Source organism: Oncorhynchus gorbuscha, linkage group LG17 (genome assembly GCF_021184085.1).
Source record: "Oncorhynchus gorbuscha isolate QuinsamMale2020 ecotype Even-year linkage group LG17, OgorEven_v1.0, whole genome shotgun sequence".
Classification (NCBI taxonomy): domain Eukaryota; kingdom Metazoa; phylum Chordata; class Actinopteri; order Salmoniformes; family Salmonidae; genus Oncorhynchus; species Oncorhynchus gorbuscha.
Window position 1 is genome coordinate 47,981,354 of NC_060189.1, and position 72,089 is coordinate 48,053,442.

Consider the following 72,089-nt stretch of genomic DNA (forward strand, 5'->3'; position numbering starts at 1 on the left):
GAATCATGTTAAGTGCCTGAAGGCACCCATGGCCGATTTTATGGCATAGGGGCCAAGATATCAATCACTAAGAAGGTACCTGAAGGCCCTATTTCAATAGAAATTATATCATAGTTATCATAACATAACATAATTGATCATTAATCCCTTGATCCTGGCAGTGGTTTGCAGACTCAGGACAACTGAGCTTTGGAGAAATATGCAGATGTTTTTATTTTATTTAAATTTGACAATTTTCTCCCCAATTTCGTGGCATTCAATTGTTAGTAATTACTATCTCGTCTCATCGCTACAACTCGCGTACGGGCTCGGGAGAGACGAAGGTCGAAAGCCATGTGTCCTCCAAAACACAACCCAACCAAGCCACACTGCTTCTTAACACAGCGCGCATCCAACCCAAAAGCCAGCCGCACCAATGTGTTGGAGGAGACACCGTGCACCTGGCTACCTTGGTCAGCATGCACTGTGCCCGGCCCGCCACAGGAGTCGCTGGTGCGCGATGAGACAAGGATATCCCGCCAAACCCTCCCTAACCCAGACGACGCTAGGCCAATTGTGCATTGCCCCACGGACCTCCCGGTCGCGGCCGGCTTCGACAGAGCCTGGGCGCGAGTATCTGGTGGCACAGCTAGCGCTGCGATACAGTGCCCTAGACCACTGCGCCACCCGGGAGGCCCAATATGCAGATTTAAAGAGGAGTTCGTAATAGGTTTCTAATGATCATGATCTTTTCATTAAATAAGTTCATGAATGTATCACTGCTGAAGTGAAAGCCATTCTCTCTTGTGGAATGCTGCTTTATAGTTAGCTTTGCGACAGTGTCAAAAATAGATTTAGGATTGTTCTTATTCTCCTCAATTAAGTTGGAAAAATTGGATGTTCGAGCAGCAGTGAGGGCTCTTCCTACTACACTGTACTGTCTTTCTAAGCAAATCGGAAGACTTCCAGTTTGGTGTGGTGCCATTTCCAGTCCAATTTTCTGAAAGCTCTCTTCAGGGCTTGTGTATTTTCTGTATACCAGGGAGCTAGTTCTTATGACATTTTATTTTATTTTTTAGGGTTGCAATACATCTAGGGTATAACGCAAGGTTAAATTAAGTTCCTCAGTTAGGTGGTTAACTGATTGTTGTACTCTGACGTCCTTGGGTAGGTGGAGGGAGTCTGGAAGGGCTGTCTGAGAATTTATAGCACGGCTTTTGATGATCCTTGGTTGGGGTCTGAGCATATTATTTGTTGTGATTGAAAACGTAATAAAATGGAGGTCCAATAGTCCAGGATAATGAGAAAATCATTAAGATCCACAATATTTATTCCATGAGACAAAACTAGGTCCAGAGTATGACTGTGGCAGTGAGTAGGTCTTGAGACATGAGTCGATGATGGCTCCGAAAGCCTTTTGGAGTGGGTCTATGGACTTTTCTGGCCCAGGAGGCATGTAAACAGTAGGCTGCATAGATTTCATGGCTAGAAGCTCAAAAGACAAAAATGCAATAATTTTTTTCGTAATTTGAAATTCCCTATCGTTAATGTTAGAAACTCCACCTTTACGGGATGCACGGGGGATATGGTCACTAGTGTACGCAGGAGGAGAGGCCTCATTTAACATAGTAAATTCATCAGGCTTAAGCCATGTTTCAGTCAGGCCAATCACATCAAGATTATGATCAGTGATTAGTTAATTGACTATAACTGCCTTGGAAGTGAGGGATCTGTACTTCCTGTTCACTCATAACTGCATGGCCAGGTAACCCTATTTTGAAATGTGAGATCTCACAATCTCTTTCTAGAGCTGCCGCTTTCAAGTAGCGCGTCTCTAACCCGGAAGCTTATAGGAAATCCCGCTTTTCTCGCTTCGAGGAAAATAACATAGAAACATGCATGAGAGCACCAGCTGTTCCAGAAGACTGTGTGATCAAGCTCTCCGCAACCTTTAAGCAGGTTAACATTTACAAGGCCGCAGGGCCACACGGATTACCAGGATGTGTACTGCGAGCATACTCTGACCAACTGGCAAGTGTCTTCACTGACATTTTCAACCTCTCCCTGTCCGAATCTGTAATACCAACATGTTTTAAGCAGTCCACAGGCCTGCGCCCAAGAACACTAAGGTAACCTGCTTAAAGACTACCGACTTGTAGCACTCACGTCTGTAGCCATGAAGTGCTTTGAAAGGCTGCTCATGGCTCACATCAACACCATCATCCCAGAAACCCTAGACCCACTCCGATTTGCATACCGCCCCAACAGATCCACAGATGATGCATTCTCTATTGCACTCCACACTGCCCTTTAATAGGAACACATATATGAGAATGCTATTCATTGACTACAGCTCAGTGTTCAACACCATAGTGCCCTCAAAGCTCATCAATAAGCTAAGGACCCTGGGACTAAACATCTCCCTCTGCAACTGGATCCTGGACTTCTTGACGGGTCGCCCCCAGGTGGTAGCACACATCCGCCACGCTGATCCTCATCACAGGGGCCCATCAGGGGTGCGTGCTCAGTCCCCTCCTGTACTTCTTGTTCACTCATGACTGCATGGCCAGGCACAACTCCAACACCATCATTCAATTTGCTGACAACGATGAAACACCCTATAGGGAGGAGGTCAGAGACCTGGCCACGTGGTGCCAGGACAACAACCTCTCCCTCAATGTGATCAAGACAAAGGAGATGATTGTGGACTACAGGAAAAAGATGATAGAGCATGCCCCCATTCTCATTGAATGGTGCTGCAGTGGAGCTGGTTGAGAGCTTCAAGTTCCTTGGTGTCCACATCACCAACAAACTAACATGGTCCAAGCACACCAAGACAGTCGTGAAGAGGGCACAACAAAACCTATTCCCCCTCAGGAGACTGAAAAAATTTGGCATGGTTTCTCAGATCCTCAAAAGGTTCTACAGCTGCACCATCGAGAGTATCCTGACTGGTTGCATCACTGCTTGATATGGCAACTGCTCAGCCTTTGGCCGCAAGGCACTCCAGAGGGTCGTCCAAACGGTCCAGTACATCACGGGGGCCAAGCTTCCTGCCATCCAGGACCTCTATACCAGGCGGTGTCAGAGGAAGGCCCTAAAAATGGTCAAAGACTCCAGCCATCCTAGTCATAGACAGTTCTCTCTGCTACCGCACGGCAAATGGTACTGGAGCGCTAAGTCTAGGTCCAAGAGGCTTCTTAACAGCTTCTACCCCAAAGCCATAACATTCCTGAACATCTAATCAAATGGCTACCCAGACTATATTTATTGCCCCCCCCCCTCTCTCTTCACACCACTTCTACTCTCTGTTGTGATCATGCATAGTCACTTTAACAACTCTACCTACATGTACATACTACATCAACTAACCGGTACCCCCGCACATTGACTCTGTATCGGTACCCCCTGTATATAGTCTCGCTATTGTTTTTTTTACTGCTACTTTTTGAATTACTTGTTACTTTTTTATCTTATTCTTATCCATATATTTTTTTTTGAAACTGCATTGTTGGTTAGGGGCTCGTAAGTAAGCATTTCACTGTAATGTGAACCTGTTGTATTTGGCGCATGTGACTAATACAATTTGATTTGATTTGACTAAAAGTACAGATTGTCACGCCCTGGTCGAAGTATTTTGTGTTTTTCTTTATGTATTTGGTCAGGCCAGGGTGTGACATGGGTTTTTTGTATGTGGTGTGTAGCTTAGTGGGATTGTAGCTTAGTGGGGTGTTCTAGGAGAGTCTATGGCTGTCTGAAGTGGTTCTCAATCAGAGGCAGGTGTTTTATCGTTGTCTCTGATTGGGAACCATATTTAGGCAGCCATATTCTTTGGTTGTATTGTGGGTGATTGTCCTCAGTGTCTTGATGGCCTTAGTCTGTGTTAGTTTGCACCAGTTAAGGCTGTTTCGGTTTTCATTATGTTTATTGTTTTGTAGAGTTTGTGTTTATTCGTGTTTACGTTGTTTAAATAAACATGAATCGCAATCGACACGCTGCAGTTTGGTCCGACTCTCCTTCACCATATGAAAACCGTGACACAGATACCTTAATAGAAAATGCTTAGACATCATTTAAAGCATGTGTGTTTAGTGAATCGGTCAGATCAGATGCAGTAAGGATGACCGGGATTTTTGTCTTGATAAATGCATGAATAGGACAATTTTCCTGTCCGTTAAGCAGTCAAAATGTAAAGAGTACTTTTGGGTGTCAGGGGAAAAGTACATTATTTTCTTTAGGAATGTAGTGAAGTAAAAGTTCTAAAAAATATACATAGTAAAGTAAGTACAGATACCCCCCAAAATTACTTAAGTAGTACTTTAAAGTAACCACCACTGCCAAGAACATGAAAGTGTTGCACTTGCGCGCTGTGTGAACGAGAACACCACGGAAGTGTGCATGTTCAGGTACTGATATAGCCAATGAAGTTCATGGAAATGTGATATTGCTATGATGAACATATTTTCCAGCGACGCAACTCTCCAAATATTGCTGTTCATTGAAGAAACATGCACACACGCACACGACCCGCTCACACACACACACATGAACATACGAATTCATGCGCACACGCACACACGGGAGAAATGTAATCCTGCCATCACTGCCTGGATGCCCTATCATGGGGGGTGAAATGTATAACTTCCAAGTTATCCTTCACTCAAGGGGAACAGGATGAGCTCAGACAATCTATGGAGGGCAGAATGTTGATCAGCAGTCCAACCAAGACCTGGGTTCAAATAGTATTATTCTATTTTTAAGTACTTAAGCTGAACTTGATTGAGGTCGCCTGGCACAATGGAATCAGTGGAATAGTCCCAAAAGTGCAGCTGCAAACCCCTCTCATCGGGCATTCCAGGTTGGGCTCAATCAAACAATAAGGAAATATGAAAAATACTATTTGAACCCATTTTGCAGCCCCTCCAGGCTCCAGCTATCTGTAATCATGGTCCATGGGAGGATTGTTCCCGAGGAACTGCCTCTAGACTGCAGACTGGCTGTTGAGGTTCAGGGTGACTGACATTGTGTAGTTCGTTATTGCATTACTCTGCATGAACAGAAAAGCATCCAGCATCCAGCATCCAGACCCCTGACACACATCATTAAGTCATTTCATACCCCCTTCTCACCCATATGCCACAATGAATCAGAATGATTCATGATTTTTTTTCACAATGAAAAAAATATATATATTTTAGACTTGTTTGGAGAACTAACCCTGGATGTGTAGCGTAAGGAGTGATCGTTTGGAATCAGATATTATCAAACTATTACCAGTGATATAAAAAATAGATGTAGGCCAATGCTCATTCAGCCCCTGCCTAAATAGCCATACTTCTCATACTTCCCATGCAATAAGCATAGAAATACATAATTCAGTCCTCTTTCTAAGGCAATATCACGGCTAGCCTATACTCCTCAGCCAAGCATCTTGCCCTATGCTTTTGTGTGTTTTTCTCCACTTAGGTATCTTTTGAAATGCAACTGCAAAAAAAAAAGGGAGTGCAGATTGAAGCGCAGCATTGTGTTGCCCCTTGTGAGTCCGGCAGCGACTCTGCATTCTGCCTCGCACCATTTTCCCAGAGCTTGTGTCCCCTCCGCTGCTCCCCCCCCCCCCCCCCCGGAGCTCCCTGGTGGCTCATAATGACCCCCCCCCTCCCTTGGGGGACAGAAGCAGCTGCACAGAGTCACTGGGGACTTATAACTTTACAGCTAGGACCCAGAGGGCCATTTTCACTCAAACCTACAGCTCTGGGTTGGGGCCATGACTGACAGTGTTTTTGTTGCAGTGGTCATTTCAACTCACTTGTGGTTTTGGATTTGTTATGTTTTAAACATCTCTGCCAAAAATATGTCATAATACTAACACATCTAACATTATGTACCAGAGCTACAAAATGCACAATTATTTATCTATTCCATTCTATTATATTATATTCTAGCTATTTTACACTACATGACCCCCTTCAAATGAGTGGATTTGACCATTTCAGCCGTTGCTGACAGGTGTGAATGAAAACAAGCACACAGCCATGAAATCTCCATAGACAAACATTGGCAGTAGAATGGTCCGTACTGAAGAGCTCAATGACTTTCAACGTGGCACCGTCATAGGATGCCACCTTTCCAACAAGTCAGTTCGTCAAACTGGCCAACTGTAAGTGCTGTTATTTTGAAGTGGAAACGTCTAGCATAAAATCTGGGTTTTCAGATGCCAAGAGAACGCTACCTGCCCAAATGCATAGTGCCAACTGTAAGGTTTGGTGGAGAATGAATGGGGATGGTTTTCGTGGTTTGGGCTAGGTCCCTTAGTTCCAGTGAAGGGAAATCTTAACACTACAGCATGCAATGACTTTCTAGATGATTTTGTGCTTCTAACTTTGTGGCGAGAGTTTGGGGAAGGCCCTTTCCTGTTTCAGCATGACAAAGACCCCATGCACAAAGCGAGGTCCATACAGACATTTTTTTTTAGATCGTGGAATAACTTGATTGGCAAGCACAGAGCCCTGACTTCAACCTCATCGAACACCTTTGGGATAAATTGGAATGCCAACTGCAAGCCAGGCCTAATCTCCCAACATCATTGCCCGACCTCACTAATGCTGTTGTGTTTGAATGGAAGCAAGTCCCTGCAGCAATGTTCCAAAATCTAGTGGAAAGCATTCCTAAAAGAGTGAAGGCTGTTATAGCAGCAAAGGCTGGACCAACTCCATATTAATGCCCATGATTTTTTTATGAGATGTTCGACGAGCAGGTGTCCACATACTTTTGGCAATGTAGTGTATTATATTCTACTGAAGGGTTAAGTTTGCATGTAGTCTGGCTTCAGGTTGCATATGTCAGCGATGTTATACTGAAGTAATCTAAACATCAACTGAATATTAGGCTGTGGGTAAAATATATACACTCGCGGCGACACTGGCATGCGCGTTGAGTTTGTGGAAACCGGCGCGACTCCCTCTCGTGGCATCGCAGTTATTAGGAGACGCGTCACTTAATCCACTTGCTAGGGAGGAGCGCAGGGCTCAGATGCTGGGGTCCTAGGCAGGCTGAGACTGTCGTTCGGGTTGGACTTCTTACTAAAAGAATACCACCAGTGGACTAGAATCGGACCATCCGGTGCTATATGAAGCTACAAAAATATACTTACTGATACTTCATTTGAGCTTTTCTGACATTATTACTACCTCAAAGAACTCAAAGAAAATCCCTGGCTGGAACAGTCTTCAGTTTAAATATAAGGAATAGTTGATCCCGCATTTTCAGACAGAGGGGTGGTGCTGTAATTGCGCGTCGATTTTATTTTTGTTGGGGGAAAAAATACGCATTTAATAGATGAAACAATCTAGATAACACTAGAGATGTTTATAAATTCAAGACAATTCACATCTGTGAGAAGAATGTCCCATTTCATCTCGTTTTCTTTTCATAATGGAAACACACAAAACATTATGAAAACCACTTTGTTTTCCCTTGGAATCAAACTGTAACGTTTTCTTTATGGAGTTTCAAAATGACATATTCTAATTTGATGAACGAAAGCAATGATGGAATATATTTTGAAAAAGCTCTCAACGAATCTTTCCTGGGCCGAATCTTATTCACAGACAACAGCACCAACTCCACCAGCTGCACCAACATCACCCTGGACCCCCAGGTCATTGCGGTCGGGGTCTTTCTATCCGTGTTCATCTTGGTGGCTATCGTTGGGAACATTTTGGTTATTCTCTCGGTGCTATGCAATAGACACTTACAGACCGTCACCAACTTCTTTATAGTCAACCTGGCCATAGCGGACTTGCTATTGAGCATTATTGTGCTGCCTTTCTCCGCGTCTTTGGAAGTGCTGGGATGCTGGGTGTTCGGCCGGGTCTTCTGCAACATCTGGGCAGCGGTGGATGTTCTCTGCTGCACCGCGTCCATCCTCAGCCTCTGTATCATCTCCATAGACAGGTACATCGGGGTCAAACACTGCCTCAAATACCCCACCATCATGACGGAGAAGAAAGCCGCTGTCATTCTGGTCTTGGTCTGGGTCTCCTCCATGGTCATCTCCATAGGACCGCTGCTGGGATGGAAGGAACCGCCGCCGACCGACGAGAGCGTCTGCAGCATCACCGAGGAACCGGGCTATGCCCTCTTCTCCTCGCTCTTTTCCTTCTACCTGCCGCTTATGGTCATCCTAGTGATGTATTTCAGGGTCTACGTGGTGGCCCGGAGGACTACCAAGAGTTTAGAAGCTGGGGTCAAACGGGAGAGAAATAAGTCGATAGAAGTGGTGCTGAGGATTCACTGTCGGAGCATGCTGGAGGATACTTCCAAGAGTAAAAACCACCCGTTCCGGAGTTCGCTGTCCGTGCGCTTGATGAAGTTCTCCCGGGAGAAGAAGGCTGCCAAAACCCTGGCGATTGTCGTCGGGATGTTCATCCTGTGTTGGCTACCGTTTTTCTTTGTTTTACCACTGGGTAAGTTTTGGTTTGCATTATCAACATTTAATTAGCAATTGATTGGGAGTTAAAGAGGACCACAATAGAGACTACAGTCTAATTGCTTCTCTGTTTTAACCATATGTAAAATACGCGTCTCTGAATCTGTACATTTGTGGGTGCTCTCCCTTGTGTGATCAGTAGGATTCGCTGTATTGATTGACGAGTGTGCATTTTACTGCGAGGATGTAGCCTATACCTCGTGTCCATATCACTCAAATATAATTAAATTACTTTTAAGTTATATCTTGTTCACTGTGCTTATGTTTACATATTGAAGTGCACTATTTAGAACGTGAAACAAGGATGTTTGAAATGCATCCAAGTGCATAATTAGTATGAAAAGGTTGCGCGCAGCGTGCAAACTGTCAATACAAAACACTCTTTTCGTATCTGAAATTGTGAGGTATTGGTTTTTCTTTCCTTTTCTTTTTCTCTGGAAGATAAACGTAGCATACTGAGAAAATCCACAATTACGCACTATTACACACGACATAGGCTCGGTAACAATGTACTACAACTTATCATGAAGAGTTCTAATTGTGGCATCCGGCATCATTACACAAAACTATAAGTCCGACTTTTCATATGCCTATATACATGTGCAATTCATCGATGTATTGTTTACAGTCCATAGACATAAAATATCCTTCAAAGGCGTCATCAATTGTCCTTAAAGCCCTACTGTTTTTGTAGCCGTATGTTGAAGAGCAAAAACAAGCCATTACAATTACTTTCCTGACATAAAAGTATACTCAAGATAAATGATTTTATTTATCATAGTGATTAAGGAGTCACATTAAAATATATACTATTCCCCACCAACATTAGACAACTATACTGAACATTTGAATCTCTTAAATAAGTACATGAAATCAATGATGAGAGAATAATCAGATTAATTGATAAGTGCCACAGACATGGTGGTGTAGCAGGAAGCATGCCATGAACCAAGAGGTTGTGTGTTCATATCCCAGGTGAGGACATGTTGAATCATAATTACTGTATAAATGAACATGCACCATGCAATTGTGTATCAACTATGTAAGTTTAATAAGCTGTGTGTAATCAGCTGCACAGTCTTTTTTTAAAGTTAAGATTTCCAAATAATAGTTTCTACTTGAATGAACATATGAGTTGAGAAAACAACATTTTATTATTGACAGAATTTTTTGACAAAGTTTTCTCAAGTTGGAGCTTAGTTTGGGCCAACTAATAGTTTTTAGTTCAGGTTAACACTAGGACAGAGAAGTTGAGTCAACAGAAGAAGAAAAAGGCCTGTAACCAGTTACTTAATAAATAATAAGAGTTGCGGGTGTTTGTTTTTACAATGTATTTCTCTACAACAAACAGCTCAACAGAGAAAAGGAGTTGAAAGGGAGTAGAAGGTGTTCAAACGCAACACAATATACTCTACAGGTCATTAAACAGCAATGAAAACAATGTGTGAGAGTCAGTGCAAGAACCTTTGGCTGACGGTGATTTGAGAAACAAACAGGTGACTTGCTCACGGAGCGGCAGACGGTCAATAAAATGCTAATGAGTGGAAAAGTGCTTTACTGGTGAAATAGGGTCCGATGTAGAGACGAGAGGCATAACAGGAGTTAATCAAATGCCACCCTGATTATGTAAAGTAATACAAACGTGTGAAGCAGAATTCACCAAGCGTTGGCTTGTTCACCCGCTAGGGAACGTGAGCTGGGTTTAGACCGCTGTGAGACAGGTTAGTTTTACCCTACTGATGATGTGTGGCGGAGCCATTTATGATGACATCCTGCTGGGCAAAAGCCGGTCGAATCAACGTGGTTTCCACATAATATCAACCTTCCCAAAATGATGTGATGACATTGAGTCAACATGGGAAACTGATTGGATCCATGTAAGGACATTTCATTTTTTTTTTTCACCCAAATTCTAACCGAAGTCCAATGACATGGTGACATTTTTTGTTGATTTCCCGTTGAATTCACTTTAGTTGACAACTCAAATCAAAACTAAATGTTGAACTGACGTCTCTGTCCACTGTAATGTCAAATAAGAAACACACACACATTGTACACACCAATGGCGGTCAGTGCCATTTAAAGATGAGGGAGGACACACCTTTCTTTTCTTGAGCATGGCCTCTTAGAGCATATTGGATGGCTGTCATTCATATTCCATTCACCCAGTTCAATGTAACATCGATAGGTTATTAAGCCTACTACATGATACTGACGTTTTCCCTATACCCATCATGAGGTTGCTACAACCTGGCCTATGAATGAAAGTTTACGTAGGTGCACACAGGTCGAGGAAAAATGTTGAGGTGACAGAAAGTGTCATATGGATAGACAGTGACACATTCAATACTGCCTTGCACACTCTTGCCTGTATCTAGCTGATCTAGGGTGTAATCGTTTCGTTTCGTTCTGATTACTTCCATTTAAGAAACGTTTTTCAACAGAATTTGGCTAAATGAATACACCCCTGATCACATATAAACACAGTTCACTTTCATAGCAGCCATGTTGTAATTCCTTCTCGCAATTATGCGCTCTCCTCCACTTACCTTTTCACTTCGCTTGTGAACTTCAATCCACAACACACCAGCTAAGTGGGGCGGCAGGGTAGCCTAGTGGTTAGAGTGTTGGAATAGTAACCGGAAGGTTGCAAGTTCAAACCCCCGAGCTGACAAGGTACAAATCTGTTGTTCTGCCCCTGAACAGGTAGTTAACCTGCTGTTCCTGGGCTGTCATTGAAAATAAGAATTTGTTCTTAACTGACTTGCCTGGTAAAGGTAAAATAAAAAAATAAAAAAGTCTATGACATTAAAATACCTATGTATTCTGTTTCGTCTGACTGCGCAATCCATAGTTTCATCAGACTAGCCAGGGAATGTATAAACTTGATCTCCACTGTAAAAAGCATCCAGACATTATCTCACATTTCTTTTAGACTAACATGTAGTTTTCAATGGCGGAAATATGTATAAACCTTGCTGTCTGTCTCTATGACTCTATGTCTCTATGACATTAACAACATTGTTTTAATATTAAAATCTTCAGCTGACCCATAGTAATCAATGTGTCACCACTTTTTCTACATTTTGGTATGTTACAGCCTTATTCTGAAATTAATAATCAATCTACACACAATAGCCCATAATGACAAAGCAATAACAGGCTTTTAGACATTTTAGCAAATTCATCCCCCCCAAAAAACTGAAATATCATATTTAAATAAGTATTCAGACCCTTTACTCAGCACTTTGTTCAAGCACCTTTGGCAGCAATTACAGCCTCAAGTCTCCTTCATTAGGATGCTACAAGCTTGCCACACCTGTATTTGGGGAGTTTCTCCTATTCTTCTAAGCAGATCCTTTCAAAATCTGCCAGGTTGGATGGGGAGAGTCGCTACACAGCTATTTTCAAGTCTCTCCAGAGATGTCGAGTTCAAGTCTGGACTGTGGCACACAGTCCAGACTTGTCCCGTCTTCGTGACTTGTCCCGAAGCAACTGCTGTGTTGTCTTGGCTGTGTGCTTAGGGTCATTGTCCTGTTGGAAAGTGAACCTTCACCCCAGTCTGAGGTCCTGAGAAGGTTTTCATCAAGGATATCTTGGTACTTTGTTCTGTTCATCTTTCCCTTGATCCTGACTAGTCTCCCAGTCCCTGCCATTGAATAACATCCCCACAGCATGATGCTGCCACCACCATGCTTCACCGTAAAGTTGGTGCCAGGTTTCCTCCAGATGTGACGCTTGGCATTCAGGCCAAAGAGTTCAATCTTGGTTTCATCAAACCAGAGAATCTTGTTTCTCATGGCCTGAGAGACTTTAGGTGCCTTTTGGCAAACTCCAAGCGGACTGTCATGTGCGGAGTGGCTTCCATCTGGCCACTCTACCATAAAGGCCTGATTGGTGAAGTGCTGCAGAGATGGTTGTCTTTCTGGAAAGTTCTCCCATCTCCACAGAAGAACTCTGGAGCTCTGTCAGAGTGGCCATCAGGTTCTTGGTCACCTCTGTGAACAAGGCCCTTCTCCCCAGATTGTTCAGTTTGGTTGGGCGGCCAGCCCTAGGAAGGGCTTGGTGGATCCAAATGTCTTCAATTTAAGAAAGATGGAGACCATTATGTTCTTGGGGAACTTCAATGCTGCAGAAATGTTATGGTACCCTTCCCCAGATCTGTGCCACAAAATCCTGTCTCTGAAATGAATGTACAATTCCCTGGGTCTCATGGCTTGGATTTTCCTCTGACATGCACTGTCAACTGTGGGACCTTATATAGACAGGTGTGTGTCTTTCCAAATCATGTACAATCTCACAACAAAGGGTCTGAATACTTATGTAAATAAGGTATTTCAGTTTTTTATTATATTATAAATTTGCAAAAAAATCAATAAACCTGTTTTCGCTTTGTCATTATGGGGTGTTGATTAGTGAGGACATTTTTTTATTTAATAACTTTTTTTACAAGGCTGTAACGTAACAAAATGTGGAAAAAGACAAGGGGTCTGAATACCTTTCGAATGCACTGTATACAAAGAAATGTCAATTGAAAAAAAGGTCAAATGAAACAAAGTGTAGCTAGTTTGCAGTCTTTCCAGCGTCAGTTGGAAGTGATTGATTTATTTGTGTTGTTGGCCCGCTCCTCGGAACAACAGTGCCCTAACAAGTGAGCACATTTTCTATGCCAGGCGAAATCGCACCTCATTAGCTCATTGTTATGGATGCATCCAAATAAATGTCACTAGAAAACAGCTTAAACAAATGCAAATGCAGCTACTGTTGATGTTATTCTGACTGCACTGTTTGAAGTGACTGCAAGTTAGTCATAGTTGGCTAGTAAGCAAACAAGGGATAAAAACGTTGCCAGCCAGTATGGAAATGGTACATTTAGAAGGAACAACTGGGTTTGCTAGTAATTGAAATTGAAAGTTAAAAATATATATTTTTAATCTCTCTCTTGCTTTTCCTTTATGTTGGAAGACATGTACAGTATTTGTTCAAAACTGTTCAACAATTGTCTTTCTCTCTCTTTGAGTCAACTACTCACCACATTTTATGCACTGCAGTGCTAGCTAGCTGTAGCTTATGCTTTCAGTACTAGTTTCATTATTTGATCTTTTGATTGGGAGGACAACATGTCAAGAGCTCTGATATACAAGAGTTCTGATAGGTTGGAGGATGTCCTCTTGAAGTTGTCATAATTACTCTGTAAGTCTATGGAAGGGGGTGAGAACCATGAGCCTCCTAGGTTTTGTATTGAAGTCAATGTACATAGAAGAGAACAGAAGCTAGCTGTCTTCTGGCTACACCATGGCGCTACCATACCAAGTGCTGTTGAGGCTACAATAGATCTTCATTGCAAAACGGTGTATTTTAATCAATTATTTGATAACGGGAGAATATTTAGTCTAGTTTTATCTAAAAAGGATAACTTTTAAAATGTTTCACCATTTTTATTTTTATGAAATTCACTGAGGAGTACAGTCCTCCCCGTCCTCTTCTGAGGAGCCTCCACTGGTACACACACACGCACTCTATACCTCGTCCTTTCTATTGCATTATTTACAGTAAGTATCAGGAAAATCATTCAAAAGCAGAAAGATGGCCCGCACCACTTCGTTAGTTCCACCCAGCGCGCAAATTTTTGGCTGCAGTTCTGTACTCTTAACAACAGAACAACAGAACAAATGGACTGTGCCCCCAAGATAGACAAAATATTTTAGAGATGGGTAATTCTAAAAGCGATATTCTGGCAAACATTGCTTTTGGAACAAAGGGTGGAGTTTAGTCAGGCACCATAGAGTTTAGAGAGGGAGGCATCTTTCAGAAGTTGTACTCTACCTCTGAGAGTAAACAACAACTAACTTTGCAATAGGGATTTCTATCATGGGAAATCCTATTCGCACCACAGGTGTTAGGTTGAAAAAGGAAAGTGTGTTTAAAACCATTGGGGATTTCCATCTCATTGGACCACTGTTTGTAACATTGTTGCAAGCCAACACAGCCTCGTTGTTTTGTATAAGCCTACACATAACATACTATGCCTACTAATCAAGTTGAGTTCCTTAGATTTCAGTTCCTACAATCCCCCGGAATGTTATTGTGCGTACTTGGCTGTTGCTTGGCTGATAGCATCTCCTGGCTCGGCTCCAACCAGCACGCTCTGCTACTTGTGCCAGGCTAGCTGAGGCCCCCCAGCCCCAGCCTTCCAACCTCCCAGTCTCTCAGTCCTCCAGCCCTCCAACCTCCAGTCCCTCAGTCCCCAGCTCCCCAACCCCGATTCAATTACTTTTAAGTTATATATCTCTTTCACTGTGCTTATGTTTACATATTCCAAGTGCACTATTAAGAAAGTGAAATATTAAACAAGGATGTTTAAATTTCATCGACACGAAAGAGTCTATTAAGAGAGATGGGTAACTCTAATTGCGGTATTCAGGCCGCTGACCCCAGGAACCCAACGGTCCACTGCCCTTATGACAGCTGTAATTGAATTCCTCCCATAGTCTCAACAACACACGCCCAACAGCCAGGATGAGGGGGAAGGGAGGAGGTAAAGATGGCACCATTCCACACGTACAATACCCCTCTCGTTCTTTTGTTCTCTCCCCCTCTCAAAACGTCTCTGCCTTTCCTCTTCGTGTCTCTGAGTTAGCCTTTGCATGCAATGTCTTGGTAGAACGAAGTGAGAAACATCGCTTGGTAACCTCATGATAGTGCACAGAGCGAGGAAGTCAACTACCAAGACATTTCATTCAGGGTGCAACAATAAATCCACACTAAGCAACCACTGAAGGCATTGTCATTATCTTAGGCTAAAGAAATGTGGCTCTGGTGATGCTCGTGACTCAATTTCTGTGGCTCCAGTCCCCATGACACATCTATTTGTGTTGGAACACAAGCTTTTAGCATTTGTCCGAACACACAAACGCACACGCAAATGCAAACGCACACGTACACACACACGTACACTCATACAAACACAGACACACACACACAGCCTTAAATAGTTGCCAAAATCTTTCAAATGTCATCACCTCGCCACTCAAATGTCGAGCGACCCTCCAATTCTAGGAATGCAGAGCAGTTCAAAAGAGATAATGTTTAACACTTCTCCTACGAGCCTTATCGCTGTAGGAATGTCCGTGTTAATGTGGCGGCGGAACTGCGACAGACTGACAGCAGGAGAAAATATTGTAATACAGTCAAGCCCAACGTTTCACTTTTTTCAAAAAAGAAAATGTCAGTGCTCTCCATAGGTCTAATCTAAAACAGAGAAAAATATCAACTTTGGGGCCGTGTGCTGTTAAAGCCAAGGAACAAAACAAAAAATAAATTTTAAGGCCGTAATGTCTCTGCCTTAAGGAGATAAACTCGTCATATATTATATGCAGTAGGCAATGTGTATAGTAATGTGACAGAAACCTTGATATAGGATACACAGGAAGGCATAGTAATTAGTAATACAACTCTAACCATATACAGTACCAGTCAAAAGTTTGGACACACCTACTCATTCAAGGTTTTTCTTTCTTTTTACAATTTTCTATATTGTAGAATAATAGTTAAGACATCAGAACTATGAAATAACACATATGGAATCATGTAGTAATCAAAAAAGTGTTAAACAAATCAAAATATATGTTATATTTTTCAGGAGTTCCGCCGAAGTCGGTTCTCTCTTTGATCGGGCGGTCTTCTAGCCATCATCAATCCACTTTTAATTTTCCTTTTGTTTTGTCTTGTCTTCCCACACACCTGGTCTCATTTCCCTCATTACATGTTGTGTATTTAACCCTCTGTTCCCCCCATGTCTTTGTGCGGAATTGTTGATTGTAAGTGCATGTGCACGTTTTCTCTGGTGCGCAACGGATTTTGTACCCATTTGTTTGTTGTTCTGGTTTCCAGTGGTTTTATGAATAAAACTGCTCCGTTGATTACCCAGTTTTGCTCTCTTCCGCCTGACTTCCCTGCCGCCAGTTACGCACTCCCTTACAACATTTGAGATTCTTCAAAGTAGCCACCCTTTGCCTTGATGAAAGCTTTGCACACTCTTGGCATTCTCTCAACCAGCTTCACCTGGAATGCTTTTCCAACCGTCTTGAAGGAGTTCCCACATATTCTGAGCACTTGTTGGCTGCGTTTTCTTCACTCTGCGGTCCAACTCATCCCAAACCATCTCAATTGGGTTGAGGTCTTCACTATTATTCTACAATGTAGAAAATAGTAAAATAAAGAAAAACCCCTGAATGAGTAGGTGTCCAAACTGTTGACTGGTACTGTAGATATCCAAACTCAGTACTTTTACAAACAGAACAGACACGTTGTACTTAACCTGAAACTGTAGTTACGTATCACTTCTGATTGTTACAAAGGCATCTGATGATGGCTTCGGCACCAGTATCACCAGGTTATTGAAGACACGGATGTTGTAAGGAAGGTCTTTGACTCCAAGCAAAACGAGACGACTACTGTATGGATTTGTCCCAAAATGGGCTCCTGAGTGGCGCTGCAGTCCAAGGCACTGCATCTCAGTGCTAGAGGGATCACTACAGACCCTGGTTCGATTCCAGTCTGTATCACAACTGGCAGTGATTGGGAGTCCCATAGGGCAACGCACAATTGGCCCAGTGTTGTTAGGGTTAGGTTGGGGTATGCCGTCATTGTAAATAAGAATTTGTTCTTCACTGACTTGCCTAGATAAATAAAGATTACACCATCTCCTGCATAGTTCACTACTTTGACCAGAGCCATATGGGTCAAAAGTAGTACACTATATAGGGAATAGGGTGCAATTTTGGACATGACTAACATGTTGTTGCGCTTTTTTCACATGATACCATTATGAATATCCCCATACCCATGGAGAGGTGGGAGGGGGCAAGGGGAGCTTTGCTTTGCCAAAGGAAATAATTAGCTCAGGAAAAACAGGCCTGCACGATGTTATCTTTGAGGATTCTTTTTTTTTTCATTTCACATTCTTGATAGGTTCTGAGAGTACTTTGGCCAATAGCGAGAGGGGCTTTGCCATTTGTTTCTCTCATCATCTATTTGAAAGAAGACAAATTGTGAGGGCTTGACAAATTTAGCAGGTTGTGTCCATCAATAGACTACCTCTGTAAGTATAGCCTTCCCCCATGGCTATATATATATAGAGTGGGGCAAAAAAGTATTTAGTCAGCCACCATTTGTGCAAGTTCTTCCACTTAAAAAGATGAGAGAGGCCTGTAATTTTCATCACAGGTACACTTCAACTATGACAGACAAAATGAGAAAAAAAAATCCAGAAAATCACATTGTAGGATTTTTAATGAATTTATTTGCAAATTACAGCCCTCTCATCTTTTTAAGTGGGAGAACTTGCCCAATTGGTGGCTGACTAAATACTTTTTTTGCCCCACTGTATGTGTGTATATATATATATATATATATATATATAGTGATCAATGTTGGTCTAGATTTCCATAGTTTTGCCTTTAAAGTGGATTAAATTGAGATTGTTTGTCACTGGCTTCCACACAATACCCCATAATGTCCAAGTGGAATTATGTTTTTAGAAATGTCTTGAGTCAATAAGTATTCAACCCCTTTGTTATGGCAAGATTAAACAAGTTCAGGAGTAAACATTTGCTTAATTAAGAATTCACATAAGTTGCATGGACTCACTCGGTGTGCAATAACAGTTTAACATCATTTTTGAATGACTGCCTCATCTCAGTACCCTACACATACAACGATCTGTAAGGTCTCAGTGAATTTCAAACACAGATTCATCCACAAAGACCAAGGATGTTATCCAATGCCTAGCAAAGCAAGGCACCTATTGGTAGATTGGTAAAAAAAAATAAAACCAGACATTGAATATCCCTTTAAACATGGTGAAGTTATTAATTACACTTTGGATGGTGTATCAACACACCCAATCACTACAAAGATAGAGGCGTTCTTCCTAACTCAGTTGCCGGAGAGGAAAGAAACCGCTCAGGGATTTAACTGTAACTTTAAAACAATTACAGTTTAATGGCTATGTAACGGTTGTCTTGGGTGGAAGAAGGATCGGAACAAAGCGCAGCGTGGTTAGTGTTCATCTTTTTAATAAGAAACTGAACACTTCAAAAATACAAAACAACAAAGTGACAACCAAAACAGTTCTATCTGGTGCAGACACACAAAGACTGAAAATAACCACCCACAAAACACAATTGAAAACAGGCTACCTACATATGGTTCTCAATCAGGGGCAACGATTGACAGCTGCCTCTGATTGAGAACCATATCAGGCCAAACACAGAAATAGAAAAATATAGAAAAACTGACATAGACAACCCACCCAACTCACGCCCTGACCATACTAAAACAAAAGACAAAACAAAGGAACTAAGGTCAGAATGTGACAGGCTATGATAGGAGAAAACAGAGGATAGATCAACAACATTGTAGTTACTCCACAATACTACCCCAAATGACAGATTGAAAAGAAAGAAGCCTGTACAGAATACAATTATTCCAAAACATGCATCCTGTTTGCAATAAGGCACTCAAGTAAATTCTAATTCACCTTTCAGCAGGACCATAACCTAAAACAGAAGGCCAAATATACACTTGAGTTGCTTACCAAGAAGATGGTGAATGTTCCCGAGTGGCCTAATGACAGTTTTGACTTAATGCGGCTTGAAAATCTATGTCAAGACTTGAAAATGGCTGTCTAGAGATGATCAACAACCAACTTGACAGAGCTTTAAGAATAAATAAAAAAATAATTTACAAATGACAGAGTCATCCGTGATTCACCAAACTATATTTTGAAAGAGGAAGCGACGTACTTTAAGCATATGTTTTCATTTCAGTCTCCTCCATATCCACGAACTGGAGTTACTTGAAAGGATTTTTTTTTTTAATTAATAGTGTAAAATTTACAGCTATACAGAAATACTCATTGGACGCCTAATTACAGAGGAGGAACTTCTAGATAAAAACTCCAGGGCTGGATGGCATACCAGTTGAGGTACAGTACCAGACAAACGTTTGGACACACCTAGAAAGAATCTAGAAATATTGCACAATCCAGGTGTGCAGCTGGTCTGTATTTCAAAAACCTGTTTTCACTTTGTTATTATGGGGTATTGTGTGTAGATGGGTGAAACAATTTATCATATTTAAATCCATTTTGAATTCAGATTGTAAGACAACAAAATGTGCAAGGAGTCAAAGAGTATGACCACTTTCTGAAGGCACTGTAAGGCTGGGACTCTGGGAACTGTTAAACTGTCACGACTGAACTTTTCAAAACCATATCCTTACAAAATACAAAAAAAAGAGACTCCGTAAACTCCTAAAAGAGACTCCGTAAACTCCTAAAAGCAGCTAAAGTACTATAAAGTAGTTACTAATCTCCGGCTGCTGACGTGGTCATGGCAACAGCGGCGATGTGTCAAGGCAACAAGCCAAATCAATCCAGGCACTTTCTAAGTGGCATATGACTCGTGACTACAATCGGAATTCATCGCTCAAAGTTGATGTCATTTTGCCAATTTGAATCAATACACAACTACTTTTCCTATGATGCCTTGTGTCTGATAGTTCATTTTAATGCTGTTTTGTTGTGTTGAACCAGTCAGCAGTGAAGCCTCTGGGAAGAACAGGACCAAAGGGACATAAATCTCTCCTTCTGGCAGATGTAAATTGGCATGACTCATTCTTGCAACACGATTCCTAGCTCCGCACCAGATGAAAACCAATCTCAAACTGGGCAGATGAGGGCAGACTAGGGGAAGGAGGGTATAGAGCTGTTTATATGACACATACCCCCCCTGCGGCAAAGTCAGGAGTGTGTGCATGTGAGTGTGAATAATGAATCTGTGTGTACTGTATACACAACAGACCTGGGTTTGAAATCTTTTCAAATACTTTGAACGTTCCCTTGAGTCTGCCTAGAGTGCCTGATGGGCTGTCACGACTTCCACCGAAGCTGGTCGCTCTCCTTGTTCGGGCAGCGTTCGGAGGTCGAAGTCACCGACTTTCTAGCCATCGATGATCCTCTTTTCATTTTCCTTTGGTTTTGTCTTGTCTTGTATCACACCTGGTTCCAATCCCATCAATTACATGTTCAGTATTTAGCCCTCTGTTCCCCCTCATGTCCTTGTCGGTGACTGTTTGTTTGTAAGCTATGTGCAAGTTATTTTCTTGTGGTGCGACGGGTTTTGTACCCACTTGTATTATTTTGTCAATTTTGGTTTTCTGAGTTTTTGAGCACTTATTCAACTGCTCTGTTGATACCAAGTTCGATCTCCTGCCCCTGACTTCCCTGCCACCAACACGCACCCCCTTACATGGGCACACTTTAGGGACTCTTTCATTGGTTACATTGCGACAGGCAAGCTCAATCACAGCAAACAGCAAACTATTGTATAGTTCCCCCAAAACTGGCAGAAAAGAGCATGATAGTTGTATCTTTGTTTCGTCATCAGCCTTCTACATCAAGTACACAACACTAATAACGAGAGAAAACAAAGCAAGACCTCAAACAATGAACCACCAGTGAGTTTCACTCTGTCTCCATCACCCACCTAATGGTACCGACTCTTCCTGTAGTAGTAGCCTAATGGGCCACATACATCCGACAACAGTACAGTAGTCTATAATGGTGTCATCAGTCAGATCCCACACAGGGGGTCACAAGGGGTTGTCTGGTTCTTTACAGGGATCGTTATGTACAGTAATGCCCACAAAAATCTGGCTTGGTGGTGGTGGCTTCCTCCGAGCAACACTAGCACACCAATTACCCATTACACACAAGCACACGCAGACACACCAATTACCCATTGCACACACATATGTATGCACACACACACACCAATCTTGTCCAAAAGGAGCACGCTTTCATCTCAGAGACCTGACTACCACCCAAATTACCGCCATACTGGCCAAGAGAGGAGGCCTGTTGTGACCCTATGTCAGGTTGTTAAAGCCACTCCAGTGGGTGATGATGGCTGATGATAACCTCTCCTCTCCTCCCTCACTACACTACCTCCTTTCCTCTCTACTTGCAAGCGTGCCTCTCTTTTGCTATTTACATCTTTGCTACTGGTATAGTGCCTGTGAAGCCGGTGCAATGCTGACACTTGCAAGTATACTGTGTGTGTGTGTGTGTGTGTGTGTGTGTGTGTGTGTGTGTGTGTGTGTGTGTGTGTGTGTGTGTGTGTGTGTGTGTGTGTGTGTGTGTGTGTGTGTGTGTGTGTGTGTGTGTGTGTGTGTGTGTGTGTGTGTGTGTGTGTGTGTGTGTGTGTGTGTGTGCGCGTGTGTGTGTTTTCCTCACAAGCATAGTAAAACAAGGAACATTTGGACATTTCACCTGTCCCCACAAAGAAAAAGGCTATTTTAGGCTTACGGGTTAGGTTTAGGGTTAGGGTTACAATTAGGGTTAGGGTCAGGGTCAGGGGTAAAAGTAAGGCGGTACGGTCCAGTACGGTGTCCCGGCAAAATAAATAATGTGGGTACGCCGTAGCAGTAAAACATGAGCCTATATGGGTTCGAGCCCAGGCTCTGTCGCAGTCCGGCCGCGACCGGGAGATCCATGGGGCGACGCACAATTAGCCTAGCGTCGTCCGGGTTAGGGAGGGTTTGGCCGGTAGGGATATCCTTGTCTCATCGTGCACTAGCGACTCCTGTGGCGGGTGCAGTGCACGTTAACCAGGTCGCCAGGTGCACAGTGTTTCCTCCGACACATTGGTGCGGCTGGCTTCCGGGTTGGATGCGCGCTGTGTTAAGAAGCAGTGCTGCTTGGTTGGGTTGTGTTTCGGAAGACGCATGCCTTTCGACCTTCGTCTCTCCCGAGCCTGTACGGGAGTTGTAGCGATGAGACAAGATAGTAACTACTAACAAGTGTATACCACGAAATGGGGGAGAAAATAAAAACATGAGCCTACCACAATAATTAAATCAAAATGTCAAGAAAACTGTAAGCTATTACATCAATTGGCTATTGCACCAATACACTGAAAACGAGGAGACAGCCTATATTTACATTTACATTACATTTAAGTCATTTAGCAGACGCTCTTATCCAGAGCGACTTACAAATTGGTGCATTCACCTTATGACATCCAGTGGGACAGTCACTTAACAATAGTGCATCTAAAACTTAGGGGGGTGAGAGGGATTACTTATCCTATCCTAGGTATTCCTTAAAGAGGTGGGGTTTCAGGTGTCTCCGGAAGGTGGTGATTGACTCCGCTGTCCTGGCGTCGTGAGGGAGTTTGTTCCACCATTGGGGGGCCAGGGCAGCGAACAGTTTTGACTGGGCTGAGCGGGAGCTGTACTTCCTCAGTGGTAGGGAGGCGAGCAGGCCAGAGGTGGATGAACGCAGTGCCCTTGTTTGGGTGTAGGGCCTGATCAGAGCCTGGAGGTACTGAGGTGCCGTTCCCCTCACAGCTCCGTAGGCAAGCACCATGGTCTTGTAGCGGATGCGAGCTTCAACTGGAAGCCAGTGGAGAGAACGGAGGAGCGGGGTGACGTGAGAGAACTTGGGAAGGTTGAACACCAGACGGGCTGCGGCGTTCTGGATGAGTTGAAGGGGTTTAATGGCACAGGCAGGGAGCCCAGCCAACAGCGAGTTGCAGTAATCCAGACGGGAGATGACAAGTGCCTGGATTAGGACCTGCGCCGCTTCCTGTGTGAGGCAGGGTCGTACTCTGCGGATGCTGTAGAGCATGAACCTACAGGAACGGGCCACCGCCTTGATGTTGGTTGAGAACGACAGGGTGTTGTCCAGGATCACGCCAAGGTTCTTGGCGCTCTGGGAGGAGGACACAATGGAGTTGTCAACCGTGATGGCGAGATCATGGAACGGGCAGTCCTTCCCGGGAGGAAGAGCAGCTCTGTCTTGCCGAGGTTCAGCTTGAGGTGGTGATCCGTCATCCACACTGATATGTCTGCCAGTCATGCAGAGATGCGATTCGCCACCTGGTCATCAGAAGGGGGAAAGGAGAAGATTAATTGTGTGTCGTCTGCATAGCAATGATAAGAGAGACCATGTGAGGTTATGACAGAGCCAAGTGACTTGGTGTATAGCGAGAATAGGAGAGGGCCAAGAACAGAGCCCTGGGGGACACCAGTGGTGAGAGCGCGTGGTGAGGAGACAGATTCTCGCCACGCCACCTGGTAGGAGCGACCTGTCAGGTAGGACGCAATCCAAGCGTGGGCCGCGCCGGAGATGCCCAACTCGGAGAGGGTGGAGAGGAGGATCTGATGGTTCACAGTATCGAAGGCAGCCGATAGATCTAGAAGGATGAGAGCAGAGGAGAGAGAGTTAGCTTTAGCAGTGCGGAGCGCCTCCGTGATACAGAGGAGAGCAGTCTCAGTTGAATGACTAGTCTTGAAACCTGACTGATTTGGATCAAGAAGGTCATTCAGAGAGAGATAGCGGGAGAGCTGGCCAAGGACGGCACGTTCAAGAGTTTTGGAGAGAAAAGAAAGAAGGGATACTGGTCTGTAATTGTTGACATCGGAGGGATCGAGTGTAGGTTTTTTCAGAAGGGGTGCAACTCTCGCTCTCTTGAAGACGGAAGGGATGTAGCCAGCGGTCAGGGATGAGTTGATGAGCGAGGTGAGGTAAGGGAGAAGGTCTCCGGAAATGGTCTGGAGAAGAGAGGAGGGGATAGGGTCAAGCGGGCAGGTTGTTGGGCGGCCGGCCGTCACAAGACGCGAGATTTCATCTGGAGAGAGAGGGGAGAAAGAGGTCAGAGCACAGGGTAGGGCAGTGTGAGCAGAACCAGCGGTGTCGTTTGACTTAGCAAACGAGGATCGGATGTCGTCGACCTTCTTTTCAAAATGGTTGACGAAGTCATCTGCAGAGAGGGAGGAGGGGGGAGGGGGCGGAGGATTCAGGAGGGAGGAGAAGGTGGCAAAGAGCTTCCTAGGGTTAGAGGCAGATGCTTGGAATTTAGCGTGGTAGAAAGTGGCTTTAGCAGCAGAGACAGAGGAGGAAAATGTAGAGAGGAGGGAGTGAAAGGATGCCAGGTCCGCAGGGAGGCGAGTTTTCCTCCATTTCCGCTCGGCTGCCCGGAGCCCTGTTCTGTGAGCTCGCAATGAGTCATCGAGCCACGGAGCGGGAGGGGAGGACCGAGCCGGCCTGGAGGATAGGGGACATAGAGAGTCAAGGGATGCAGAGAGGGAGGAGAGGAGGGTTGAGGAGGCAGAATCAGGAGATAGGTGGGAGAAGGTTTGAGCGGAGGGAAGAGATGATAGGATGGAAGAGGAGAGAGTAGCGGGGGAGAGAGAGCGAAGGTTGGGACGGCGCGATACCATCCGAGTAGGGGCAGTGTGGGAGGTGTTGGATGAGAGCGAGAGGGAAAAGGATACAAGGCAGTGGTCGGAGACTTGGAGGGGAGTTGCAATGAGGTTAGTGGAAGAACAGCATCTAGTAAAGATGAGGTCGAGCGTATTGCCTGCCTTGTGAGTAGGGGGGGAAGGTGAGAGGGTGAGGTCAAAAGAGGAGAGGAGTGGAAAGAAGGAGGCAGAGAGGAAAGAGTCAAAGGTAGACGTGGGGAGGTTAAAGTCGCCCAGAACTGTGAGAGGTGAGCCGTCCTCAGGAAAGGAGCTTATCAAGGCATCAAGCTCATTGATGAACTCTCCGAGGGAACCTGGAGGGCGATAAATGATATGGAGGAGGTCAGAGACCTAATCGTGTGGTGCCAGGACAACAACCTCTCCCTCAATGTGATCAAGACAAAGGAGATGATTGAGGACTACAGGAAAAGGAGGACCGAGCACTCCCCCATTCTTATCGACGGGGCTGTAGTAGAACAGGTTAGTCACCCTATTCATTCTGCTACCGCACGGAAAGCTGTACCAAGCGCCAAGTCGATGTCCAAGAGGCTTCTTAACAGCTTTTACCCCCAAGCCAAGACTCCTGAACATCTAATCAAACAGCTACCCAGACCCCTATTTTACCCTGCTGCTACTCTCTGTTTATAATCTATGCATAGTCACTTTAACTCTACCTACATGTACATATTACCTCAATTACCTCGACTAACCGGTGCCCCCGCACATTGACTCTGTACCGGTAGCCCCTGTATATAGCCTCACTTGTTATTTTACTGCTGCTGTTTAATTATTTGGTAGGGTTAGAATAATGGTTTGGAGTTAGGTTTGGAAGTTAAGGTTAGGGGTTTGGGGTTAAGGTTAGGTTTAAATGATTTTTTTTTTAAATGTTAAACTTAATATTAATCTCCAGCACCACCCCAACATATGTTAAAATGGGACGTTTCTATGTTTGTAGTTGTCATGCCCTGACCTTAGAGAACCTTTTATTTCTCTATTTTGGTTAGGTCAGGGTGTGACTAGAGTGGGTAGTCTTGTTGTTTCTTTTTTTATGTTGGCCTGGTATGGTTCCCAATCAGAGGCAACTGTCTATCGTTGTCTCTGATTGGGGATCATATTTAGGCAGCCTTTTCCCACCTGTTTGTGGGATCTTGATTTTGTATTGTTGCTTTTCAGCCCTACAAAGCTGCACGTTCGTTGTGTTACTCTTCATTGTTTTGTTGCTGGTTCACATTAATAAATATGATGAACACCTTCCACGCTGCACCTTGGTCCAATCCTTCCAACAGCGATCGTTACAGTACTAAAAAACTTAGAGGAAGACAGGTTTTTCCAGCAATATTGGTGTGCCTTATGTGATTTTAACCACTTATGAGTAGGCATTGCCTACTAATTAATTGCCTACTAATTGGCTGATGATGTCATTGGAAACACCTATCTTCTTTTTTTGTACAAAACATATAAAAGCGCTATTTTCACATATGTTGATGTTGGGATGGTGCTGGAGATGATGAATATGAAGTTAAAAATATAGAAATTTCCCTTGAAGAATAGGTTAAGCCCTAGAGATTTAGGGTTAGTGGTTAAGGAAAATTGGATTTTGAATGGGAATCAGTTGTTTGGTCCCCACAAGGATAGTGTGCGTGTGTGCCACGTCAACTCCAATCTAAACTAAACTGCCCACAGGTCCCTAAGGAGAGGGCTCAGGCCAGGGCAAGGAGAGATGAAGGAAAGGAGGGCCAGTCAACACCGTGGCGGAGATGAGATGAGATAAGGGACGTGGGGGCTGTACCAAGCGTTCCTCTCCACTGAAACATCTCTACCAAGAGTAACGTTTTTCGTAGCGGTCTATGTACCTCTACAAACCAATGCTGGCACGAAGACCGCACTCAACAAGCTGTATAAGGCCAAAAGCAAACAAGAAAATGCTCACCAGAAGCGGTGCTCCTAGTAATGCAGGAAAACTTCAATCTGTTTTACCTAACTTCTAGTAATGCAGGACAACTTCAATCGGTTTTACATTTTTTCTACCAGCATGTTATATGTGCAACTCGAGGGAAAAAAACTCTAGCCTGCCTTAACTCCACACACAGATGCGTACAAAGCTCTCCCTCGCACTCCATTTGGCAAATCTGACCATAATTCTATCTTCCTGATTCCTGCTTACAAGCAAAAACTAAAGCAGGAAGTACCAGTGACTCGCTCAATACGGAAGTGGTCAGATGACACGGATGCAACAGGACTGTTTAATAGCACAGACTGGAATATGTTCTGGGATTTATTCGATGGCATTGAGGAGTATACCACATCAGTCACCGGCTTCATCAATTGTGCATAGATGACGTGATCCCCACAGTGACCACAGTTACATATCCTAACCAGAAGCCATGGATTACAGGCAACATCAGCACTGAGCTAAAGGCTGGAGCTGCCACTTTCAAGGAGCAGGACACTAATCCGGACACTTATAAGAAATCTCGCTATGCCCTCAGACAAACCATCAAACAGGCAACTCGTCAATACAGGACTAAGATTGAATCCTACTTCGGCTCTGACGCTCGTCGGATGTGGCAGGGTTTACAAACTATGAAGGATTACAAAGGGAAACCCAGCCGTGAGCTGCCCAGTGACACAAGCCTACAAGACGAGCTAAATACCTTCTATGCTCGCTTCGAGGCAAGCAACATTAAAGCACGCATGAGAGCACCAGCTGTTCCAGTCGACTGTGTGATCACTCCCTCCGTAGCCGATGTGAGTCAGACCTTTAAACAGGTCAACATTCACAAGGCCACGGGGCCAGAAGGATTAGCAGGATGTGTACTCAGAGCATGCGTGGACCAAGTGGCAAGTGTATTCACAGACATTTTCAACCTCTCCCTGATCTAGTCTGTAATACCTATATGTTTCAAGCTGACCACCATAGTCCCTGTGCCCAAGAATGCCAAGGTCATCTGCCTAAATGATGACCGACCCGTAGCACTCACATCTGTAGCTATGAAGTGCTTTGAAAGGCTGGTAATGCGTCACATCAACACCACTCGGAAACCATAGACCCACTCCAATTCACATACCACCCCAACAGATCCACAGATGACGCAATCTCAATTGCACTCCACACTGCTCTTTCCAGACGAATGTTAACCTGTTTAAAGGTCTTACATCGGCTACGGAGAGCAAGATCACACAGTTGTCTGAACAGCTGGTGCTCTTAGGTATGGTTCACTGTTGCTTGTCTCAACGTGAGCATAGAAGGAATTTAGCTCGTCTGGAAGGCTTGCGTCACTGAGCAGCTCGCGGCTGGGTTTCCCTTTGTGATCCGTGATAGTTTGCAAGCCCGGCCACATCTGAAAAAGATCAGAGCCTGCATAGTAGGATTCGATCTTAGTTCTGTATTGACGTTATGACTGTTTGATGGCTTGGAGGTTGTCTTGGGATTTCTCATAAGCATACAGATTAGTGTCCCGTTCCTTTAAGGTGGCAGCTCTAGCTCAGTGTGAATGTTGCCTGTAATCCATGGCTTCTGCTTGGGATATGTACATACGGTCACTATGGGGGGCGATGTCGTTGATGCACTTATTCATGAAACCAGTGACTTATGTGGTAAACTCCTCAATGTTATCAGATGAATCCAGGAACATATTCCAGTCTGTGCTAGCGAAACAGTCTTCTACCTTATTATCCGCATCATTGGACCAATTCAATATTGAGCGTGTCACTAGTACTTCCTGTTTGTAAGCAGGAATCAGGAGGAAAGAGTTATGGTCAGATCTGCCAAATGGAGGACGAGGGAGAGCTTTGTATACATTTCTGTTGGTGGAATAAAGGTAATTGTCACGGCTGATGAAAGGAGAGGACCAAGGTACAGTGTCGTGAGCGTACATTTTCTTTATTAACTCAAAATGACGCCAAAAAACCCAATAACCACTACAAAACCAAACCGTGACGCTCAAAGGCTATGTGCCCTAAACAAAGTCAACTTCCCACAAACATAGGTGGTAAAAGGGTACCTAAGTATGGTTCCCAATCAGAGACAATGATAGACAGCTGTCCCTGATTGAGAATCATACCCGGCCAAAACATAGAGATAGAAAATTATAGAAACACAAAACTTAGAAATGCCCGACCCAACTCACGCCCTGACCAAACCAAAATAGAGACATAAAAAGGATCTCCAAGGTCAGGGTGTGATAGTAATCTAGAGTTTTTCCCCTCTAGTTGCACAGGTGACATGCTGGAAACCATTTGGTAAGACAGTTCTTCAGATTCCATGCATTAAAATCACTGGCCCTCTATAGCTGTTTATGGCACTATACTGTACATCTCCTTGAGTGCCGGTATCGGTTTGTGGTGGTAAATAGACAGCTATGAAAAAAATAGATGAAAATAATATAATATAATAATATATGCCACTTAGCAGACGCATTTATCCAAAGCGACTTACAGTCATGTGTGCATACATTCTACGTATGGGTGGTCGCAGGGATCAAACCCACTACCCTGGCATTACAAGCACCATGCTCTACCAACTGAGCTAACTCTCTAGATAAATAGTATGGTCTGCTACTTATCAAGAGGTATTCCAACTCAAGTGAGCAAAACCTAGAGACTTCCAGAGATCGCGCGCCAGCTGTTTACAAAGAAACATACACCTCCCACCTTAACCTTGCCCGAAGAAGCTGCCGTTCGCTCTTGACGATGCATAGCAAAAACAGCTAGATGTATCTCATTTGAGGCCAATTCTTGTCTTACACACAACATTTTCAAGATTATCACAGATCCTAACACCTCTCTCCTCTGTCCCCTCCCAGGCTCCTTCTTCCCGGCACTGAAGCCATCTGACATGGTCTTTAAGGTCATCTTCTGGCTGGGCTACTTCAACAGCTGCATTAACCCTGTCATCTACCCGTGCTCCAGCAAAGAGTTCCAGCGCGCCTTCACCCGCCTCCTCCGCTGCCAGTGCCACCGTCGCCGCCGAGTCCTGCGGCGTTTCTATGACCAGCACTGGCGCACGGCTGTTAAGGGCCATCACAACCAGGGTATAGATGGCAGGGAAATGGGTACTATGGGTATTGGCAATGCCAGTGTGACAGACTACCGGCCGGCGTACTCCATCAACCATGAGTCGTGCGGGAGCTCGCACTACTACAAGGGTACTCAAGGACGTTCACTGAGTTTTAAAGGGTGGAGCCTGTTCCCGCCACTACAGAAGTCATCGTTCCAGCTCAAGGAGAAGATGAACAATCTGTCCAATAAGATTAAGGGAGGCGTCGCGACGCCCTCCCTTGCGAGGACAGAGATTGACACGGTTTCCATGGGGATTTACAACGACGTCGCTGAGCAGAGCTGCTATCAGATCTATGACCTCGCAGAGTGCTACAGCCTGAAGGAGACAGACATCTAGATTCTAGAGGGACAGACAAAGGGAGTGGCGAATGTGGATGGCTACTGTCATTTCAATTGCTTCTTCAAAGACATTTGCAGTGACGCTGCAAGTGAAAGCACATGATGGTTGCCATTGGAGTATCAACACAGGGAATGACCAATATAATTCCTTCCTTAAATCACCTAGTTGGGGTTTGCCGTTGCAAAGCAGAAAGAGGTAAGAGTCAAAAGGAAGTGCTCTTTTCCACTTGCACAATGGAATGGAATGCGGAAATTCCACAAAATGTAAGATCGGAACATGGGGTTATCATGGGACCATTTGACCAGCAAACAAACAAGACTGGAGGAACATTTGTCTGCAGAGAGTTGTTTGGACATCGATCAAAGGCCTGAGTTCATTTTGTCTGGAAATAGCCCAATTTGATCCGAGCACAAATTGCTCCAAAATATGATATCGAACCTTAATGATTGTATTGCGTTTGTTTCATTTTGTTGGATGGCGATTGAAGTGAAGTGGAATGGAGCGTTATTTATTTGAGCTGCGTTAAAAAGAGAAGCGCAGAACAATAAGTGGGTATGAGAAAAGGCACTTTCTGGACAAGTGGCAAGATGTCAAACTGACTTCTCATTGATAGTGATGGGCTGCTGATGATCCCAGCCTATGTCCTTTGAGCATTCTCACTCTCAAGTCCAAACAGCTCAACTACTACAACCAGCAGCAACATCGAGACACAATGTCCCAACTCACAACTCCCATTTTTACCATAACCTACTGACAAACACCCCTTTTCTAGGGTATCAGCTCAGCCAGCTCAACTTAACACAATGCAGCTGGGCATAGACGTGTGTTCTCTTAGAGAAAGCACATATCACAAAGTGAAAGCCACTGACTTGAATGACGAAAGCATTGCACAGGAACATTTCGGGGTGAAGTGAGTAAACATAGGGTAGTGTATGGGTGATTATAATTGCATCTGATTATTTTGCTAAGTGAATGAGTGAGGTGAGCTGTGATGAACTGACATTAGCAGACCTCTGTGAAATTGCATTATAAAAGTGATGGGTCACGTTCAGACTGGAAACAATGTACGGAGCAGTTGAATGAGTGGCATGGTGTATTTACCTTAACTGCAATCAGAGCCAGAGAGAAGAGAGGTCAGAGAGAGGAGAGGTCATTTATCTTTTGAAAGGACAAGGATTGACAGAATGAAATCCTTGAACACGTTGATTACAGTATTTGTCTGTTCTTTGCCAAAAATACGCTTTTGTTTCGTTTGTATTTGCTGATGGTTTAATGACGTCTGTCAATGTTAAGCAAAATAAAATGGATGTCAGTCCTGGAGGGCCTTGGTCGGTGCAGGCTTTTGTTCCAGCCTAGCACTAAAACTCTAGGCTGAAGCGATTTAACTGAGCAGCTGGTGAAACCTTAACTGCTGTATCAGGTACATTGTACGGTGGCTAGGTTTGGACAAAATACCCACACAAACTACACACCACATTTGAATTGTAACAACATATTGTACTGTACCTGTCATTCCCAGCAGGTGTCACTATTGGCAGCTGCTATTTACCATTTACTGTAATGCCCTACCAGCTGCATTCCCTCATAATCACAATTCAGTTAAAAATGTCCATGATCACATCAAAGATGTCTTCTCTGACACCAATTGAGTAATAGTAGCACTACCAGAGTAGTATAACTACTGTATCACAGACGATGGCATAAAAAATGGTTCCTTGCCTCTGTGTGTTACACACCGAGTGTACAGAACATTAAGAACACCTTCCTAATGTTGAGTTGGTTGTCTAGGTTTTAATTCAAAGGAAAAACAAAAACCTGCAGACACTAGGACCTGCATGAATGAGTTTGACAGCCTTGATCTACACTGATTGGATTTAACAAGTGACATCAATAAGGGATCATATCTTTCACCTGCATTCACCTGGTCAGTCTGTCACAGAAAGAGCAGGTTTTCCTAATGTTTTGTCAACTCAGTGTACACCACCCCCCCATAATTTTTGAGACAAAGGAAAGCACTAGACATAAATCATAGTCACTGTGTCCCAAACGGCACCCTATTCCTTATATAGTGCACTACTTTTGACCAGAGCGCTATAGTGCTTAATGGGGGATAGAGTGCCATTTGGGACCTTGCCTTAAGTACTGTATGAGTCAGCCGCCGTGTGAGGGGCCCAGCCAAAATCTCTGCCAAGCTGACAATAACAAAATGGCCATGCAAGCAATTACTCCAGACAGAGACTTCAGCTAAGAGGACTGAGAGAGAGAGAGAGAGAGAGAGAAAGAGAGAAAGAGAGAGAGAGAGAGAGAGAGAGAGAGAGAGAGAGAGAGAGAGAGAGAGAGAGAGAGAGAGAGTTGTATTGTCCTGTGTACAAGAACAGTGAAATGCCTTCATTGATTTCCCAACAATGAAGTAATCAATATCAGTAGTAATACAGCCGAAGTCGGAAGTTTACATCCACTTAGGTTGAAGTCACTAAAACTTGTTTTTCAACCACTCCACAAATTTCTTGTTAACGAACTATAGTTTTGGCAAGTCGGTTAGGACATCTACTTTGTGCATGACACAAGTCATTTCTTCAACAATTGTTTACAGACAGATTATTTCACTTATAATTCACTGTATGACAATTCCAGTGGGTCAGAAGTTTACATACACTGAGTTGACTGTGTCTTTTAACAGCTTGGAAAATTCCAGAAAATGATGTCATGGCTTTAGAAGCCTATGATAGGCTAATTGACATCATTTGAGTCAATTGGAGGTGTATCTTTGGATGTATTTCAAGGCCTACCTTCAAACTCAGAACCTCGTTGCTTGACATCATGGGGAAATCAAAAGAAATCAGCCAAGACCTCAGAAAAAAGTTGTAGACCTCTACAAGTCTGATTCATCATTGCAATTTCCAAACGCATGAAGGTACCACGTTCATCTGTACAAACAATAGTACGCAAGTGTAAACACCATGGGACCACACAGCCATCATAGTGCTCAGGAAGGAAACACGTTCTGTCTCCTGGAGAGGAATGCACTTTGGTGCGAAAAGTGCAAATCAATCCAAGAACAACAGCAAAGGACCCTGTGAAGATGTTGGAGGAAACAGGTACAAAAGTATCTATATCCACAGTAAAACGTGTCCTATATCGACATAACCTGAAAGACCACTCAGCAAGGAAGAAGCCACTGCTCCAAAACCACCATAAAAAAGCCAGACAACGGTTTGCAACTGCACATGGAGACAAAGATCATACTTTTTGGAGAAATGTACTCTGGTCTGATGAAACAAAAATAGAACTGTTTGGCAATAATGACCATCGTTATTTTTGGAGGAAAAAGGGGGAGGCTTGCAAGCCGAAGAACACCATCCCAACAGCACAAACATTATTTTGTGGGGGTGCTTTGCTGCAGGAGGGGCTCGTGCACTTCACAAAATACATGGAGTCATGAGGAAGGAAGATGATGTGCATATTTTGAAGCATCATCTCAAGACATCAGTCAGGAAGTTAAAGCTTGGTCGCAAATGGGTCTTCCAAATGGACAATGACCCCAAGCATACTTCCAAAGCTGTGGCAAAATGGCTTAAGGAAAACAAAGGCAATTGGAGTGGCCATCACAAAGCCCTGACCTCAAGCCTATAGAAAATCTGTGGGCAGAACTGAAAAGGCGTGTGTGAGCAAGAAGGCCTACAAACCTGACTCCGTTACACCAGCACTGTCAGGGGGAATGGGCCAAAATTCACCCAACTTATTGTGGGAAGCTTGTGGAAGGCTACCCGAAATGTTTGACTCAAGTTAAACAATTTAAAAGGCAATGCTACCAAATACTAATTGAGTGTATGTTAAACTTCTGACCCACTGGGAATGTGATGAAAGAAATAAAAGCTGAAATAAAACATTCTCTCTAGTATTATTCTGACATTTCACATTCTTAAAATAAAGGGGTGATCCTAACTGACCTAAGACAGGGAATTTCTACTAGGATGAAATGTCAGGAATTGTGAAAAACTGAGCTTAAATGTATTTGGCTAAGGTGTATGTATACTTCCGACTTCAACTGTACAAATAGTAAAGCAGAACAAAGAAGAACACAAGGAAGTAAGTGAGCTATATAAAGGGTCAGTTCCAGGGTCAGTGCCAATACCATATTTACAATGTGCAGGAATACTGGAGTGGTAGGGGCAGACAAGTATAGGGCTAAGGTGTGATTAGTCATCAGGATACTGTCCATGATAAACAGAGCAGCATACAGTATATGATGATTGTGTGTGTGTGTGTGTGTGTGTGTGTGTGTGTGTGTGTGTGTGTGTGTGTGTGTGTGTGTGCGTGCGTGCGTGCGTGCGTGCGTGCGTGTGTGTGTGCTTGCGTAGAGTCCGTATGAATGTGCTACAGTGCCTTCGGAAACTATTCACACCCCTTGACTTTTTCCACATTTTGTTACGTTACAGACTTATTCCAAAATAGATTAAATACAAAAAAAGACTCTGAAATCTCCATGCAATATCCCATAATGAAAAAGTAAAAATAGGTTTTTGAAATGTTTGCAAATCTAAATAAAATAACGTATTTACAGAAGTATTCAGACCCTTTGCTATGAGAGTCGAAACTGAGCTCAAGTGCATCCTGCTTCCATTGATCATCCTTCAGACGTTTCTACAACTTCATTGGAGTCCACCTGGTGTAAATTCAATTGATTGGATATTATTTGGAAAGGCACACGCCTGTCTATTTAAAGTCCCACAGTTGGCAGTGCATGTCAGAGCAAAAACCAAGCCATGAAGGAATTTTCCGTAAATCTTTGAGACAGGATTGCGATGAGGCACAGATCTGTGGAATGGTACCAAAACATTGCTGCCACTACCATATTTCACCGTAGGGAAGGTGCCAGGATTCCTCCAGACGTGACGCCATGTTTCCTCCAGACATCAGACTAGAGAATCTGAGAGTCTTTAGGTGCCTTTTTGGCAAACTCCAAGCGGGTTGTTACATGTATTCAGGCAACCACACCTGCAAAGCCTGTTACACACCTTCCTAAGGTAAGTCTGAATACAAACTACTGAGAAGTGCAAAGGAAAGGCGTGTGTAAGAAAGGCGTCATTTCCTCAATCGGAATCGGGCCCTTAGAGACTTATCCAAGAAGACTCATAGCTGCCAAAGGTGTTTCTAACGTATATTGACTCGGGGAGTTGAATATGTATCAAATCAAGGTATAGTACTGTTTTTTTAATTATTTATTTTATGGGGGTGATTTTTCTTCCACTTTTGTATTTTGTGTAGACCAATGACAACAAAGAAATCCTGATTGCATTAATTTCAATCCGACTTTGTACTGCAACAAAATTTGAGAGGGGTGAATACTTATCAAATAAAATTAAATGTATTTATATAGCCCTTCTAACATCAGCTGATATATCCAAGTGCTGTACAGAAACCCAGCCTAAAACCCCAAACAGCAAGGAATGCACGTGTAGATGCATGGTGGCTAGGAAAAACTCCCTAGAAAGGCCAAAACCTAGGAAGAAACTATGAGGCTATGAGGGGTGGCCAGTCCTTTTCTGGCTGTGCATGGTGGAGATTATAACAGAACACGGTTACGTAGATGGAAAAAAGCTGTCCTTGAAACAGTCTTGATATGTTCGTCAAAAGAGAGATCAGGGTCCAGAGTAACACCGAGGTCCTTCACAGTTTTATTTGAGACGCCTGGACAAGCATCAAGATTAATTGTCAGATTCAACAGAAGATCTCTTTGTTTCTTGGGACCTAGAACAAACATCTCTGTTTTGTCCGAGTTTAAAAGTAGAATGTTTGCAAGCATCCACTTCCTTACGCCATCTGTCTGAATCACAGGCTTCTAGCGAGGGCAATTTTGGGGCTTCACTATGTTTCATTGAAATGTACAGCTATGTGTCATCCACATAGCAGTGAAAGTTAACATTATGTTTTCAATTGACATCCCCAAGAGGTTAAATATATAGTGAAAAAAATAGTGGTCCTAAAACGGAATCCTGAGGAACACCGACATTTACAGTTAATTTGTCAGAGGACAAACCATTCACAGAGACAAATTGATATCTTTCCGACAGATAAGATCAAAACCAGGCCAGAACTTGTCCGTGTAGACCAATTTGGGTTTCCAATCTCCAAAAGAATGTGGTGATCGATGGTATCAAAAGCAGCACTAAGGTCTAGCAGCACGAGGACAGATGCAGAGCCTCGGTCTGACGCCATTAAAAGGTCATTTATCACCTTCACATGTGCAGTCTCAGTGCTATGATGGGGTCTAAAACTAGACGGTATCATTTCATATACATTGTTTGTCTTCAGGAAGGCAGTGAATTGCTGCGCAACAGCTTTTTCAAAATTTTTGAGAGGAATGGACGATTCAATATAGGCCCGATAGTATTTTATATTTTCTGGGTCAACGTTTGGCTTTTTCAAGAGAGGCTTTATTACTGCCACTTTTAGTGAGTTTGGTACATCCGGTGGATAGGGAGCCGTTTATTATGTTCAACATAGGAGGGCCAAGCACAGGAAGCAGCTCTTTCAGTAGTTTAGTTTGAATAGGGTCCAGTATGCAGCTTGAAGTGTGAATAATGTGAATATTATCTGCTATTATCTGCTATGACTACAAGGTCCGATAGGAATTCAGGGAACTCAGTGAGGAACGCTGTATATGACACACACTGTAGTAGAATAAACAACATGGAGGCCCAACAAAATCTTGGTTATCTCGCCCAAAACACTGCATGTATGTGTGATAAAATGGTAACTTTGCCCCAAGTCTAACCCCTCAGAGACTAAGCCCTGTCTTAGCCGTTCAGGTTCTTCTAAATGGAATTGTTTTAAGAAGGTCATACCAAGGATTATTTTGCTATTTGATTTTGAAATGTAAGACCCTTTGAAGTATAAAAAATATCAACAAATAGGCTAAAAGCCTTACTGCTATTAGCCCATACAAACACATTGAATAACATATTCTCTACATGGAACAACAGATATTCCAAAAATATATCAAAAGGAAGTCTGGGGAAGGGTACCAAACATTTCTGCAGCATTTAAGGTCCCCAAGAACAGTGGCCACCATTATTCTTATATAGAAGAAGTTAAGAACCACCAAGTATCTTCCTAGAGCTGGCCGCCCGGCCAACTGAGCAATCGGTGGAGAAGGGCCTTGGTCAGGAGGTGACAAAGAACCTGATGGTCACTCTGACAGAACTCCAGAGTTCCTCTGTGGAGATGGGAGAACCTTCCAGAAGGACAACCATCTCTGCAGCACTCCACCAATCAGGCCAGACAGAAGCCACTCCTCAGTAAAAGGCACGTCACGTCTGTAAGCGTCACCTCTGGAGGAAACCTGACACCATCCCTATGGTGAAGCATGGTGGTGGCAGCATCATGCTGTGGGGATGTTTTTCAGCGTCAGGGACTGGGCGACAATTCAGTACGGAGGGAAAGATGGAGGAAAGTACAGAGAAATCCTTGATGAAAACCTGCTCCAGAGCACTCAGGACCACAGACTTGGGTGAAGGTTCACCTTCCAACAGGACAACGACCCTAAGCAAACAGCCAAGACAACGCATGAGTGGCTGCGGGACAAGTCTCTGAATGTCCTTGAGTGGCCCAGCCAAAGCCTGGACTTGAGCCCGATCGAACATCTCTGGAGAGACCTGAAAATGGCTGTGCAGCAACGCTCCCCATCCAACCAGACAGAGCTTGAGAGGATCTGCAGAGAAAAATGGGAGAAACTCCCCAAATACACGTGTGCCAAGATTTTAGCGTCATCCCAAGAAGACTCAAGACTGTAACTGCTGCCAAAAGTGCTTCAACAAAGTGCTGAGTAAAGGGTCTGAATACTTGTGTAAATGTCATATTTCAGTTTTTATTTTTTATGAATACTGTCCAAAAGCACTGTACATATCCGTGGTGCAATCAAATTTAGAACCCCCCCCCCCCTCCCTCCGCATTATAAACTCCCTAGTAATGCTTAAGGATTTAGTAAGACTTTACACATGACTTTACTGACCAAATGAACTGGTGCAACACAACTGCGGTGTAGGATGGGAACCTACAGTGTTATATCATAAACACAGGGTAGCCTAGTGGTGAGAGCGTTGGACTAGTAACCGAAAGGTTGCAAGTTTAAATCCCCCGAGCTGACAAGGTACAAATCTGTCGTTCTGCCCCTGAACAGGCAGTTAACCCACTGTTCCTAGGCTGTCGTTGAAAATAAGAATTTGTTCTTAACTGACTTGCCTGGTAAAAGAATATCATAAACTATTACCCAGACGATAAGCTTCGTCCTCCATCAGAACTTGTTTTGATGTTTCTTGCAGACGAAAACAGACAAAACAAGTGATGCTCTATGAGCTGTGAGAACACATCTCCCTCACTCATCAGACAGCCTATATGACCTTTCGCAGGGTGAGAAGTTTTATTTTTCCTTTTCCTCTTCTAAATCACCAATCCCATGCTGGGTGGACTGTTGTTATCGCGATAATCGTCCAAGCAAGGGCAGATTGGGAAGTCCAGGAGGACACGTGTTTTTAACGCCTCTCAAAGGCTTCCCGTTGTGATGAAACGGGGCCGGGTCCTTTTAGGGCACGTTGCAGGAACAGACATTCGAATAATGGAACTGTTTGATCATTTTCTAGTGAGAAGGTCAACCGTACGGCGCGGCACATCAGATTCTGTATAGGGTAAACATGGGATGTGTGTATGCCTCTTCTTCTCCTTTTCTCGTCTCCCTCACACAGACCAGATCTCAAGACTCTTTGCCTCGGATGAAGGGTTGAGAAACAAATCTGAAAAATGTGTGCGTGCATGTGTGTTCCTGTTTGCGTGCATGTGCTCTTCCTGTTGCACCTCCAGATGACTAATCCAACTGAGGTGTGTGTGAGCGATGAATCTCTCTGGGCATAAACACAAAGCACTCAGCATGACAAAGCCATGCTTCAAGTCACACTCTGTTACCCTATCTGTCTCTCCCACTCCCCCTGGTTCTGCCATAAATAAACTCAGCAAAAAAAGGAAACGCCCTCTCACTGTCAACTGCGTTTATTTTCAGCAAACATCACATGTGTAAATATTTGTATGAACATCATAAGATTCAACAACTGAGACATAAACAGAACGAGTTCCACAGACATGTGACTAACAGAAATGAAATAATGTGTCCCTGAACAAACGGGGGGTCAAAATCAAAAGTAACCGTCAATATCTGGTGTGGCCACCAGCTACATTAAGTACTGCAGTGCCTCTCCTCGTCATGGACTGCACAAGGTTTGCTGTGAGATGTTACCCCACTCTTACACCAAGACACCTGCAAGTTCCCGGACATTTCTGGGGGGATTGGCCCTAGCCCTCACCCTCCGACCCAACAGATCCCAGACGTGCTCAATGGGATTGAGATCCGGGCTCTTTGCTGGCCATGGCAGAACACTGACATTCCTGTCTTGCAGGAAATCCCGCACAGAACGAGTAGTATGGCTGGTGGCATTGTCATGCTGGAGGGTCATGTCAGGATGAGCCTACATGAGAGAGGAACATGAGAGAGGAAGATGTGTCTTCCCTGTAACGCACAGCATTGAGATTGCCTGCAATCACAACAAGCTCAGTCCAATGATGCTGTGACACACTGCCCCAGACCATGACAGACCCTTCACCTCCAAATCGATCCCGCTCCAGAGTACAGGCCTCGGTGTAACGCTCATTCCTTCGATGATAAACGCGAATCCGACCATCACCCCTGGTGAGACAAAACAGCGACTCGTCAGTGTGCCAGTCCTGTCTGGACGAGCGACGGTGGGTTTGTGGCCATAGGCGACGTTGTTGCCGATGATGTCTGGTGAGCATCTGCCTAACAACAGGCCTATAAGCCCTCAGTCCAGCCTCTCTTAGCCTATTGCGGACAGTCTGAGCACTGATGGAGGGATTGTGCATTCCTGGTGTAACTCAGGCAGTTGTTGTTGCCATCCTGTACCTGTCCCACAGGTGAGATGTTCAGATGTACCGATTTTGAATCTCCAAGTCTCTCTTACAATCTACCCAACCGTCCATGTGTCCCTGACTAAACCTGTCTGCTTCAGTTCCCTGTCTCCTCCTGCAGCAGCACCTCCACCCCCTCGGCTCATCGATAACCATCCTGACTATACTATCCGGGCGGCTTTTGGATGTGTGCCGTCGGGGTTGCGGTTGGCAACTGGTGGGGATCTGCTCTGACTCCAGCACACCTGTCTCCGCCCACACAATCACACACAGAGAGAGGGAGAGGGAGAGAGCACTGGGGGAGTGGGGGCATGTCAAGGAGACACCAGATGAGCACTAGAGGGCGTGGCAGCAGCAGATGGCCCATTACCCCCCTGGGGAGATAAAACCTCGACTCTTCAGTGAAGAGCACTTTTAGCCAGTCCTGTCTGGTCCAACGACGGTGGGTTTGTGCCCATAGGCGACGTTGTTGCCGGTGATGTCTGGTGATGACCTGCCTTACAACAGGCCTACAAGCCCTCAGTCCAGCCTCTCTCAGCCTATTGCGGACAGTCTGAGCACTGATGGAGGGATTGTGCGTTCCTGGTGTAACTCAGGCAGTTGTTGTTGCCATCCTGTAGCTGTCCCACAGGTGAGATGTTCAGATGTACCGATCTTGTGCAGGTGTTGTTACACGTGGTCTGCCACTGCAAGGACGATCAGTCCTGTAGCGCTGTCTTAGGTGTCAGTAGATAGGCCTCTTTAGTGTCCTAAGTTTTCATAACTGTGACCTTAATTGCCTACCGTCTGTAAGCTGTTAGTGTCTTAACAACCGTTCCACAGGTGCATGTTCATTAACTGTTTATGGTTCATTGAACAAGCATTGGGAACAGTGTTTAAACCCTTTACAATGAAGATCTGTGAAGTTATTTGCATTTTTAAGAATTATCTTTGAAAGACAGGGCACTGAAAAGGGGACATTTCTTTTTTTGCTGAGTTTATATATCTCGTGAAATTTAAGCAAATGTTCACAAAATTATATAATTCGGTAACCTGCTTGAATTATTTTTTTGTCTTGGCTGTTTTCAATGTCGGCCAGGTTCTGATTTAGTTGTGGTTCATTTGGTCTCTAAAAGAAAGCTGAGACTAACTTTGTTAGAATAGAGAGTGGAGAGAACATTTGGGAGATGTGTTAGCTTTTTTGCACAAAGTACATTGAAGAACACAGGTGGAATTTCCTTTCTCATCTCGTGCTATTCCCTCTTTTCCTTCTTCACATTGTTATTCACTGACACCCTCTCCTTCTCTTACTTAATCTCTCCTTTTCCCCCTTCCTCTCTCTCTCATCTCTTCCCCGCTATCCTTCTCTTCCTCTCTCTCCTTGGCACGGACCTAAAGTCCATTCTCTCCCTTATTATTCTTACTTGGTATGGCCGGACTGGCTGGTGCCAGTGCTTGACCCCGTCTGTCCAGTCACAGGCAGTAATCATTTCATAAGCACCATTTAATCAAAACATAACCATATTTCAGATTCTATTTTCACCCCGGTTATTTCCTCTAACAAATATGTGCTGAGAGGCAATCTAAACCCAAGTGTTTATACCGTGTGTGTTTATGTGTGTGCGAATGTGTGTGTGCATGTTTGCGTGTGTGTGTGTGTGTGTGTGTGTGTGTGTGTGTGTGTGTGCATACTGCTTTATTACAGCAATCAGTTTGAAACTAGTTTGTAATGGGTCCACTCTTGGCAGGGGACACATCTCACATTCATGGCAAAGTCATACAGAGACCATCCTCTTATTGCAAACAAGTTGAGCCCAATTACTTCCGTGTGCTCCTCTCTTCTCTAATCAACACGATAGTCGGTAGTCAGAAGCACTCTATGCAAACAGAGTGTGGACAGTATCCTCATTATAAGGTGACTATGTAAGATGATTAAACCTTTCATCAGAGTTGTGTACAAGGTTATTATTGTAAGCTAAAAATGAAACGAAAACAAAAATGATTTAGTAAAATAATTAACAAACCCATTATCTTTGACTCCAAAACAAACTCAACTCAAATAAAAATCATCATGAATTATTTTTAGCTGAACCGAATGGGGTTTTCAAGCTTTTGGGGCGTTTTCAAGCAACTGAATCTTGCGGGTTAATGCGGCCAGGAGATGCTGATGTTTCAAAAAAGCCTGTGCATCACTACCACTTGCTAAAATGTAAAAAAAGAAAAAACGTCCAGGAGACTAACTTAATTCTTCTTACACAAAAAGCATTGGATTGATGTAAAAATGGGTGAGAGAGAGATTCGTTCCACCATATATATATTTTTGCACCAGCCTCAGCGCTATTCCTTTCAAATCCAAATCCCATTAAGATGAATCCCAAATGGGCAAAGAGTCTGGTGGACCAACATGTCAAATTTTGCCTTTATTAGCCAATATAGAAAGACCGGGAGAAACTCCCAGCGCATTGGCTTAATTAGCTTAATCTACCAACTACTTTCCCCCCTAACCCTCCCCGTTATGCTAGCAGACTACAAGCACAGAGCCACACCTCTTAGTTGTGTGATTTGATGACGACAAATACTTCACTCAAGGTCAATCCCATAGAGTCCTCTGGTCAGCCCCAACGAAGGCTAACTTTGAATCGTTGATGCACTGTGAGCAATCGCCCGAGGACGAGGTTACGGTAAGATTGTCTTTATAATTTCAACATAACCTAACCTTAGCTCTCAAGAACCCAAGGACAGACAGCCATAGGGCTCTCATTTGAACAATTGACCACAGCGGGGGGCCATCCTGTACAACTGTACAGACGCTGTGCCCACAAGTTGATGATCACTGTGTTCAATACGGAAAACTCAGAAACTCTACTTTCATATCACCCCCCTTTACATACACAAAAGGTACGTAAAGTCATTTTGGATGACAATCAAGTTGGTGTAGAAGGTTTCCAAAACCGCATCGCAATCAGGGGTCAATTGTTTCTAGATAGAGCATTCACACTTCACTTCAGCTAACTGAAACTAAACTGAATTCAAAACCAAATCAAAGAAACTCATTGAAATAAAAAACAAATATAAACACACACAACTGTAAAAACTTTGGTTGTGTACATTCTTGAACCCCCTACATTAATAACGACGTCAATCGTCATAGAAAACCCAAACACTTAATCGAGCGACCAATTCAGACAAGCAGACGTGACTATTTATTTTGGATCGCTGAGATTTTTGAAATGCAAAAGAAGAACCAGAGATTATATTTATTTCCACACTAGAACAACATTTGCTGAAGAGTAGTCACTTCTTTATTTTTTTACATGCATTTTCTTTCTCTCTTTCTTTATTTTTAATGACTACCAAAACACAATGTTTATTTGCACCCTGTCATTTGAGGGTTTTACAGTTCAATCTTGTGTTTATTTCAGTTTTGTCCGTCTCAGAAATGCACAGATTGTTTTAAACGTCAATGTTTTCATCAGTCAGTGGCTTAATCCTCTTTAATATAACAATAACAACTTAATCCCTTCAATTGTCCTCTACCTGTACACAATTAGCCAGTAATTGAAGTATTTTAAAAGTCTCCTATTGGTTGTCTGTGTGTCCCGTTGCCCTCTTTCTTGGCGTGTGATAGGTCGATGTCACATCCATGTGTGGAGTGTTGCAATTCTTGTCTCCTATTGGTTGACCTTGCGTTCGTTGCTCTCTTTTGATAAGTCCAGACCCGGTGAGGAGCTCGACAGACATATCCGACATCCCATAATCATCATAAACGCTCTACGGAAGGATCTATTGAAGAACCCATACAAGAATGGGTTAAGTGAAGAGTTAACGTACCCCAGCCACAAGAAAAACTCCCACACCTCCACCGCTGTGCTGTAGTCGATGAAAGGATCCACGATGTTGACAGTGAAGAAGGGAAGCCAGAAGAGGAGAAAGAGCCCCATGATGATCCCCAGGGTCTTAGCCGCCTTCCTCTCCCTCCTCATGGCGTTGCGGTGCCTCTGCTTCTTGCTGGAGTCCTTGCCCACCCCGGCCGAAAACTGGCTCTCCATGGCGCTGATCTGCATGGCCTGCCGCTTGGCCGCCTTGTAGATCTTCCAGTAGGCCGCTAGCATGATGCCCATGGGCAGGTAGAAGGCCACCAGGGAGGCCATGACGGCGTAGACGCGGTTGACCAGGAAGACGCAGGCGTCCTCGGGCGGCATGGGCACCATGTCCACCCCAGCCTTGTGGAGGCCCAGCATGATGGGGCCGAAGGAGATGAGCAACGGGACGGCCCAACAGACCACGATCAGGAAGGCTACTCGGCCCTGGGACATTTTCAGGTGGTAGACCAAGGGGTTACACACGGCGTAGTAGCGGTCGAAGGCGATGCAGCTGAGGTGGAAGATGGATGCGGTGCACAGCATGACGTCCAGGCTGGAGTGGACCCGGCAGAAGAGGGCGCCGAAGAGCCAGCAGCCCTCCACGGTGCGCACCATGCTGTAGGGCATGACCACCAACCCCACCAGGCAGTCGGCCACCGCCAAGGACATGACGAACGAATTGGTGGGCGACTGCAGCTGCTTGTAGTACGCGATGGCCAGGACAACCAGGAAGTTACCCACCACCGTGCACACAATGCCCGCTGTAAAGAAGGCATACAGGATCACCCGGGATGCCTGGTGCCTTGACGACGTAGCGCAGAAGTCCTCCAGGTCACCTTGGAGAGAAGAAAGGTTGGCATCATCATCCAGATCCTCTGGCCATCCCAAACTGGTATTATCCATGGCTTGGTCTTGTTCTGTCAAAAACACACAACATCCATGATGTTAATAAACGTTTTGGCATGATTTAGCAGTAGGTTGAGACATTTCCAAAACAGGAAATATACCCCCTGTGAGGAATCTGTGTACTCAAACAATCTTACCAATACAAACAAACCACCCAGAATTCTGCTGGTTCTGCTTAATCCATCTCTCTCCAAGGCACTTCATTGTTAGTTAAACCTCAAACTGTGTGTTTTAGCCTGACACGTAGTTAAATCAGTGTTTGATGAGATCACACAGCCAGGAACCTTGGCGGAAGAAGCTAATAGTTCTGGTGCCGGTTTCGGGTTCTTATCTAGACTGCGATCTCCCTGGTGGGCTAACTGAGGAAAACCAGATGCTCTCTCGAGTTTATCTACAAGCCTCACCAGCGCAAAGGAAATCACAAATGAACGATGTTGGCAAAACTTATCAGAAACAATCAAACAGCGAGACACCTCCCAGTAAACATGCCCGCAATATTCTAACGTGCCCCCGCCTCTAGCTGGGCTTGGTGTAGGCTGGCCTGTGTTGGGCTGGTGTGGGATTGCCTTAGGCTAGCTCGTGCTGGGCTAGCCTAAGGGCTGGTGTGAGCTTGGTGTGGGGTTGGTGTGCGCTAGCCAGTGCTCACTTTGCCCAAAGAATACACACATGGGGCCAATGGGGTCATGTTTGCTGGGATGATGCCTGTGTGGGGCTCGGAGGTGGCCATTTTGGAAGACTGTCAAGCACAATGCAAAGGAGGGCACTTTGTTTGACCTTTCTTGGGCTCCCTTTCCCCAGTGGAATATTCAAGAATATTCCACTGTGGATACAGCTTTCATCAGTTCTGTTGGAGTGGAACTATCCAGCAGGAAACATAATCACACAGTGACAGATAGACAGGCGTACCATTTCACACCTTTCCACTGAACCCTTTGGGGACCTATTTAACCGTGGCACAAAGCAGTCTACTCCTTTCTCTCCTAAACGTAACTGATATTTGCAGGGTGTTCTGGGGATTTCCTATCTGGCAGGTTGGTAGAGTAGCTTGTTCGTGGTCGAGTATGGTGTCCATATTTCGGATAGATATCTGTCCACAACCTGTCCTAATATGTTCACTATATTCCTGAGAAGGGCTGATTGAAAGCAGGGATAGCACCGCTTCGCTGTTGCAGTGATAATGTCTGATCTGTTAGACATTATCATGCTCAGTGAACATAATGTTACTCGGATGGGCGTTTGGTACGCAACTCATCGGGTTACTGTGGCGCGAAAGCAGCAGCCGGAGGTGCTCATTGTTTCCTCGGCAGGCCAGAAGTAACCGGAGACTCAAAATGCCCTACCAAAAACTGAACGTGTCAAAACCGAATCATCTCCTCTTCTGAAAGTAAAACAGAGGAAGCATAGAGAAATGGTTCTAGTTCAGTAAGAATGTTTTTTTTTTAATTATTAACACCAAAGGGACTGTGGTGTTGTAGGGGCCGAGGGAAGCAATATCCCCTGTTCCTGTCAGTCATACTAACATGTCAAAACAAAGGCCTCCATCATCGTCATCATCACCGTCTTTATCGCTGTCACGATCCTTGTGAATATTGTTGCCGCTACTTACCATCGTCGTCATCCTTCTCATCACCATCAACAACGCTGACATTCCTATTCTGGTCATCATGGTCATCATCGCTGTCATCATGGTCATCATCGCTGTCATCATGGTCATCATCGCTGTCATCATTCTCATGAGCGGAATTCATGCTTTTGCAAGAGACAAAAGAGCAGGAAGGAACCCCATTCCTCTCATCTTATGACAGTTGACCTGATTCTATCGGAAAGTTTTCACCTTTCCTTATTTATACTAAAACCCACACTGCATTTGTAAATCAAGCAACTCCACATAACCTACTTATATTGGCTCGGCAATGAGACGGAATATAAACAAAGTTCACAGCCTGACACAGAGAATATCTTGTCTCAAATGTCACCATATTCCCTATGCAGTGCACGACTTCTGACTAGAGCCCCACACCACTATAAATGGTATAGGGCGCCATTTGGGAAGCAGGCAGAGAATGTCGGTGGGACAAGTAATAGGACAAGCAGGTCGATTTGGACTGCCCTAGACTCCACATTTACGGCAAAGTTCTATCTCAGTCAGTAAATCAGTGGGTCAAATCAATGACGCTTCTCTGAAAAAAATGGAAAGGAGTTATAGTTTTACCCTCTTATTCCAGAAGTGTTTGTGCTTAAATAACCACACCAACCCTTGAGCAAAACATCTCCACTAAACCCGATATGGTGTCTCTTTCCAGTGCACATGATGGATCTTTGGAGTTTTGGACGTTGGTTCAAAGGATCAAGGGAGATGAATCTTGGTCAATGTGATTATAGAAACATGTTATGTTCTCTCAACTTCACAGACAGACAGACTCCACACAGTGCACACACACACACACACACACACACACACACACACACACACACACACACACACACACACACACACACACACACACACACACACACACACACACACACACACACACACACACACACACACACACACACACACACACACACACACACATGCACCACCCTGTGTCACCACCCGCCCACCACTCACACAAACACCTTCAACACACAGTGTGAGTACAAGCTAAAATAATAACTCTACCCAGTGCACATAGGGTTGCTTGTTGCTTCTGGTCTTCTAAGAAGGGGGCGTGTCAACAGACAGACAAACAGACAGAACACCGCGTCCACTACTGAGTGGTCAAGAGGGTAGGTCAGAATATCAGAACACATCAGGACAGAACAGGAGCGTGGAATGTGTGTGGGTGTGTGTGTGTGTGGGTGGGTGCATTTGTGCGTGTCTTTCTGTGAGGTTGGAAGAACATGTGAAGAAACGTCCTCTCACTGTCAACTGCGTTTATCTTCAGCAAACTTAACATGTGTAAATATTTGTATGAACATAACAAGATTTAACAACTGAGACATAAACTGAACACGTTCCACAGACATGTGACTAAGATAAATTGAATAATGTGTCCCTGATCAAAGGGGGGGGGGTCAAAATCAAAAGTAACAGTCAGTATCTGGTGTGGCCACCAGCTGCATTAAGTACTGCAGTGCATCTCCTCCTCTTGGACTGCACCAGATTTGCCAGTTCTTCCACCAAGGCACCTGCAAGTTCCCAGACATTTCTGGGGGGAATGGCCTTAGCCCTTACCCTCCGATCCAACAGGTCCCAGACGTGCTCAATGAGATTGAGATCCGGGCTCTTCGCTGGCCATGGCAGAACACTGACATTCCTGTCTTGCAGGAAATCAGGCACAGAAAGAGCAGTATGGCTGGTGGCATTGTCATGCTGGTGGGTCATGTCAAGATGAGCCTGCAGGAAGGGTACCACATGAGGGAGGAGGATGTCTTCCCTGTAACGCACAGCGTTGAGATTGCCTGCAATGACAATAAGCTGCAATGACAACAAGCTCAGTGGCACACTGCCCCAGACCATGACGGACCCTCCACCTCCAAATCGATCCCGCTCCAGAGTACAGGCCTCGGTGTAACGCTCATTCCTTCGACGATAAACGCAAATCCGACCATCACCTCTGGTGAGACAAAACCATGACTCGTCAGTGAAGAGCACTTTTTGCTAGTCCTGTCTGGTCCAACGACGGTGGGTTTGTGCCCATAGGCGACGTTCTTGCTCTCAGCCTATTGTGGACAGTTTTAGCACTGATGGAGGGATTGTGCGTTCCTGGTGTACGTTCCTGGTGTAACTCGGGCAGTTGTTGTTGCCATCCTGTACCTGTCCCGCAGGTGTGATGTTCGAATGTACCGATCCTGTGCGGGTGTTGTTGCTCAATCTGATATGTCTTTCTTTTTTTGTTGAGGGGGGATTATGTGTATAGTTTTTTTAATTGTTTACTGAACTGTTGGAGCGAGAAACACAAGCATGTCACTGCGCCTGCGATAACATCTGCACATCTGCGTAGGCGACCAATAAACGTTGATTTGTTTTCAAACAGTTACATTTAGGTATTCATCCTGAGTGGTTAAAAGGTCAGGGCTATGGTTTGGGGAAGGCTGAAGACAAAATAACTAAAAATGAGGCGCTATTACCATCAACCATCATCAAGTATTCTCGCGGCTTGCTAGGACATGGTGAACTGTGGTGGCGTTGTGTTATAAGCAGCGCTCTTCGGCTCAGAACGAGTTGGCGCTCATTGCTGGGAAATCTCTCTATATTATTTTTGGGGTGCCGAAGAAGACATATATCGATGTTCTCAGGACCTTATGAGACTCCAAAATCGCAGTCTGTTTGTAGTAATCAGGCTGGTCTTCCTGTCTGCCCAGTGTTGTGTCCATATATCTGCATCATTTTGAGAAACACTTGTGACGACCCTCCCACTCTGTCCGGTTCGTGACACACAGCAGAGAGGATTCGATGCAACGTTGTGAACTACCAGCAACATTAAACATTTACTTTCCATGATCAGAGGAGTGCAACACTCAATTAGTCTATATAACCCATAATAGCCTGAAGCTCAATAAAATCCACTGGGGTGGACAGCACATAGCTCCCCACTCTCATCCCTCTAGGGACGAGAAGACGGTTTTGGATGTCCTCTATTTGTTTCTAGCTTGGTTGTATGTTGCAGTTGTTCATTAGGGTGCAGCGTTTCAAAAGATTGTGCAAACAGAAACAGAAAACGTATCGTCCCATTTCAGCCAGGTTTCTTCCGTTTTGTGCCTTGTGAATAAGACCTTGGAGTGGAGTTAGCCTGTTAATGCACTTTTGAGGCATGTTATTTTTGTGCGAGCACTCCTATGGCATTTTCCAAAATAAACAGATTAGGGGAGTCAATCTTAATGATTTGCTCTGCCAGTAGACTTGGCAAGTATGTTTTGACTTCACTTTCTATTGGGAGCGAGGGTTTGTTCCAAATTGTCTAGCAGTATATTTGTCATTACTGTACTGTAAATCCACAACTGATCATTTTGAGAGTATCACTTGATATCTTTCTGTCAGAAGGGTAGCATGTGGGTTTAAGTAATAATTGAAGATTATTCATTCAAATGAATCATAATTTGACTCCTGGCCGGTTTATCTGCGTTAACACAGATTGAAAATGCTGGATGTTCACCAGGGGTCAATTCACATGTAATGGCTGTGGATTGTGTCATTCCTTGAGGAAATGTGGAAACTGATATTGATATAAACTGGGACTGGACTAAATGTGACAATATAGAAAATAATATTGTCAAAGAGTGCACTGCTCCAAAACTGCACGGTTATGCCACAGTGAGAAAAAGAGAGTGAACCTAAGCAAGACAATGGTAAAGCACACATTACACATGTCTAACCAATGGCATCCGGTTTAACCAATGTGAGAAAAAAAAACTGTTAAAAAAAAGCTAGCGATGGAGTTATCAAATGTGTAAAAAAGCTGTAAAACTGTAACTTTGCGCATTCATCCAAACGTATATGAATCTGCCGGATTTAACCAGCCGGCTAATTTTAATCCGCAAGTCATAAGAGAGTTCAATTATTCCGATACCATCTGTCGTCATTGGAGACGAAAATTCCAATTCATCCAACTCTTGATTTGAATACATTTTTTATCTAACAAAAGAATGCCTGGCACAAACACCTTTTTAGAAAAGAGGAAAAGCGTGAAAGCACAGCAGCACTCACCTGTGAGTGAGATGGTTGGTCGCCGGTCCTCATTTCGCCATGCTGCACATCACAGGACAACAGGCGTCAGGCTTCCTTTCTTATGGCTCACCTCGTCACGGTGAAGGGATGAGGAGATGCGGAGAAGTGTGTCGCTCTAATGATAAGGCGTGATGCGCTAATCAGGGTAAACGAAGACAGTCCCCTGTCATCGTACACAACAGGGTGGATGGGTAACGGAAGGGAGGGAAGGTGGGTGGGGGGAAACGCAGGGTTGGGCATTGTGATGCTAATACTGACACTTGTCTCTCACTTTCATCCCTCTGTTAAAGACAACTTTGCTTACATCCCTGATTCTATCACCTTGATTCTACCAGATGAGGCAAGTCTGCCACGTTACAAGAGGATGGGAGCGACTCACATACTGTACAAGACTACTACCCACAAGACTATATTAGCTCACAGAGTTCAAGCCAAGGTTTTAGCTCTGGGAGCCAATGCAAGTCTTCAGGTCTCAGGCAAGGTTACTCTTCACTTGAGCGTGGTTCCGGACCACCCTGTTACAAGAGCATAAATGCATAGTGGGTGACTACCTGAGTATCTGATAGGTACCTACCATCCCTGCTGTCCTCCCACCACTAGACAAAGGTTGCGTTCCCAACTCGCATCCTATTACCTACATAGTACACTACCTTTGACTAGGGCCCGGGTCCAAAGCAGTGCACTATTTAGGGAATAGGGTGCCTTTGGTATGCAGCCCGGCTCTCACGCTCTTCTTTCATCTCCCCAGTAATGCATTAAAGTGGAGCCGATTTTCCCACCCCTATTCCACATACCTGGGATCTCTATCTCAGCCAGGGGAGTGGACCGTTTTCTGTCTCTCAAGTGCAGCACGGTGGACGTATTTGAATTCATTAACCATGCTGAGAGTTTTTAATTAAGCAGGGGGAAAAAGGCTTTTTTTCCCCTCGCTTGCCCGACTAGTGTTTTTTTTAGACCAGTCATTCATATGTGTAATGTGAGTGTTTCCCTCTGCAGCGGAGAGGCGAGGTGAGGAAGAGAGGAGCGGCAGTCGGCGGGCACATCTGTTGCTTTTGAAAAGGGAGGACGTGGTTCGATTCTTGGGAAATGGGCGATTTGTTATGTTCACTCAAGAGGTTCACTCAATTGGCCCGGCTGATTAATCGAGAACATGATCACGCATATTATTATAGGAAGAGGCAGCATGAGGTTTATGGTGGGGAAGAATGTTTTGATGATGTCAACGTGCAACTGATGTAACAGAGGCGAGTTGTGGAGTGAACCATGCTCAAGTAACCTTACCTTACCTTGCTTTGGCTAAAAGGCTTATGTGCTCTACTGGTGCGCAGGAGATCTGGGTTCAAATCTTGGTCACTCGTAATGATGTACAGTAACTGCATGGAATTTTGTGCCTCAAGATCGGGCCTTTCACACAACAATGGCACCTAACAGTTTCTGTGAGTCCCAGAAAAAGCACTCACAGCCAATCACAAAATCCTCTCAACCCTCATCCCCAAAATTACCTCTAATTGTTAAAGGGCCATCAGTTGTCTGCCACAAGAGATTGAAGGTTTACAGTGGAGTTCTGTAGCATCTGTTTACTTCCAAACAGTTTGAATATCAGATTTAAACTGCCTAGAGTGCAGGATGGGAAGGGACTTTGCACTTTTGGGACTATTCCAAAAGTGCTCAATCAAACTCTCATGAAAGAAAACAAGTACGATCTGAACCCAGGTCAAATTGTGTCTGACTGTTACTCGTGGCAGAGACAGGGCACCGTGACCCAGTCTAACGTGTGGAATTGTTTTAAGATGGTCATACCAAGGATCATTTAGCTATTTGATTTGGAATTTGAAGAGAAAAAAAAATATCCCAAAATTATTGGATGAAATGATTTATTTGGCATTTCTGTTTCAGATAATCCCCCCCCCGAAAAAATCAAAAGGAAGTTTGTTCTGAAGTGTCTGTCCTATATCTGAGAGACAGAAGAGATATCAGGATTATTTATCCCCTTATTTTAGGCACTGAACTATCTCCGTACACGCTTCCATTCCTTTTTTTTCTCTACTGGTATCGGGACCTTCAGACGAGACTTGTGAGAGTTGTGGAGAACACCATCATGTTCGTGAGCGTCTCACTGTGTCCACAGAGGGGTCATGTTAGTGTGTTGCCCAAACCATTCGGCCACTACAGACAGAAGTTGGCGGAAGAGGCTGCACCGACTTCAGATGAGTCTTGTGAGGCTTGAGGGCATCCTAGAGCAAAACGGACAAGGCCATCTTGTTTGTGAGAGTCTCGTGGTCAATACTTTGCAGGTCAAACCGTTCGGACGCTACAAAGATCTTTGTGAGAAGACTGATTCTCGGGTTATCTCAAGGTCAGACAAACATGCTCTAGCTCTGCCAACTTTCACCACAGATGTGAAAGGGCGTTGTCGGCGGATGTGGAGGATTGAGACACAGCCCATGCAAAGAAAAAAACAGGGTAAACTGTGGCCTTACTGGTTGTCTTATTGGTCTTAGGGAAAACCTATGAAAAATCTTTCTCACTACAGTTTCATAGAATTTTAATGAAAAGCAATTGCTTTTCTAAAGTGTAGCACTAAACCCATCTCAGCCCTGTGCATAATTATACTTTCATATCCTGTTTCACAGCTATCGCTATGGAGACCAATATTCATGAGTTTGCTTATTAGGGATTCATTCGTCCTCATCTGCGTTCTCTTAATGAAGTCGGGATGCTTTCAAATAGACATTTGTGTGTATGAAAACCCAATGTTCTACTTTAAAGTATCTAAATCAATCGTTGAATGATACTCAATTAGAAGGAAGTGCTGCATTCAGACCACACCGCAGTCGTTCCTTTGATACACTCCCATAATAGGTCTTTTCCATGTACTTATTATTCATAATTTTATTAGGCATGTGTCCCAAATGGCACCCTACATAGTGCACTACTTTGGACCAGAGTCCAATGGGTAAGTAGGGAATAATGTGTCATTTCGGCAGGACACTAAATGTACTGTACCACCCGACACCTAATGCGTTTGAAACGTCAACTCCTAATAACCTGTCTTGAATCAAGGTTAACAGAAGACTGGTCCTTGTCTATAAAACAACAATAGTCGGTGTTCCCTAATAACATACTGTAAATATTTTTGAAGAAAACACATCAAATAACACACATTAAAGGTGGGTAAATGTTTAATAAAGGTCCATGTTTAATAAAACATTTATGAAAAATATGTTTGAAAAATGTTTACTAAAGGTTTGAGACCTGACCAGACCAGACCACAACAGTAGACAAACAGAGAAAGAGAGGCCACCTTTAAATAGTCACACTGAGGGTGAACGCAGTGCTATAAGAAAGAGGCCACCTTTAAATAGTCACACTGAGGGTGAATGCAGTGCTATAAGAAAGAGAGGCCACCTTTAAGTAGTCACACTGAGGGTGAATGCAGTGCTATAAGAAAAATAGAAAGCCTGGTATTTTAGATCAATAAAAGAACCTTAGACTATGATACACTGGGACCACCTTTTCAATGGACAATCTTCAAGCATGCAGAGCAACCTTCAAAGCCATCTGTTATGAGTCAATTTTGTAAGGGTTTTAACCTTTATCGGTCTCTCATTTGTCCCTCCTCCCTCACTGTACTTAGGACAGCGTTTCCCAAAATGAGACCCCAAAGGGGGCACGTTTTGGTTTTTGCTCGAACACCACACAGCTGATTGAAATAATCAAAGCTTGATGAGTTCATTATCAGCTAGGGCAAAAACCCAAAGGTGCACCCCTTGGGGTCCCCAGGACCGAGTTTGAGAAACGCTGACTTAAGAGTTTAGTTGCATCAGTAGGACTATGTCTGAGTTCCAAATGGCACTATATTCCCTATCAAGTGCACTACTTTTGATTCCTTATACGGTGCTTCCAATTTATAGGCTGAGGTAATAGGGTGCCATTTGGAAAGCAACCCATTTCAGGGAAGGCAATCACAGGAAGGAGGACCAGGAAGTAAAAGTGTATAAGTCAATTTCCCCTTTAGAAATGGTCTATGGACGTCACATAGCAGCTGGCATCATCTTAACTTGCCATAGTAATCAATGTAGCATCCGGCTGCTATCCAAAATGCAAGCCAAATCTAGTGTAAAACTAAACGTTTCGCAGTGCATGCCAATTCTAATCGTTGTTTTCCCGGTAACTATTGGCAAGCTCAAAACCTCCTGGCTGATCTGTTTAAACTTCCCATAGATCTTCTTTAAAATGGCTCATTGTATTGTCAGTCACTCGTTTGCTGGGAAGACATGAGTCTTGAAAGGTGAGGCATGGTCGGATGAAACCACGTTGACAGAAACCAAAATAACATGGGACAGGAACAAAGTCCTTCATTTTGTTTTGCCACATTGAAACCAGCAGCGAAGGCCAAGAGAGAAGAATGTTGCATCAAAAGAAGTTAATTTCAACAACTGTAATTTGAAACAACATTAAGATCCAATCTTCAAAGCCATTTCAAGGCGGTAATTAAGAGACTGCATTCTCCAGAGCTTTTAGTTGTGGCCCTAATGGCCAAGCTGGTCCTAGGTGGGTACTTGAGAGGAGAGTAGGGGAGTGTGTGTGTGTGTGTGTGTGTGTGTGTGTGTGTGTGTGTGTGTGTGTGTGTGTGTGTGTGTGTGTGTGTGTGTGTGTGTGTGTGTGTGTGTGTGTGTGTGTGTGTGTGTGTGTGTGTGTGTGTGTGTGTGTGTGCGTGTGCGTGTGCGTGTGTGTGTGGTCAATGGCCTGAATGGCCTGCTATTGTCAAGTCTAATTTAGTCCTTCTAATGATTGATCTCTCCTAAACGATCTGCCACTGAGTCAAAACAATGATAAAATAATGTTTTTTTTTCCATTAAAATGTGCTGACATAGGCTGCACCCCTTTAGGAAGCGAACTAAGCTGAATTAGCTTATCTCTCTGGTACAGAGTGAAATTACCATTGTCACTGCTCAATAAAAGAGTTCCATTAGTTGCTTAATCTATCCAAATTGGTTGTAAACAAATAAAGAAATGCTGTGAATCACATAACATAAATGTTCCACTCTACTAGAGTCTGAAAAATAATTTGTGAAATAGTTATAAAAAAAAAAAAATATATATATATATATATATATATCATGCCCTGGTAAAGTATTGTGAACACACAAAGCAGTGAGCGTGATTGTTTTTTTTGGATGCTTATATAAGATTTTTAAAACATTTACTGTATACACTGCCGATTTTGCAGGTTTTCCTACTTACAAATCATGTAGAGGTCTGTAATTTTTATCACTTCAACTGTGAGAGACGGAATCTAAAACAAAAATCCAGAAAATCACATTGTATGATTTTTAAGAAATTAATTTGCATTTTATTGCATGACATAAGTATTTGATCACCTACCAACCAGAAGGGATTTCGGCTCCCACAGACCTGTTAGTTTTTCTTTAAGAAGCCCTCCTGTTCTCCACTCATTACCTGTATTAACTGCACCTGTTTGAACTCGTTACCTGTATAAAAGACACCTGTCCACACACTCAATCAAACAAGACTCCAACCTCTCCACAATGGCCAAGACCAAAGAGCTGTGTAAGGACATCAGGGATAAAATTGTAGACCTGCACAAGGCTGGGATGAGCTACAGGACAATAGGCAAGCAGCCTATAATAAAAATGACAGACCTCTACATGCTTTGTAAGTGGGAAAACCTGCAAAATCGGCAGTGTATCAAATACTTGTTCTCCCCACTGTATATATATAAAATGTAGAAATATATAAAACCTCTAGTGAATCGAGTCGGCTCTTTAAAGGTGAACCAATAAATAAGAAGTCATAAAAAAACATAAAGTCAGAGAAAATACTGTACATTACACAACATCCAAGAATTGAAATGGTAATAGCTTTTGATATTACATCAGTTTTTCCAAGAACATGCATTTGCTCAGTGATCATTGACATTGTACTCAAACTACAAATTGCAACCACAAGAAAAAAAGAAAGTTACAGTACATACAAATATATGAGATTTAGTTTTTACTTCTGAGAGACGGACCAAATCAAATGACAGAAAACATAACATTTTCATTGGTCTTCTCCCAAAAGCCAGAATGTCCTCAAAAGTCCCTTCCCCTGCAATAAAACAAAGAGGGCGAAAATGTATAGAGTGGACAAACTTAGAAATTGCCTTCAATAGAAAAAAGCTGTCATAATGCAGCCAAGCTTATTTTTATCCCATGCTCCAGCTGTGGCCAATCAACTAAAATGGCCGCTACTTTACAAGAATGCTGTACACTTGATATGCTTTTATGTATCCTCTTTAATAGAGACAAATGAGAGGAGATAGGGGTCATACAAAAAGCAGTAACCCATTTGTTTAAGTTGGATTTATCTTCTCCATCTACAGAATGATCTGCCTAGTCCTAGTGGAATTAGTCCACTTCTATATGCTTCGTTAACCTGAACCTATCATGACACTAGGCGAGACTCAAATGCAGACACAGGAGGCAGATGGTTGGAGTTTAAGATGTTTAATACATCCAAAGGCATGAGAATGGTCGTGGACAAGCAAAAGGTCATAACCCGATCAGAGTCCAGGAGGTACAGAGTGGCAGGCAGGCTCGAGGTCAGGCAGGCAGGTAGAGAGTCCCGAATCGGCAAGGGTCAAAACCAGGAGGACTAGAAAAAGGAGAAAAGGCAAGACGAACTGGCACAGAGAGACAGGAAACACAGGGATAAATACACTGGGGAAAACAAGCAACACGTGGAGGGGGTGGAGACAATAACGAGGACAGGTGAAAAAGGTCAGGGTGTGACAGTAAAAAAATGAGCTTTTCTTTCAAAACAAGTACATTTCTAAGTGCCCCAAAACTTTTGAACGGAGGTACATATTTCGCCTCTAATATTTTTTTTCCTGTCAATTTGCTAGTGGCTGAATCTCGCTGGAGAAATCATCCTATCGAGGGAAACAGAGCCACCTCTGTCTCAGTATGTGTAGCCCATGTATCTGATGCTGTCTGAAACAAAAGATTATGACATGTTGCCGCCGTAGCATTTGATTGATTGATGCCCGCAATCATTTGGCCTCCCTTGATAAAAAAGCATAAAATAATTAGCCAATCAGCTGTGGGTTGTCCTGGAGCATCAAATCAGCCCTCAAGAGAGGTCAGTTTGGATTTGGCTTCACCCCAGTCAAATCACTGTCACAGCTGTCGAATGAACTGGACCAAGGTGCAGCGTGTTGAGCGTACATATTATTTTATTTTAGAAAAGACGCAGAACAAAACTATAAACGTTACAAAACAAACCATGAAGCTAAAGGCTAGCTGCCCTAAACTAAGTCATAGATAACAAAACATAGAATGCCCACCCCAAATCACACCCTGACCAAACCAAATAGAGACATTAAAAGGCTCTTTAAGGTCAGGGCGTGACAGTACCCCCCAGGGTTTGGACTCCGGCCGCAAAACCTGAACCTATCGGGGAGGGTCTGGGTGGGCATCTATCCGTGGTGGCGGCTCAGGTGCGGGACGCAGACACAGGATGCACTGGGCTGTGCAAACTCACTGGAGACACAGTGCGCAGAGCCGGCACGGGGTATCCTGGGCCGTAGAGACGTACTGGAGTTCTGGAGAGCAGGACTGGCACAATCCTTCCCGGCTGGTTGCTCACCCTAGCCCGGCAGATGGGGGGGGGGGGCTGGGATGTAGCGCACCGGGCTTAGAACGCGTACTGGAGACACCGTACGCTCCGCCGCATAACACTGGGCCCGACCAGTACGACGCCTGTGTCACGATCGTTGTAGTGAGGAGACCAAAGTGATGTGAATACATCTTTTTTAAATGAAAGATGAAAAAACACAAAGTACACTAAACAAACAAACAAAATGACAAGATGAACGTGACCGCTATCAAAACTGAGTGCAAACATGCAACATCACATAGACAATAACCCACGAAATACCCAAAGAAGATGGCTGCCTAAATATGGTTCGCAATCAGAGACAATGATAAACAGCTGCCTCTAATTGACACCGAACAAAACAATAAACACTACAAAACAAACAATGAAGCTAAAGGCTAGGTGCCCTAAACAAAGTCATAGATAACAAAACATAGAATGCCCACCCCAGATCACACTCTGACCATACCAAATAGAGACATTAAAAGGCTCTCAGGTCAGGGCGTGACAATCACATCCTAAGCAAAATATCATAATTGTCAGAAAAACTGGCCTGTTTCTGGTCTGCACATGTTGATGTCGTGCAGTAGCTAGCTTGCTAAATCAGCCATAAGCCATGGATGGAGATGGATTTGGACTTAGTTTTAGTAGTTTTGACTTCATTCTCTGTACAGGATAATGATTATGACATCGATTCTGATCTGATCATAAATGAATATATTATGCAACTGGCCTAAATAAGAGCGTCTGCTAAATGACTTAAATGTAATGTAAATGTTAAATATGTAGCCTAGTATGCTCACATTAACTAGCTAGGTAATTTAGCTGGTTGATTGTTGCCCATGTGAGTAAGTTAGGCTAGCAGGCATAGGTAGCCTATGAAAATTAAAACTAAAAGCATACCGTATGACAGAGCCATAGACCGTTTTGCCAACATTAAAGAGTGCCTTTGGAAAGTATTCAGACTCCTTGACTTTTTCCACATTTTGTTACGTTACAGCATTATTCAACAAATCAATTGAATAGGTTTTTCCCCCTCATCAACCTACACACAATACCCCCATTACGACAGAGCAATGTTTGCTAATTTATCATATAAAATAAAAAATAAAAAACATTTACATAAGTATTCAGACACTTTACTCAGTACTTTGTTTAAGCACCTTTGGCAATGACTACAGCCTCAAGTCTTTTTGGGTATGACGTTATAAGCTTGGCACACCCATATTTGGGGCGTTTCTCCCATTCTTCTCTGCAGATCCTCTCAAGCTCTGTCAGGTTGGATGGGGAGCGATGCTGCACAGCTCATTTCAGGTCTCTCCAGAGATGTTCGATCATGTTCAAGTCCGGGCTCTGGCTGGGCCACTCAAGGACATTCAGAAACTTGTCCCGAAGCCACTCCTGCATTGTCTTGGCTGTGTGTTTAAGATCATTGTCCTGTTGGAAGGTGAACCTTCGGCCCCAGAGGTACTGGGCACTCTGGAGCAGGTTTTCATCAGGGATCTCTCAGTACTTGGCTCCGTTCATCATACCCTGACTATTCTCCCAGTCCATGCCACTGAAAAATATCCCCACAGCATGATGCTGCTACCATCATGCTTCACCATAGGGATGGTGCCAGGTTTCCTCCAGACATGATGCTGGCATTCAGGCCAAAGATTTCAATCTTGGTTTCACCAGAGAATCTTGTTTCTCATGGCCTGTGAGTCTTTAGGTGCCTTTTGGCAAACTCTAAGAACGCACGCATGTGCCTTTTCCTGGCCACTCTACCATATAGGCCAGATTGGAGGAGTGCTGCAGAGATGGTTGTCCTTTTGGAAGGTTTTCCCATCTCCACAGAGGAACTCTGGAGCTCTGTCAGAGTGACCATCGGGTTCTTAGTCACCTCCCTGACCAAGCCCCTTCCCCGATTGCTCAGTTTGGCCGGGTGGCCAGCTCTAGAAAGAGTCTTGGTGGTTCCAAACTTTGTCCATTTAAGAATGGTGTAGGCCGCTGTGTTCTTGGGGACTGTCAATGCTGCAGACATTCTTTTGGTACCCTTCCCCAGATCTGTGCTTCGACACAATCCTGTCTTGGAGCTTTACGGACAATTCCTTCGACTTCATGACTTGGTTTTTGCTCTGACATGCACTGTCAACCGTGGGAACCTTATAGACAGGTTGTGCCTATTCAAATCATGTCCAATAAATTGAATTTACCACAGGTGGACTCCAAGTTGTAGAAACATCTCAAATATGGTCAATGGAAACAGGATGCACCTGCGTTCAATTTTGAGTCTCAAAGCAAAGGGTCTGAATTACTTAAGGTATTTCTGTTTTATGTGGAATAAATTTGCAAAAAAATCTAAAACATGTTTTTGCTTCGTCATTATGGTGTATTGTTTGTAGATTGCTGAGTTTTTTTTATTTCTGTAACCCATTTTAGAATAAGGCTGTAACGTAACAAAGTGGGAAAAGGGAACTGGTCTGAATACTTTCTGAAGGCACTGTACATGCATGCACACACAGAAACATACACACATACAGTATGCGCGTAGACAAACACACACAGACAAACACACACAGACAAAGCCACAGATGAAGGCACGCTCATGGGCACAGGCCTTTCCTTTCCTATGGGAGAGGGTATTAGTTGGATGCTCAAAGGAAGTTTGGTTGGATGTCACCTGGATATGCGTGCATATTTGACATGTCTCCCATTCCTCTGCACCTCCCCTCTCCTTATATGTTGCTCCCCACGCTACCTTCTTTTCCTTTTCTACCCTCCCTCTTTATTTCTCTCTAACTCTGAGCAAGATTCATGCTTGTTGTGATGCATGCAGACAGTGCCTGTCCCTAGAGACTGTGTGTGTGTTGTGTGTGCTGCACTGCATGTCCCCCTCTCTCTCTCTCTCTCCCAGGAGTCTGCCCGTCATGTCCCGCCCTCTCTCTCTCTCTCTCTCCCAGGTGTCTGCCCGTCATGTCCCCATCTCTCTCTTTCCCAGGAGTCTGCCCGTCATGTCCCCCTCTCTCTCTCTCCCAGGAGTCTGCCCGTCATGTCCCCCTCTCTCTCTTTCCCAGGAGTTTGCCCGTCATGTCCCCTTTCCCAGGAGTCTCTCTCTTTCCCAGGAGTCTTGTCATGTCCCCCTGTCCCCAGGAGTCTCTCTCTCTTTCCCAGGAGTCTGCCCGTCATGTCCCCCTCTCTCTCTTCCCAGGAGTCTGCCCGTCATGTCCCCCTCTCTCTCTCTCTCCCAGGAGTCTGCCTGTCATGTCCCCCTCTCTCTCTTTCCCAGGATTCTGCCCGTCATGTCCCCCTCTCTCTCTCCAGGAGTCTGCCCATCATGTCCCCCTCTCTCTCTTTCCCAGGAGTCTGCCTGTCATGTCCCCCTCTCGCTCTTTCCCAGGAGTCTGCCCGTCATGTCCCCCTCTCTCTCTCTCCCAGGAGTCTGCCCATCATGTCCCCCTCTCTCTCTTTCCCAGGAGTCTGCCGTCATGTCCCCCTCTCTCTCTCTTCCCAGGAGTCTGCCCGTCATGTCCCCCTCTCTCTTTCTCCCAGAGTCTGCCCGTCTGTCCCCCTCTCTCTCTTTCCCAGGAGTCTCATGCCCGTCATGTCCCCTCTCTCTCTCTCCCAGGAGTCTGCCCGTCATGTCCCCCTCTCTCTCTCCCCAGGAGTCTGCCCGTCATGTCCCCCATCATGTCCCCCTCTCTCTCTCCCAGGAGTCTGCCCTTCATGTCCCCCTCTCTCTCTTCCCAGGAGTGCCCATGCCCCTCTCTCTCTTCTCCCAGTCATGTCCCCCTCTCTCTCTTTCCCAGGAGTCTGCCCGTCATGTCCCCCTCTCTCTCTTTCCCAGGAGTCTGCCCATCATGTCCCCCTCTCTCTCTTTCCCAGGAGTCTGCCCATCATGTCCCCCTCTCTCTCCCAGGAGTCTGCCTGTCATGTCCCCCTCTCTCTCTTCCCAGGAGTCTGCCCGTCATGTCCCCCTCTCTCTCTCTCCCCAGGAGTCTGCCCGTCATGTCCCCCTCTCTCTCTTTCCCAGGAGTCTGCCCGTCATGTCCCCCATCTCTCTCTTTCCCAGGAGTCTTGTCGTCATGTCCCCCTCTCTCTCTTTCCCAGGAGTCTGCCCGTCATGTCCCCCTCTCTCTCTTTCCCACGAGTCTGCCCGTCATGTCCCCCTCTCTCTCTCTCCCAGGAGTCTGCCTGTCATATCCCCCTCTCTCTCTCTCCCAGGATTCTGCCCGTCATGTCCCCCTCTCTCTCTTTCCTCTCTCCCTCTCTCTCTCTCCCCAGGAGTCTGCCCGTCATGTCCCCCTCTCGCTCTTTCCCAGGAGTCTGCCCGTCATGTCCCCCTCTCTCTCTCTCCCAGGAGTCTGCCCATCATGTCCCCCTCTCTCTCTTTCCCAGGAGTCTGCCTGTCATGTCCCCCTCTCTCTCTTTCCCAGGAGTCTGCCCGTCATGTCCCCCTCTCTCTCCCAGGAGTCTGCCTGTCATGTCCCCCTCTCTCTCTTTCCCAGGAGTCTGCCTGTCATGTCCCCCTCTCTCTCTCCCAGGAGTCTGCCCGTCATGTCCCCCTCTCTCTCTCCCAGGAGTCTGCCCGTCATGTCCCCCTCTCTCTCTTTCCCAGGAGTCTGCCTGTCATGTCCCCCTCTCTCTCTTTCCCAGGAGTCTGCCCGTCATGTCCCCCTCTCTCTCTTTCCCAGGTGTCTGCCCGTCATGTCCCCCTCTCTCTCTCTCCCAGGAGTCTGTCCGTCATGTCCCCCTCTCTCTCTTTCCTAGGAGTCTGCCCGTCACGTCCCACTCTCTCTCTTTCCTAGGAGTCTGTCCGTCATGTCCCCCTCTCTCTCTCTCCCAGGAATCTGCCCATCATGTCCCCCTCTCTCTCTCTCCCAGGAGTCTGCCCAACATGTCCCCCTCTCTCTCTTTCCCAGAGTCTGCCCGTCATGTCCCCCTCTCTCTCTTTCCTAGGAGTCTGCGCGTCATGTCCCCCTCTCTCTCTCTCCCCAGGAGTCTGCCCGTCATGTCCCCCTATCTCTCTCTCCCAGGAGTCTGCCCGTCATGTCCCCCTCTCTCTCTTTCCCAGGAGTCTGCCCGTCATTTCCCCCTCTCTCTCTTTCCCAGGAGTTTGCCCGTCATGTCCCCCTCTCTCTCTTTCCCAGGAGTCTTGTCGTCATGTCCCCCTCTCTCTCTTTCCCAGGAGTCTGCCCGTCATGTCCCCCTCTCTCTCTTTCCCACGAGTCTGCCCGTCATGTCCCCCTCTCTCTCTCTCCCAGGAGTCTGCCTGTCATGTCCCCCTCTCTCTCTCTCTCCCAGGATTCTGCCCGTCATGTCCCCCTCTCTCTCTCTCTCTCTCTCTCCCTCTCTCTCTCTCCCAGGAGTCTGCCCGTCATGTCCCCCTCTCGCTCTTTCCCAGGAGTCTGCCCGTCATGTCCCCCTCTCTCTCTCTCCCAGGAGTCTGCCCATCATGTCCCCCTCTCTCTCTTTCCCAGGAGTCTGCCTGTCATGTCCCCCTCTCTCTCTTTCCCAGGAGTCTGCCCGTCATGTCCCCCTCTCTCTCCCAGGAGTCTGCCTGTCATGTCCCCCTCTCTCTCTTTCCCAGGAGTCTGCCTGTCATGTCCCCCTCTCTCTCTCCCAGGAGTCTGCCCGTCATGTCCCCCTCTCTCTCTCCCAGGAGTCTGCCCGTCATGTCCCCCTCTCTCTCTTTCCCAGGAGTCTGCCTGTCATGTCCCCCTCTCTCTCTTTCCCAGGAGTCTGCCCGTCATGTCCCCCTCTCTCTCTTTCCCAGGTGTCTGCCCGTCATGTCCCCCTCTCTCTCTCTCCCAGGAGTCTGTCCGTCATGTCCCCCTCTCTCTCTTTCCTAGGAGTCTGCCCGTCACGTCCCACTCTCTCTCTCTTTCCTAGGAGTCTGTCCGTCATGTCCCCCTCTCTCTCTCTCCCAGGAATCTGCCCATCATGTCCCCCTCTCTCTCTCTCCCAGGAGTCTGCCCAACATGTCCCCCTCTCTCTCTTTCCCAGAGTCTGCCCGTCATGTCCCCCTCTCTCTCTTTCCTAGGAGTCTGCGCGTCATGTCCCCCTCTCTCTCTCTCCCAGGAGTCTGCCCGTCATGTCCCCCTATCTCTCTCTCCCAGGAGTCTGCCCGTCATGTCCCCCTCTCTCTTTCCCAGGAGTCTGCCCGTCATTTCCCCCTCTCTCTCTCTCCCAGGAGTCTGCCTGTCATGTCCCCCTCTCTCTTTTCCCAGGAGTTTGCCCGTCATGTCCCCCTCTCTCTCTTTCCCAGAAGTCTGCCCGTCATGTCCCCCTCTCTCTCTCTCCCAGGAGTCTGCCCGTCATGTCCCCCTCTCTCTTTCCCAGGAGTCTGCCCGTCATGTCCCCCTCTCTCTGTCCCAGGAGTCTGCCCGTCATGTCCCCCTCTCTCTCTCCCAGGAGTCTGCCCGTCATGTCCTTTCTCTCTCTTTCCTAGGAGTCTGCCCATCATGTCCCCCTCTCTCTCTCTCCCAGGAGTCTGCCCTTCATGTCCCCCTCTCTCTCTCTCCCAGGAGGCTGCCCATCATGTACCCCTCTCTCTCTTTCCCAGAGTCTGCCCATCATGTCCCCCTCTCTCTCTTTCCCAGGAGTCTGCCCGTCATGTCCCCCTCTCTCTCTTTCCCAGGAGTCCGCCCGTCATGTCCCCCTCTCTCTCTCTCCCAGGAGTCTGCCCATCATGTCCCCCTCTCTCTCTTTCCCAGGAGTCTGCCTGTCATGTCCCCCTCTCTCTCTCCCAGGAGTCTGCCCGTCATGTCCCCCTCTCTCTCTTTCCCAGGAGTCTGCCTGTCATGTCCCCCTCTCTCTCTTTCCCAGGAGTCTGCCTGTCATGTCCCCCTCTCTCTCTTTCCCAGGAGTCTGCCCGTCATGTCCCCCTCTCTCTCTTTCCCAGGAGTCTGCCTGTCATGTCCCCCTCTCTCTCTTTCCCAGGAGTCTGCCCGTCATGTCCCCCTCTCTCTCTTTCCCGGGAGTCTGCCCGTCATGTCCCCCTCTCTCTCTCTCCCAGGAGTCTGCCCGTCATGTCCCCCTCTCTCTCTTTCCCAGGAGTCTGCCCGTCATGTCCCCCTCTCTCTCTTTCACAGGAGTCTGCCCGTCCTGTCCCCCTCTCTCTCTTTCCTAGGAGTCTGCCCGTCACGTCCCCCTCTCTCTCTTTCCTAGGAGTCTGCCCGTCATGTCCCCCTCTCTCTCTCTCCCAGGAATCTGCCCATCATGTCCCCCTCTCTCTCTCTCCCAGGAGTCTGCCCATCATGTCCCCCTCTCTCTCTTTCCCAGAGTCTGCCCGTCATGTCCCCCTCTCTCTCTTTCCTAGGAGTCTGCGCGTCATGTCCCCCTCTCTCTCTCTCACAGGAGTCTGCCCGTCATGTCCCCCTATCTCTCTCTCCCAGGAGTTTGCCCGTCATGTCCCCCTCTCTCTCTTTCCCAGGAGTCTGCCTGTCATGTCCCCCTCTCTCTCTCTCCCCAGGAGTCTGCCCGTCATATCCCCCTCTCTCTCTCTCTCCCAGGAGTCTGCCCGTCATGTCCCTATCTCTCTCTCTCCCAGGAGTCTGCCCGTCATGTCCCCCTCTCTCTCTCTCCCAGGAGTCTGCCCATCATGTCCCCCTCTCTCTCTCTCTCCCAGGAGTCTGCCCGTCATGTCCCTCTCTCTCTCTCCCAGGAGTCTGCCCGTCACGTCCCCCTCTCTCTCTTTCCTAGGAGTCTGCCCGTCATGTCCCCCTCTCTCTCTCTCCCAGGAATCTGCCCATCATGTCCCCCTCTCTCTCTCTCCCAGGAGTCTGCCCATCATGTCCCCCTCTCTCTCTTTCCCAGAGTCTGCCCGTCATGTCCCCCTCTCTCTCTTTCCTAGGAGTCTGCGCGTCATGTCCCCCTCTCTCTCTCTCACAGGAGTCTGCCCGTCATGTCCCCCTATCTCTCTCTCCCAGGAGTTTGCCCGTCATGTCCCCCTCTCTCTCTTTCCCAGGAGTCTGCCTGTCATGTCCCCCTCTCTCTCTCTCTCCCAGGAGTCTGCCCGTCATATCCCCCTCTCTCTCTCTCTCCCAGGAGTCTGCCCGTCATGTCCCTATCTCTCTCTCTTTCCCAGGAGTCTGCCCGTCATGTCCCCCTCTCTCTCTCTCTCTCTCTCTCCCAGGAGTCTGCCCATCATGTCCCCCTCTCTCTCTCTCTCCCAGGAGTCTTCCCGTCATATCCCTCTCTCTCTCTCTCCCAGGAGTCTGCCCGTCATGTCCCTATCTCTCTCTCTCTCCCAGGAGTCTGCCCGTCATTTCCCCCTCTCTCTCTCTCTCCCAGGAGTCTGCCCGTCATGTCCCCCTCTCTCTCTTTCCCAGGAGTCTGCCCGTCATTTCCCCCTCTCTCTCTCTCTCTCCCAGGAGTCTGCCTGTCATGTCCCCCTCTCTCTCTTTCCCAGGAGTTTGCCCGTCATGTCCCCCTCTCTCTTTTCCCAGAAGTCTGCCCGTCATGTCCCCCTCTCTCTCTCTCGCAGGAATCTGCCCATCATGTACCCCTCTCTCTCTCTCCCAGGAGTCTGCCCATCATGTCCCCCTCTCTCTTTCCCAGAGTCTGCCCGTCATGTCCCCCTCTCTCTCTTTCCTAGGAGTCTGCGCGTCATGTCCCCCTCTCTCTCTCTCACAGGAGTCTGCCCGTCATGTCCCCCTATCTCTCTCTCCCAGGAGTCTGCCCGTCATGTCCCCCTCACTCTCTTTCCCAGGAGTCTGCCCGTCATGTCCCCCTCTCTCTCTCTCCCAGGAGTCTGCCCGTCATATCCCCCTCTCTCTCTCTCCCAGGAGTCTGCCCGTCCTGTCCCCCTCTCTCTCTCCCAGGAGTCTGCCCGTCATGTCCCCCTCTCTCTCTCTCACAGGAGTCTGCCCGTCATGTCCCCCTATCTCTCTCTCCCAGGAGTCTGCCCGTCATGTCCCCCTCACTCTCTTTCCCAGGAGTCTGCCCATCATGTCCCCCTCTCTCTCTCTCTCCCAGGAGTCTGCCCGTCATATCCCCCTCTCTCTCTCTCCCAGGAGTCTGCCCGTCCTGTCCCCCTCTCTCTCTCTCCCAGGAGTCTGCCCGTCATGTCCCCCTCTCTCTCTCTCCCAGGAGTCTGCCCGTCCTGTCCCCCTCTCTCTCTCTCCCAGGAGTCTGCCCGTCATGTCCCCCTCTCTCTCTCTCCCAGGAGTCTGCCCGTCATGTCGCCCTTTACGTTATTTATTTTTTACCCCAAACCTGTATAACGGGGCCTCCGCCACTCTGGAACTCTCTGTTGTTCTTTTCTATTACAGCACCTGAGTTCAAGTAGTATTAGTTTGCTATTCAGATACTTTGAGCGTTTGCTCCCAGTCTGCCTGCGGTGCCAGTTGGGCATGGTTGGACATTTCGGGACAATTTGTATTGGTTCTACTCTGCCAGGCATGCACGGATAAAGTGTCTGAAAGAAAACAAATGTTATTTGTACCCAGTCTGTGTGTAACGTGCCCAACGGCCCTCTCAGAGATCTTAAGTCCCAACAGGGCCTTTATTGCCATCAACACTACAACATTTAAAGGGAGCACAGGGTACTTAACACACAAGTAGGGTTGTCAAACTGAACTGGAACTATGCAACAATAAATAAAAAACATCACTATCTATCTTATGGTGGGAGTGATGGGGTTGAACCAACAAGATCTTCAGACATATTGGTGACCTTTAATGTGTAACAATACTGCATCACTGTGTTCTTGTTCTGACATCTTTGATATACGCTGAGTGTACAAAACATTAGGAGCACCTGCTCATTCCATTTAATAGACTGACCAGGTGAAAGTTATGATCTCTTCTTGATGTCACTTGTTAAATTCACTTCAAAGCAAAGTGTAGATGAAGGGGAGGAGACAGGTTAAAGATAGATTTTCAATTGAGACATGGATTGTGTATGTGTGCCATTCAGAGGGTGAATGGGCAAGACAAAGGATTTAAAGAGGCACTATGTTGAAATTGCTCTGCCATTTCCCCTTCCACTGTGTCTGGGGGGGGGGAGAAAGAGAGAGCCTGTTGAATAAGACAGTGAGGAGAGAACACAACCCAGAGCAGCGAGGTATGGGGGTCTCTCTCTACACACCTTTTGCCTTGAGGGTGTTGTTGGGGATGTGGAAAGGGCCGCCGCGGTACACCACCTCCTGAACGACGATGCCAAAACTGTAGACATCCCCCTTCTGGGTGCCAGAGGAGGGCATGCTGTCCCTCAGCAGTTCCGGGGCCCTCCACAGCAAGGCTGGGAAGAGAGAGGGGCTTAATGTATGAAAAGCTCATATTGTTAGTTATACTCTTTCTCTTTCTCCCTCTTCTCCTTTCTTCTTTCTCGCCCCTCTCGCTGTACCCTCCCTTTTTATGGTACCATTTACAAAATTCCAAGGTTTTCCAGAAATCCTGATTGGAAGACTCTGGACGTGCTGCCTTTTCCCTCCTGATTCAGGGAAACTGGTCAATATCTGGAACATCTGAGGTAAGTGAGTAAGTTACCGTAATTTTGCAACCCTACACCCTACACATGTCCAGTGTTCATTGGACCAGCACTCCTCGTCCTGGTCGGGGGTCTTCTGAGGAGACTGAGGCCATGGTCGGTCACCTTTTAGGACAGTTAAATGACGACAGGTGACCAGGGGGCTGCGGTGCAGGTAGTCCATCCCCTAGAGCAGATGCACACACACACACACACACACATTTCAGTTTGACAGAACCAACTCCCCCAGACGGGAATTGCACTGATATGAACTTCCACCCCAGTTTTGTCTGCCTTGTATCCAGCTCATAGAGACAGCCGTAGACATTATGCAACTCATGCGGCATGAACAATCTAGAGTTGTGAGAAAATGTACCTTGACGATGTCCAGAACCTGAAGCTCCGGTCAAGCTTAACGGAGCCATTCTTCAAAATGTCTTGGAGTTTGGGAGGCGCAATTGGACTTGTATTATCTCGTGATGTACCGAAAGAAGCAGTGAAGTTAGGGTTATGTGCCTTTACAGCAGTGGTGTGTGTTCGTGTGTGCGTGCGTTACCGGAAAGCTCCCTTTGGGACAATGCTCAGTCAGCAGAAAGAGCTGCGGAGGTTCCAGACCAGCACCAATGAAGTTGCAGATGTTTTGGGTGGCTCAAATCTCTACACTGTACACGTGCGCGCGCATGTGTGTGTGCGAGAGCGAGTGGAGTCCATGCAAAACACATGTGACAAAACTCTAAACGTACAGAGTTCATAACACGCACATTAAGCACATTAAGCTCTGCAATCTCTACTAACACTCGATAACAGACGCAAACACATCTCTACAACGAGGAGGGCCTCACCTGTTCTAGTTCAGTGAGCAGCATTCACATTCAGCAGTCGCACAGAACTCGATAACAGACGCAAACACATCTCTACAACGAGGAGGGCCTCACCTGTTCTAGTTCAGTGAGCAGCATTCACATTCAGCAGTCGCACAGAACAGATGTTCTCCTGAAAGAAACCGGAGGGAATGACAGAGGCCAAATTCAAATGAAATGAAATCTAAAATGACCCAAAGCCCCATGATGATGATGAGGACGAAGCCTGCCTTCTAATCAGCAGGAACATTCAATTAGATGTCATTTCACAGGACCAGGTGTCAGAGTTTGGACACCTGCATCAAAAGAAAAGTATACACTCCCGGTCAAGAGGTTTATACTATTTCCTACTTTGAGGGAGGACAAAATCATAAAATACTTATATAAATACATAAAATACTTATATTTGAGATTATTCCAAAAGCAACCATTTGCCTTGATGACAACTTTGCACACTCTTGACATAGTCCTAGAGTTTACAGCCAGGAAAAACTCTAGGCCCATGTTATATTCTCCCTCTCACCTCTCTCTCCCCCTCCAGTCAAGAAAAACTCAAGGCCCTAAATGCAACATTGTATAAGTAAAGTGTGGACAATTGATTCACACTTACAGGAAAAACTCAAGGCCCTAAATGCAACTTTGTAAAAGTGTTGACAATAAGGACAACCAATCATAAGTTCAAACTCAAAGCCACAAATACAACATCATAAAAGTTACCAATAAGGACAACCAATTCTCACTTGAAAGACGGCCGTTCGGTGGGAGGATGGTTTGCCCTGCATATTTCACAGGATGGACACCAGAGAGGTGTGGATGGACACACTACTTTATCATGAGTCTCTCTCTCTCTCAATTCAATTAAATTCAAGGGGCTTTATTGGCATGGGAATCATGTGTTAACATTGTCAAAGCAAGTGTGGTAGATAATATACAAAAGTGAAATAAGCAATGACAATTAACAGTAAACATTACACATACAGAAGTCTCTCTCTCTCTCTTTCTCTGTGTCTCTCTCAATTCAATTCAATTTCAATTCAAGGGCTTTATTGGCATGGGAAACGTGTTAACATTGCCAAAGCAAGTGAGGTAGACAACATACAAAGTGAATATAAAAAGTGAATTATAAGTGAATTAACAGAATTAACACAAAAATTAACAGTAAACATTACACATACAGAAGTTTAAAAACAGTAAAAACATTACAAATGTCATATTATATATATATATATATATATACAATGTACAAATAGTTAAAAGGACACAAGATAAAATGAATAAGCATAAATATGGGTTGTATTTACAATGGTGTTTGTTCTTCACTGGTTGCCCTTTTCTCGTGGCAACAGGTCACAAATCTTGCTGCTGTGATGGCACACTGTGGAATTTCACCCAGTAGATATGGGAGTTTTTCAAAATTGGATTTGTTTTCGAATTCTTTGTGGATCTGTGTAATCTGGGGGAAATATGTCTCTCTAATATGGTCATACATTGGGCAGGAGGTTAGGAAGTGCAGCTCAGTTTCCAGTTTTGTGGGCAGTGAGCACATAGCCTGTCTTCTCTTGAGAGCCATGTCTGCCTACGGCGGCCTTTCTCAATAGCAAGGCTATGCTCACTGAGTCTGTACATAGTCAAAGCTTTCCTTAATTTTGGGTCAGTCACAGTGGTCAGGTATTCTGCCGCTGTGTACTCTCTGTGTAGGGCCAAATAGCATTCTAGTTTGCTCTGTTTTTTTGTTAATTCTTTCCAATGTGTTAAGTAATTATCTTTTTGTTTTCTCATGATTTGGTTGGGTCTAATTGTGCTGTTGTCCTGGGGCTCTGTAGGGTGTGTTTGTGTTTGTGAACAGAGCCCCAGGACCAGCTTGCTTAGGGGACTCTTCTCCAGGTTCATCTCTCTGTAGGTGATGGCTTTGTTATGGAAGGTTTGTGAATCGCTTCCTTTTAGGTGGTTCTCTCTCTCTCTGTCTCTCTCTCTCTCTCTCTCTGTCTCTCTCTCTCTGTTTCTCACTCTCTCTCTCTGTCTCTCTCTCTCCCCCCCTCTCTCTCTCTCTCTCTCTCTCTCCCCCTCTCTCTCTCTCTGTCTCTCTCTCTCCCCCCCTCTCTCTCTCTCTCTCTCTCACTCTCTCTCTCTCTCTCTCTCTCTCTCTCTGTCTCTCTCTCTCTCTCCCCCCTCTCTCTCTCTCTCTGTCTCTCTCTCTCTCTCCCTCTCTCTCTCTCTCTCCCCCCTCTCTCTCTCTCTGTCTCTCTCTCTCTCTCTGTCTCTCTCTCTCTCTCTCTGTGTCTCTCTCTCTCTCTCTCTCTCTCTCTCTCTCTCTCTCTCTCTTTCTCTGTCACACATGCACATGTTTGTGCCTGGGTCACAACACTGGCACCTGTTCAATGTGGTTTTTATACACAATGTCAAATGTATTTCATCTACTTCCTTTACAGGTAGGGGCCTTCACAGTAATACAGTGTACCATTCTCTTTCTCTCTCTGTGTGTGTACCCGTAGAGAAG

The 72,089-nt window shown here is 45.4% G+C and overlaps 2 protein-coding genes across 2 annotated transcripts; one reads left to right on the forward strand and one right to left on the reverse strand.

The window, feature by feature from the left end:
* Positions 1-6,998: 6,998 nt before the first annotated feature.
* Positions 6,999-31,500, forward strand: LOC124001090 (alpha-1D adrenergic receptor-like). Its single transcript, XM_046307632.1, has 2 exons — positions 6,999-8,444; positions 29,584-31,500. The coding sequence occupies exons 1-2, from the start codon at positions 7,493-7,495 to the stop codon at positions 30,174-30,176; spliced, it is 1,545 nt and encodes a 514-aa protein (XP_046163588.1). The 5' UTR covers positions 6,999-7,492; the 3' UTR covers positions 30,177-31,500.
* Positions 31,501-43,796: 12,296 nt separating this feature from the next.
* LOC124002301 (5-hydroxytryptamine receptor 4-like) lies at positions 43,797-44,948 on the reverse strand. The gene has a single exon (XM_046309685.1). It carries the CDS (start codon positions 44,897-44,899, stop codon positions 43,805-43,807), a length of 1,095 nt encoding a protein of 364 aa, XP_046165641.1. The 5' UTR covers positions 44,900-44,948; the 3' UTR covers positions 43,797-43,804.
* Positions 44,949-72,089: the final 27,141 nt, after the last annotated feature.

Bases quoted from the DNA above. Each gene is read 5' to 3' on its own strand.
- LOC124001090 (XM_046307632.1), top strand. From the start codon at position 7,493: ATGACATATTCTAATTTGATGAACGAAAGCAATGATGGAATATATTTT. The intron at 8,445-29,583 runs GTAAGTTTTGGT...GTCCCCTCCCAG, and splicing joins TTTCTTTGTTTTACCACTGG to GCTCCTTCTTCCCGGCACTG.
- LOC124002301 (XM_046309685.1), bottom strand. From the start codon at position 44,899: ATGGATAATACCAGTTTGGGATGGCCAGAGGATCTGGATGATGATGCC.